This window comes from Anguilla rostrata, chromosome 1 (genome assembly GCF_018555375.3).
Source record: "Anguilla rostrata isolate EN2019 chromosome 1, ASM1855537v3, whole genome shotgun sequence".
Lineage (NCBI taxonomy): Eukaryota > Metazoa > Chordata > Actinopteri > Anguilliformes > Anguillidae > Anguilla > Anguilla rostrata.
The window spans coordinates 28,738,105-28,810,193 of NC_057933.1; the positions used below are offsets into that span (position 1 = coordinate 28,738,105).

General features: G+C 40.6%; 1 protein-coding gene and 1 pseudogene across 2 annotated transcripts; both read right to left on the reverse strand.

The window, feature by feature from the left end:
• Window positions 1–2,346: 2,346 nt before the first annotated feature.
• LOC135253783 (5-hydroxytryptamine receptor 1E-like) lies at window positions 2,347–29,333 on the reverse strand. 2 transcript variants are annotated; one of them, XM_064333528.1, is made up of 3 exons: window positions 28,890–29,333; window positions 11,376–13,786; window positions 2,347–5,072 (listed from the first exon to the last, which is right to left on the reverse strand). In XM_064333528.1, the coding sequence occupies exon 2, from the start codon at window positions 13,708–13,710 to the stop codon at window positions 12,589–12,591; it is 1,122 nt and encodes a 373-aa protein (XP_064189598.1). In that variant the 5' UTR covers window positions 13,711–13,786; window positions 28,890–29,333; the 3' UTR covers window positions 2,347–5,072; window positions 11,376–12,588. The 2 variants fall into 2 exon arrangements, with proteins under 2 accessions (XP_064189598.1, XP_064189588.1); XM_064333518.1 differs by lacking the exon at window positions 28,890–29,333 and having other exon boundaries at window positions 11,376–13,875.
• Window positions 29,334–33,538: 4,205 nt separating this feature from the next.
• Window positions 33,539–35,538, reverse strand: LOC135241689 (uncharacterized; annotated as a pseudogene).
• Window positions 35,539–72,089: the final 36,551 nt, after the last annotated feature.

Consider the following 72,089-nt stretch of genomic DNA (forward strand, 5'->3'; position numbering starts at 1 on the left):
CAATATGTTTGTTGTTGTGTTTTGTTTTGCTATGCGTGTGTTGGTCTGGAATAGCAAATTCCATGACCATGTTATTTTATGTTGTTAAAACTTGACTGACAAATTAACTAGCCATATAATATATATTAACATGCCACTATCCCAAAACACAAATTAACCTTCATTAAATGGTGATACTGTTAACTTCTATATTTATCTGATGCATAAATATAATTTCCTCTGATTAAGAATTGTGTAATATTACTTCTCATCTTATGCAAATTATTGTTTTCAATTTGCTTATTTATATATTCATTATCATGACCATTATCCAAACTATTGTCGTTGGGCTCTACAGACGTATAGAATTCTGATTGGTTGTTGATTTTAATTTGTTCTGAATAAACCTGACCACACCTCACTACAACAGACACGAAAATGTATGGGATCTTAATTAGTGGACAGAAAGTGCTGGTTATGCAGATGATACCTTGATGTATTTGTAAAATACTTTTTTTCTATGCATTCTCTTAAAGATTTTATCAAACTGTTTGCTCTTTTTTCTTCTGGTTATAAGGTAAATGCCAAACGACTATGGCAATGTACAAAGGAGAACAGATTCTTCAAAGGGTTAAGGTTAACAGTGTATGGACAAATGGCCAATGGGAGCCATGAAGTATCTTGCAATCTTTATGTCTTGGTCACTGGACTGTAAAATGCTCAGAGTTAAGTCCTCTTACAGAGCACATGGTCTATATTGAACTCACATGTAGTCTACTTTGTATAGAGTTTAACTGGACATTTTACTGTGTAGGTACATGTAGGCTGTATCAGGCCAACAATGATAAGATAATTAACTGTATAAAAATGACCTAGATCACAGGCACACGCTACCCGGTTCAATTCTGAGAAGAGCAGGGCCTGTACATATGAATGAATGTCATCCCTAGATTGTTATCTCCATAACAAATGTTCCCTGATCCTATCCTCAAATCTACATTGACTTGCAGGATCATCTTATCCCATGTATCATATGGCAATGAAGGTGGCCATGTATCATATGGCTAGGAAGATTTAACACCCTACAGCTCCCAAAAGCAAAAGGATGCTGGCACTCCACAGCCTACGATTGTATTTCTGGGTAGCTCAGCTAAAGCCAGTGGCTTAACGGTGGGTAATACGGTAGACATCTGATGGGTGAATAGCAGCATATCATGATTGCAGAACTGCCCTTTGTAGGACAACCTCTGAAAGACTGCAAACTGAACAGATGGTCAAACATTTTACTACAAACCTGGGAAGATGCTTGGAAAGCATATGGATTACCCATCCCCATCTGCCGTAACTTTAAGGTTTGTGAAGGACCTTATCCCTTTCCACCTTGACACAGGTTTCAGATATGGTGTAATATATTTACACCATCTTTTTGATTGTTCTGGGCCTTATCTGAATTAATTTGAGTAAATAAGAGAAATATTAAACCTCCTGAGAATAGATGTTTACATATATTTGCTAATAAGACACATTCATAATAAACCTAATGGATTTTACGATAGTAAAGCCGAAGGGCAACAGAAAGTTGGTAACCCATCAGGAAAAGCCATATGTAATATGCATCCAATAATTTCAAGAAAGTCCCATTAAATGAAAGAAGGTGGGAATCTGAATGAAAGCAAAAACTATATAGTGGAGAGCTGGAAAGAAATTGGCTCTGAGGCTCACTTAGAGTGCCTTGAGTGAACACCAGGCACTGTAAAAAAAAAAAGGTTTATCTCCCCAAGTTGTTGCTAGAGGGACTGCAGAGAATACTTTCTGGTCATGCCCAAAACTGAAGGTTTTCATGGTAGGTTTTCTGGGTGTGGCCGCTGAAGGAATTGAAGGGAGGTCTCATACTAACTTTCTTCTGATCTTATTTGCTGCAGCCATACAATTACTACTAATGGTTGAAAACTATCCCTTCTGCTCATGAGACATGTCTGCAGGCTTGGGGTCTGTATGGTATGGAACGGATAACACAATCCCTACGCCTTTGAAAACTCAAATGCGTTAAAATATGGAGCCCAGTGACGAGGATATTGATGCCCTGACCAATATGTGATTCATTTGTGTATCCTTATTTCCCCATTTAAAAAAAAATCCTTGTTGTGTCATGTGTTTCTTAGGTTTCATGTGCAAGTGACAGCGTGGTTGTGAGTGCTTGTGAGTACGTGCGCCGGTGTACATAGATGAGTGTATGTGTGTGCGTCCCCTTGTGGTCAGGGAGGTGGGTGTGGGAAGATGGGTGGATTATGTTGCAAAAATGAGGGGATTATGTGAGTGGAGGGAAGAGGGTGAGGGTTCTTGGGGAACACGTACGTAAATCTGGGTTCTTTATTACCATACTGATTACAACCATCTTGTTCACTTTCTTAGGCGTTTTATTTCTTTTTTTTTTACCATACCATGCTTGTAACAAGAAACTCTCATGATAAAAAAGTGCCTGCCTTTGTGTCCAACAGTGCAAGCTATATGTTAAAAGCAGGCTTCCATGCTCCTTTAAAAGGCTTATTGCCAAATTCATCAATCATTTTAACTTGCAATGCCCACATTGTGAAAATGGCTGAATTTGGCAAGTCATTTCCCTAAAGTTTACAATCTCATGTACAGTGTCAAGAACGTTATTTAACATTGCACAAGCTGGAAATTGTGCTACATGGAGCATACTAAGAGCAAGATTACAGAGCAAGGTTCTTTGTCAATAAAACTCCACTGAACCATGTAAAACCAGATGCGACAGCTGGTATTCTCATGCAGAGTGGCAGATCCCAAGGCATTGTTAAAGGATAAGTGTTTGGGTCCACAGTTCTTGATAGTCACTGAAAATTGCAAGTCTGGTTGACATAAACCAGTGCTTTGAAAGTCATGATGTAACAAACCCAAAAACCTGTAATAAAATTCAACCGGTTACAAATGAATATTGTGGCCTGGCTTAGCAACACAGTACAGACAAAATAACAAAACACCAATGCCTCAAAACATTGAAGGCTACAGAGAAACCCAAAACATATTACTACGGTGATTAACTCCAACACAAACCACATTTCTTCTGTCAACCAACATGAGCGTCTTAAGGTTGTTAGGATTTCTGATACCAAGCAAGGGTGTAGACTTAAGAAATGACAATCCCCTGTTTCAACAAAAAGTGTAGAACTGAGCTGGGTAATTAAAAACTATATGCACAAGAAAACTGCCGTGCAATATCACTGTTTGAATTATGGGATACAGCTGAATAAATATTTTCTAATTTTACTCAAATGACAAAATGATACTTGTCTGTTGGAACCAACTTTGCCAATGTGTTACTTCATCTGGACGTGTTTTCACCAAGAATTATCAATTAATGACAGAAAAGACATCTGAGAATTTTTCATTTGATCTGCACATGACATTCACCATGTTTATTTCATACATAATAACTTTTTGAATGTGTCTGAGCAGCAGATTAAATGTTACATAACTCCTCTAATTTTTAAATGTACAGCAAGCTCCATAATGTTTTGGACAAAGACATACTTTTTGTTTGATTTGATTTGCCTCTGTACTCTACTTTAGATTTGTAATCAAACAATTCACATGTGGTTAAAGTGCATATTTTCAAGTTTTATTAAAGGGTAATTTTATACATTTTAATTTAATACTGTAATGAAGAAATTACATCACTTTTTACACATAGCCCCTTCTCCCCCATTTCAGGGCACCATAATGTTTGAGACACTCATTCACAGGTTTGGAGTCAGGTGTGTTCAATTGCTTCCTTGGTGCAAGTATTAGAGAGCTTTCAGTATTGAGTCTTGATTCTAGGCTTTTTATTGCCTTTGCAGTCAGTTACTGCTGTCTGTCAACATGACGACCAAAGTTGTGCCAATGAACATCAAGGAAGCTATTATGAGACTGAGAAACAGGTCAGACCTTCGGCTTACTAAAATCACATGTGCTGTCTTCATCATTAAGAAGACAGCACTTGTGAGCTCAGCAATCTCAAAGGGCCTGGTAAGCCAAAGAAGACCTACAGTTGATGACCAAGGAATTCTCATCATAGAGAAGAAAAACTATCAAACACATGTCCAACATGATCAGCAATAATGTTTAAGAGGTAAGCGTGGATGTATCATTGACTACTGTCTGCCAAAGACTTCATGAAAAGAACAACAGAGGCTACACTGCAAGATTCAACCCACTAGTTAGTTCCAAAACAGGATGACCAGGTTACAATTCACCAAGCAGTACCTAAAAGAGACTGCCGTTCTGAAAAAAAAGGTCTTGTGGACAGATGAGAACAATATTCACTTGTATCAGAACAATGACAAGAGCAAAGTGTAGAGACCAAAAGGAACTTTCCGAGATCCAAAGCAGCCCACCTTATCTGTGAAACATGATAGTATGGGTGTTATGAATTGGGGATGTATGTCTGCCACAGGTACTGTCTAACTTGTCTTCACTGATGTCAACAGAATTCATTCTTTAGTGTACAGAAGCATCTTATCTTCAGTTCCACCAAATGGCTTCCAAACTCATTGGACAGTGCTTCATCCTACAGCTAGACAATAATCCCAAACATACTGTGAAAACAGCAAATTAGTTTTCCAAAGCCAAAAACAGGAAAATTCTTGACGGGTCAAGTCATTCACCCAAACTGAATCCAATTGAACATGTGTATCTTATGCTGAAGAGTACACTTAAGGCAACTAGCCCCCAAGACAAGCATGAGCTGAAGATGGCTGCAGCACAGGTCTGGAGTATCATCAGAGAAGATAGTCAGCATCTGGTGATGTCTATGGGTCACAGACTCCAAGCAGTCATTATATGCAAAAGATCTGTGACAAAGTACTGAACATGACAACTTTCATTTACATAAAATTAATATGTCTCAAACGTTATGGTGCCCTGAAATGGGGGGACTATGTACAAAAAGTGCTCTAATTTCTACATGGTGAAAACAAAATGTATAAGAATTAAGATGACCATTATTTGTTGCTTTTTAGCCAAATTAATCATTTATTTTTGTTTATTTTATTAATTTATGTTTTTTGATTTTAAACTCAGTCCAGGGGACCCTCGGAGTATGTGTTGTAGTCTGGATTCCCGGTCACTTGTCTCCCCAGTACTGTCTCTGTGTCTGTGTTCCCTGAGCTGCTTCACTCCCCTGTACTTGTGTGATTTCACTATTCGGGTGGTTCCGGGTTTTCGTGGTTTCCCCCCTTCTTTCCAGTCTCGCTTTACTTTCTTCCTGCTTATTTCTAGTTTTACTAATTTTTACTAATCCCTACTAACTTATAGATTGTAAAGTACTAACCTCACTAATATACTAACATGTGAATATTACTAATGGACTAACACACACTAGTTTTGGGTTTTTGATAGTTTAGATCACTATACTAATACATTAACCAGTCTCCCCTTTTCCATGCTGCGCTGTAGCTCCGCCCCTTTTCTTTCTAGCCTGCTCTAACGCTGAGTTCTGCAATTGCCTGCACCTGTCTCTTGCTCTGACTGCACCTCTCTCTCTCTGCACGTGTTTTACCTGCTTCACCCAGGCCGTCTATTATCATTGTTGTCTATGTGATTCCAGTCCGCGTTTTGTCAGTCCCCTGTCATTGAATTAGTTTTCCTAATGTTCTTCACCTGGATGTTGTTTGTTACTCCTCCCTCACTCACTTAACCCCTCCTTGATTGTTATCTTCCCCAGTGTATAAATGTCAGTCTTTTCCACCTGTTCAGTGTCAGAACGTTGATCGTATTCATTGTGCCGATTGTTAGTAAGCCTTTGTCTATCGAGATTCCTGCGACACCCCTTTGCCCGACTTCGAGTTTGCCTGCCCCTTTTGGTTTTGTTTGCTTCTGGTTTGATCTTCGCTTTGCCTTGACTTCTCTTTTGCCTGTCCCTTTGTACCTTCGCCATTCTGATCTCCTGGTTTTTGATTTTTTGCCTGTCTTTTCACTATTCTTTTGGAAACTCGATTCGGCGCCGTCCTCTCTCTGATTACCTGGCTTCGAACCTCGGACTGATTAAAGACAACGTTTTTTGGATTTCCCTGGTCTGCGTGTGGGTCCTTACACAGAACATCACAGTACGTTCTGACCCTGATGGACCCAGCGGACCCTGCCCAGGTACAATTTGTACTTGGGCAGCAGGGAGCCATGTTGGGACGCCACCAGTCCCACTTGGAGTCGGTCTCTCACCAGCTGCAGACCCTAACCTCCTGCGTGGCGGAGCTGATATCTGCACTCCGGGCTTCCTCGCCTGGCTTCGCTCCCCAGCAACCTGCAGCTCCCGCTACACCTGACATCCCACCTGTACGTGCTCGTGAACCCCACCTTCCTCCTCCGGAGAAGTACGACGGAGAACCTGGTGGCTGCCGCCCATTCCTTACCCAGTGCCGGCTGATCTTCCAGCTACAGCCAGCTACCTTCCCCACTGAGCAGGCCCGAGTTGCCTACATAATCACGCAGCTCACCGGGCGAGCTAGGAAGTGGGGAACGGCTGCCTGGGAGGAGGGGCTTCCCTGCGTGCAGACCTCTACGCTGCTCGCAGAAGAGATGAAACGGGTCTTCGACCGCTCCAAGCACGGCCATGATGCGGCGCAAGAACTCCTGCGCATGCGCCAAGGGGGAATGACGGTGTCGGACTTCGCCATCGACTTTCGTACGCTGGCTACCGCCAGTGGCTGGGAGAAGAAAGCTCAGTACGACACCTTCCTCAATGGCCTGTCTGAGAGCGTGAAGGACGAGCTGCTGACCCGGGACCTGCCCGAGGATCTAAACGGTCTCATTGCCCTGGCTATCCGCGTGGATTCACACATCCGAGAGCGCCAACGGGCTCGCAGTCAAGGGGTCTACAACCAAGCAGTAACTGAGAGGTCCAGGACCACTGCTGCACCTTCTACCAATCTCAAACCTCCTCCAGTCATGATGTCGGACCCGGAACCGATGCAAGTCAACCGTGCTCGCCTGACCAAGGAGGAGAGAGATAGAAGGATGCACACCAGGTCATGCCTCTACTGTGGGAAACCAGGCCACTATGTCGCAGCCTGCCCGTTAAAAAGACAACGCCCGCTAGTGTGTCGAGGAGCACTAGTGGGTATGATTCCAACCGAATCCTCCTCCAAACACCGGACTTGCCTACCTGTCACCATTGAGTGGGATGGACGAACCAAAGGGACCACCGCCCTCATCGACTCCGGGGCCGAGGAGAACTTCCTGGACGCTGGGGCCGCCGAGAGATGGGGGATCCCCTTGGAGAAGATGTCATGCCCCCTAGTGGCCAACTCGCTCAATGGTCAGAGGTTGGCGAATATCACTCACACCAGCGTTTCTCTCAAGGTTCGGCTCTCCGGCAACCATCAAGAAGAGCTTCAGCTCCACATCATTGAATCTCCCCACTCACCCATCATTCTCGGGCATCCCTGGCTTGAGAAGCACAACCCCACCTTGGAGTGGAACTCGCACAAGATTTTGGGCTGAAGCCCATTCTGTTTAGCATCTTGTCTGCGAGAGGCCCATTCTTCTGTTCCCGAGTCACCTCATCCCGAGAAGCCGACGGATCTGTCGGCGGTTCCTCCCGAGTACCTGGACCTAGAAGAGGTCTTCAGCAAATCCCGAGCCACCTCTCTGCCTCCTCACCGCCCCTACGACTGCACCATTGACCTGAAGCCCGGCACCACTCCCACCAGAGGTCGATTGTTCTCTCTGTCTCGGCCGGAGACGGAAGCAATGAACAAATACCTCCAGGAGTCCGTGACTGCCGGTATCATCCGTCCTTCATCCTCACCAGCGGGGGCCGGATTCTTCTTCGTGGGGAAGAAGGATGGCTCACTCCGGCCGTGCGTCGACTACCGAGCCCTCAATGACATTACGGTCAAGAACCGTTACCCACTTCCCCTCATGGCTTCCGCCTTTAAACTCCTGCAAGGAGCCACGATATTCACTAAGCTGGACCTGCGCAACGCCTATCACCTGGTGCGCATTCGAGAGGGCGACGAATGGAAGACAGCCTTCAACACTCCTACCGGACACTGGGAGTATTTGGTGATGCCCTTCGGGCTCACAAACACACCAGCTATTTTTCAGACACTGGTTAATGATGTTCTGAGGGACTGGATAAATAAATTTGTGTTCGTATACCTGGATGATATCCTGATCTTTTCCAAAACTAAGGAGGAGCATATCATCCAGGTCCGCAAGGTGCTCCAGAGACTGTTAGAGAACCGCTTATTCGTCAAGGCGGAGAAATGTGAGTTTAGTTGTAACACCACTTCTTTCCTGGGATACATCATCTCCGCTGGCAGCATTCAGATGGACCCCCAGAAGATCCGGGCGGTTGTGGAATGACCTCAGCCAGACTATCGTCGGGAACTGCAACGTTTCCTGGGCTTCGCCAATTTTTACCGCCGTTTCATCCGTAATTACAGTTCTCTGGCAGCCCCACTCACCGCCCTCACATCCATTAAGACCCGATTCCAGTGGAACGCCCAGGCTGAAACAGCCTTCCGAGCCCTCAAGAACCACTTCACCTCTGCACCCATCCTTGTTCATCTGCTGCTCAGTTCATCGTAGAGGTTGATGCCTCCAACATTGGGGTGGGAGCCGTTCTCTCTCAGCGTTCACCCAGGGACAATAAGATCCATCCCTGTGCCTACTTTTCTCACCGCCTGACACCCACGGAACAGAACTACGACATTGGGAACCGTGAGCTGTTGGCGGTGAGGATGGCTTTGGGAGAATGGCGCCATTAGCTGGAGGGCTCTCAAACACCTTTTCTGGTGTGGACTGATCACAAGAACCTGGAGTACCTTCACACAGCCAAACGCCTCAACTCTCGCCAGGCCCGATGGGCACTATTCTTCTCCAGATTTGACTTTACCCTTGCTTACCGCCCCGGGTCGAAGAATACCAAGCCTGACGCCCTCTCCCGCCGGTTTGAACCACCCACCAAGGATCCTTCACCTGACACCATCCTCCCGCGGAGCTGTTTCATCAATGCCATTCACTTGGACATCGAGGAGATGGTTCGTAAGGCCCAGGAGGATGAGGCTGGTCCAAGTAATTGCCCAGCGGATCGTCTCTACGTTCCTGCCCAAGTCCGCTCTCAAGTTCTCCTTTGGGGCCACGCTTCGCAACTCTCATGCCACCCGGGGGCCACCAGAACCAGGACATTTATTCAGAGACGTTTTTGGTGGCCCTCCATGAAACAAGAGATCTTGGACTTTGTGGCTGCCTGCTTGGTCTGTGCCCAGAACAAACCCTCAGGTCTGTTACAACCCCTCCCCATCCCACACTGCCCCTGGTCTCACATAGCGTTAGATTTCATCACAGGCTTACCCCCATCCAACACTTTCACCACTATCCTCACCATAGTTGATAGGTTCTCTAAAGCTGTTCACTTCGTTCCCCTCACCAAGCTTCCCTCTGCTAAAGAAATCGCCAACTTACTCATTCATCACGTTATTAGACTACACGGCATCCCCACTAACATAGTTTCCGATAGAGGCCCCCAGTTCACTGCACGTTTCTGGAAAGCTTTCTGCTCACTGTTGGGTTCCTCCATTAGTCTATCCTCAGGATTTCACCCCCAGACCAATGGCCAGACCGAGCGGGCCAATCAAGTTATCGAAACTGTCCTTAGATGCCTCTGCTCCAAGAATCCCTCCTCATGGTCTTATCAGCTACCCTGGGCAGAGTATGCCATAAACTCACATACCTCCTCTTCCAAACTTTCTCCATTCGAGTGCTGCCTAGGGTACCAGCCGCCTCTGTTCCCTAGTCAGGAGGAGGAGGTGGGGGTCCCCTCAGCTGAAGCCTTCATCCGGCGCTGCAGAAGGACATGGAAAACCGCTCGCCTCAACTTGCTTCGCGCCAGCGCCAGGATGAAGGTGACGGCCGATCGCCGCCGCTCTAAAGCCCCCTCCTACAGAGTTGGACAGCGTGTTTGGCACACCACCAGAGACATTCCCCTACGTGATGAGTCCCAGAAGTTAGCTCCTCGTTTTATTGGCCCCTTCCCTATTGTTAAAATCCTCAGTCCCACTGCTGCTATATTAAAGTTACCCTCCACCATGCGCAGAATTCACCCCACTTTTCATGTTTCCTGCTTAAAACCTGTTGTTACCCATCCCCTCTGCCCTGCCCCCTCCCCCCCCCCTCCCCCCCGACTCATTGATGGTGGTGAGGCCTACACCGTGAACAAACTGTTGGATGTTCGTCGTCGGGGTCGCGGCCTTCAGTACCTGGTGGACTGGGAAGGCTACGGCCCCGAGGAAAGAAGCTGGATCCCCTCTCGCTTCATTTTGGATAAGCAGATTATTAAGAACTTTCATGTCAAACACCCTGTGCCACCGGTGAAAACGCCAAGAGGCGTTTCCTAGGGGGGGGGGTACTGTTGTAGTCTGGATTCCCGGTCACTTGTCTCCCCAGTACTGTCTCTGTGTCTGTGTTCCCTGAGCTGCTTCACTCCCCTGTACTTGTGTGATTTCACTATTCGGGTGGTTCCGGGTTTTCGTGGTTTCCCCCCTTTCCAGTCTCGCTTTACTTTCTTCCTGCTTATTTCTAGTTTTACTAATTTTTACTAATTCCTACTAACTTATAGAATGTAAAGTACTAACCTCACTAATATACTAACATGTGAATATTACTAATGGACTAACACACACTAGTTTTGGGTTTTTGATAGTTTAGATCACTATACTAATACATTAACCAGTCTCCCCTTTTCCATGCTGCGCTGTAGCTCCGCCCCTTTTCTTTCTAGCCTGCTCTAACGCTGAGTTCTGCAATTGCCTGCACCTGTCTCTTGCTCTGACTGCACCTCTCTCTCTCTGCACGTGTTTTACCTGCTTCACCCAGGCCGTCTATTATCATTGTTGTCTATGTGATTCCAGTCCGCGTTTTGTCAGTCCCCTGTCATTGAATTAGTTTTCCTAATGTTCTTCACCTGGATGTTGTTTGTTACTCCTCCCTCACTCACTTAACCCCTCCTTGATTGTTATCTTCCCCAGTGTATAAATGTCAGTCTTTTCCACCTGTTCAGTGTCAGAACGTTGATCGTATTCATTGTGCCGATTGTTAGTAAGCCTTTGTCTATCGAGATTCCCTTTGCCCGACTTCGAGTTTGCCTGCCCCTTTTGGTTTTGTTTGCTTCTGGTTTGACCTTCGCTTTGCCTTGACTTCTCTTTTGCCTGTCCCTTTGTACCTTCGCCATTCTGATCTCCTGGTTTTTGATTTTTTGCCTGTCTTTTCACTATTCTTTTGGAAACTCGATTCGGCGCCGTCCTCTCTCTGATTACCTGGCTTCGAACCTCGGACTGATTAAAGACAACGTTTTTTGGATTTCCCTGGTCTGCGTGTGGGTCCTTACACAGAACATCACCGTATGCTGGTTTTTGTTCCAACCAAAATTGTAATCCCAGAATTTTAACAAGCTATTAATCTTAATTAGGTACTTTTCATGTTTAGGTGGATTACTTACCCTCGTAAGCCACATCATGTCAGACCCCCTGAGTGTGCTGGTTTTTGTTCCAACCGAAATTGTAGTCCCAGAATTTTAACAAGCTATTAATCTTAATTAGGTACTTTTCATGTTTAGAGGGATTACTTACCCTCATAAGCCACATCATGTCAGAAATAGCTATGCATGCCATGACGAATAAGAGTCCCATGTTCACATTGTGCTTATTGTGCTATATTGCAAACAATTTCATAAAAATTATTTGACTGATCAAGAGGTCACTCAATAGGGTCCTAATGGTTGAAAGTGTGGACACCTGGCAACTAAAACTAACCATGTGGTAGATAATGAAGAATTCAAAGACAGCAAATGATAACAAGCTAAACGAGCATTGTGTTAAGAAGTTAAGAAGAAGAAGGGGAAAAAAGTACTTAAACACATGTTCAACAACCTAATTAGGAGCCTGTTGTTTCCCTCAGTCCTGAATTTGATCCATTTAAAATTTTTGCTACCTCTTTTTGTGAAGTTCTTTGCAATATGGCACTGAACATGGGACTTTTATGTTAATAGCATGCTTAACTATTTCTGACATAATGTGGGTAAAGAGGGTTAAATATGAAAAGCACCTAATTAGGAAAAAATAACTGCTTGTTAAAATTTAGCGATTGCAACTGTGGTTGGAAAACCAGCATACACAGAGGGTCCCCAGGACCGAGTTTGAATATTCACTGATTTTGAGTAGAAAAATGGCTCTCTCGATGCATAGCTCTGCATTAAACAATTCAAAGCCTCCCTCTTGTGGCAGCACAATGAAATGGTAATAAGCCACTGGTTAGAAATGATGTTCAAAAAGACAAAAGCAATTGGTTTCTCTGGGGGGCATGTGTACGTGTGTCTGTATCATTGTGCGTCTGGTGTCATCCTGTGTGTGTGTGTGTGTGTGTGTGTGTGTGTCAGTGATTGCCTGAGCTTACTATACATGACAGGTGCTCAAAGCTACAAACGCACCCTCCACTGATGTCATGCTCTAATAATATCCAGTAATATCCTGTACATCCGACAAACATTTGATTTAAAAAATCAAACAAAAAACACTAAACAAAAGGAAATATAAAGCTCTATGGTTGACTCTATGGGTGTCCCTTGCACTTGAGCAGCATCTTGAATGCATGCTTGAAGTCCTCATTGAAGCTGGTGTAGATAAGCGGGTTGATAAGTGAATTGACGTAGCCGAGCCAGGTGAGGGCGTTGGACAGCAGCATGGATTCCGAGTCCCGCAGCAGCTTCAGCCCCACCAGCAGCTCCTTGATGAAGAAGGGTAGCCAGCAGAGCACGAACGCCCCCAGGATGAGCCCCAGGGTCCGCGCCGCCTTCCTCTCCCTGCTGAGGCGGATCCTGGCCCTCTCCCTGGCCCCGCCCATCCCGCCCTCCGCAGGCCCTGATACAATGACGTCGTCCAGCCTCTCCATTTCTGGGCCCGGGTCGGATGTCGACAGCTCGGGAACGCAGAAGGCGTGCACCGATCGGCAGTGGCCGAAGGAGTTCTGGCTGTCCAACCTCCCGGCCGCACCCTGCTGCAGGGTGGAGCCCCTCTTCTTGTACAGGGCTTTCGCTGCAGCGTAGATCCGGCAGTAAAGCACGAGGATGAGCACCAGCGGGCCGTAGAACGCCCCAACAGTGGAGTAGAGGGTGTAGCCCACGTGGTCATGCGTGATCATGCAGTCAGTGTGGTTACCAGGGTTGCCGTGGCCACGCCTCCAGAAGAGGGGCGGTACAGAGATGAGGGCAGAGATCGCCCACACGGCGGCCACCATGACGGCAGCCCGGCGAGCCGTCCGCTTGTAGGTGTACTCCACGGCGTTGGTGATGGCCCAGTAGCGGTCCAGCGCGATGGCGCACAGGTGGAGAATGGAACAGGTGCAGCAGGTCATGTCCAGGCTCAGCCAGGCCTCACAGATGGCCGGCCCCAGTGGCCAGGTCTCCGTGGCGACGTAGAGGATGCTGGGCGGCATCACCAAGATGGCCACCAGGAAGTCGGTGACGGCCAGCGAGCAAATGAGGTAGTTGGCGGGCAGGTGGAGCTTCTTGGTGGTGCAGATAGCAGCTATGACGCCGCCGTTCAGGATGGTGGTGAGGAGGGTCAGGGTCCCCAAGCAGACCACCACCGCCACCTTCTCTGCTGCCATCGCTGACCCTGTCTTGCTGCCTGTGACATTGGCAGCTCCAGGGCTGTCCGCCACAAGCCAGCCCATCTCCTGCTGCCTCAGCTGTCCCCACTGGCCACAGCCACTAGAGGTGTGTATCCCCAGCTGGCCATGGTACACGCTCCTGGGAAACAGGAGGAGAAGCATGTGAGTTTATCGTTGAGGCAGTCAGTCACACATAAATCCCAAAGGTAATATGATGTAATAAAACAATTATCACCATCACCATGTAAATTAGCATCTTACACTGATGATGAAGATGATTAATATTATGTTCCCTATATTTCATAACTACAATAATATTAATAATAATAATAATTTTTTTATTTTATTATTATTATTATTATTATTATTATTATTATTATTATTATTATTACTATTAGTAGTAGTAGTAGTAGTAATAGTAGACATTAGTGATCTTTAAATCTATATTTTTCATGTATAAACCACCTGTCTCTGATCAATAAATCAGTGAATAACTGTTTTATTCCTACTACACAGACCAGAGAGACTGTATTTCTTCTGTCTACACCATTTGTTTTTACTACAAAACACACATCATAATTTATTTTTATTTTCTGTAATAGATGTGTGATGCTTAACTTTGATTATGACTTCTGATTTCACAACTGTAGAGTTAAAAAGACTCGTACATCACATTTCATGCCAATGAATTTAATTTCAGGGGGTTTCCCTGCTGTTAAACTCAGGAAATGGTTATTTTTGACCCTGAGAACAACTGGAGGGTTAAACAAGGCCTGAACACATGTTGACATACAATGCTTCTCTGTTCCAAGAAAACCCCAAACAAAATGTGACTATGAGCTACATACAATAGAAACATTATGCATGTTTTCATAATGTTGTGAAAAGTATTTTTAAATACAAATACTTTTTAAGGCACTATACTGTATAACATTGAATTAAGAGTTGAAATTTACAAGCAGGGGGAACTCCAGTCAGGTATGTTTAATGTGCCCTGGTTCTAGAATAATCTCCAAAAATAATTTAGGTTACAAGAGCTCATACCTTAAAATACCTGATTTTAAAGGACAAAATATAATCTGGACAATGATTTGTACTATTAAGAAGTATGCATGAATTGCTGTATTTATTGCTGTGCCTGACCTCCTCTTTTATTTCCCAGACACTTAAAAACAATGATGATAATGGTATTATTATATATGGAAGTATTTACACATTGCAAGGGGTTCAATCTACCGGAATAGCAGTATATGGAATTGTCATATGTCTTGAAATGGGTTTCATTTTTGTCACTCAAAACATAGGGTACAATATTAATGAACCTTTTTACTTAATGCATCCACACAAATTCCAGCATGCTGTATTTAAAATATTTTTATGCATTCACAAAGAATGATTGCACCATCCTTTTTGTCACTGGTGTCTCTTGTACCCGACGCAACGACGAGTACAAGTACAGTTCAATCAGCACAGATCGGCAAAACAGTGTAAGTTAATGCAGAAGAACCCACTTAATTGCATAACTGATTTTCGCATAATATGGATATCTGCATATAATTGCCAAATCCCTAATGATTTCCCATTCATTCCATTGTAAAGAGATTGCATGCTTGAATAAAACAAATTTTAGATATTTTCGTGGAATTATGTCCAACTCCATCGCATAATAATCTTTAAACATGTCCTAAAAAGTTGGCAGATGTGGCATTCATAAACTGACAATTACCCTATAAAGACACAAAAAATTACTTAGGTAGACAGTTTCTGTTGAAAATCACGTCGACAGCTGACACCTAAGTGGCAGGCGTAGTCGTCAGCACTCTGCCTGTTTCATTCTTTTATGCAATTAAACGGATTCTACTGTTAGTGTGTTTACGGTTGCACGTAAACTTGAAAGCAGTCAAAACATTAAAAACTCGAAATGCGGTATTGTTCAGGACGAAATTGCACTAATGACAAAACATTTAGGCAGCCCGCCTAACATATTTCAGAGCAGAAAAACCAGATCAAAGATCGACCCACTTTCTTGAATATTTTTTTAATTTTTTATTTTTTTGTTAAGGAATGGCTTCAGTCTTGCCAGCCTACTCTAAAGCTCAGAATTTAGTACAGCACGCTCAACTGTTGCTATGTGTATACAGTGGCCAGTCTTTGTCATAGAATCCTGTAGCTTTTTAAGGTTTCTGTTGGGGTCTTCTGGCCTACCTGATGAGCTTCCTCATGCTAGCTCCTTGTTGTAGGAAGACCTACTGGAACAGGTCATTTTATTCTGATCTAATCAGAATCATGTCAGCTGGTCACCAGGGAAGGCAGCTTTGTGCATAATTTGGATGGAGGTTAACACTGCACAATTACAACTCCCACTATAAAGTGTGCGTGTACATTTATCCAGCCAAGCTGTTATGTCTTTCTATTTTTAATACATTTTCAGAAATGATTATCCTTTTTTTTTACTTTTATGATGGGGGTTACCATGTCTCAATGAAAGTGGGGAAACTCTGATTTTTCATTTCATTCTTCAAGGCAAACAACAAAAACAAGAGAGTCCACTGTATATCCAGCTGAATAATATTGGTTCTGTAAAAACAAAGAATAAATGAATGAATACAAAAGCATGTGTGGAAATATATTCATAAATAAACATTTAAACATATTAATATATAAACAACAAAGCAATACATTCACAGATGACTTATCATTTGGTGATAAATTCATCACTGAATGAATTCCTGCTTTGCCAGCTATTAGTTTATCTGAAGACCAATGGCATTTTTTTTTTTTTTTTTTTTGCCAAAGCCGGTGCAAAGAACAGTAAGATAAAGGATGGCAATATCATATAACATTAATGTAATGTTATATACATAAGTCACCCAGGATAACATTGTCTGCTGAGCATATAGATTGGATCATTTTCCTTTCCAGTTCCAGACAGCACTATTCATAATCTCTGCCTTAAGTATCGTGCTGAGGGCAGGTGGCTGCTTCCAGCTTAATAGGAGCCAAGCTGGGGAAATTAATGAAACTCCAAGGCCTGTCTCTATGTCTGTAGAACACCAGTGCTGGAAATTAACCTTGTGTCTTGTAATGGGTTCTATCACAGGGTAAAGGAAAGCAGACTGGTCGATATGCTGTGTGACTATGCTGGTGTGTGAGTGTGACTATGTGTGTGTGTGTGTGTGTGTGTGTGTGTGTGTGTGTGTGTTTGTGAGCAAGTGAATACATGCAAGGGACACTTGTTTCTGTTTCTGTTTCATTGCTGTTTTGTCAGTTGGTGACAGATCATGCTGTGCCACTTTACCTTATAAATGCTAGATTGTGTGAGCAGTTAGCTTTTTTATTTGTGGGTGGTGTGATTGAGCTCGATAAAGTGGATATTGTAAAGCATTTCACTCCAAAGGGCGACAAGGCCTCTTGTAGTGTTTTCTGTCAAAAGTTGATGGAGGGTCTGTCCAGTAGATGGCAGTAGGAATTCAGAGAAACTTTCCAGGGCTAAATTTGAATGCCATCTAATCGAACATTTAATGGATTTTTGGCCAGAAATTTCCTCATAAAAAGTGTACTTCTGTTTTTATGACCACTTCCCTCCTCCCAACATCCAGAATGACTTTGAAATACATGACACTCTCGTTCAGGAAGTGCTCCAGCATATATCAATGTAATGTTTTCACACTTCAAATAAAGAAATGCCAGTGCCACATTTCTGCTCAGAATGCATTTATGAAGTTACCTACTACATGACACATTAAACTACCAGGGATATACATACCATTTCATCCAGACTTTAGTATTTTAAGATAGTTTTACTATTATTTTAGTTTGAAACTGTGTTGTTGTTATAATAATAATAATAATAATAATAATTATTATTATTATTATTATTATTCGTAGTAGTAGTAGTAGTAGTATTAGTGGTATAAACAGGTACATCATCAACTGTAAATGGGTACATAAAGTTAAGAATCTATTTCAACCCAATCCTGCTCTAGAATGCCAAACTATCTTCAGTCACAGTGGCTCTGAAAGCTGGATCTATCTCCACGTATTCCAGATCAAAAGTCTGAAAAACCTTCACGCTTTGCCAGTGTGATCTGTGAATCTCTCTCCAACCATTCTGGCTCAAGATTCCACACACACTTGCTTCTGCCGATCTCTTTCTTTTTCTCCTCCAGACCCAATTAGCCAGCTGACAGACAAGCCTTTGGAGAGATGGATGGCAGGAGAATCTAATCCGCTGTCTTTCCTTCACGGAGGAGTGATAATAGAAGCTGAAGGCTGCTCTACCCCTGGGGCCTCTGTGGTAAGTAGAGGAAAAGGTATTTTCGTCTCCATTTATCCAGCGGGCAAACCTCAGGTGTGAAGACTACGTGGTTGATAGCCATAGCCCCACATTCAATCGATAGCCAGTTACCGGCACAGCAAAGAAAAAAGATATTTATTTTTTACCTCAGACACACACAGCACGCACACGTACACAATTAGATCATTGCTGAACCTGAATGACAGGGCTACTCATTTTAAACAGATCATAGATGAGTTAATAACAAAAAACCACATGTGGCCTCCCAACAATAGTTCTCACAGTATATAATCCAATTGGCTTCTTCATCTTTTAGCTATGTGGCTCCTCTTTACCCTTAGAAGATTGTTTTCCTATTCCCAAAAAACATGCACTGGTATGTCATTTGTTTATCACAAATGTTGGGCCACTGAGAATTAAGTTATGTCTATTTCCTGAATCCAGCTGTTTCAACAGTCAATGCCCTTTTTCAGCATTTTGAATATTGAACACAAGTGATAATACATGCCCCTCCTCACTGATCCTACACGTAAAATATATTTAATTTAATTGAATCATTATTATCTAGGATGACAATTATCAGTTAAATCAGTGAATTCATTGTTCATTGATAGGCACAGCATTCTGGTGGATGACACTGTGAAAATATATGACTCAATCAATCATATTGAAATAAACAGCGTGTTTATTTAAAGTTACAGTACCAAGATAAAGAGAAATCATCACTCTAAAGACGAAGGTTATATCTTAATGAACATTACATCTAAAGACAAATGTAACCAGCTAAAATCACCACAAGAGATACAAAAATGAATATCAAACCACAGCTTGTTTGTCCCAAAGCATCTCAGAATGCCCCAACACACACAGCTACACAACAATACAAACTGAGTGAGAGTTCGGACCCAGAGTCAAGCCAACGTTTAATCAACCCAACTGACCATCTTCTCAGCAGTCATAAATACTTCACCCTACAGGGACTGAGGATGTTGACCCTGATTAGATGATGCCAACTTGAAGCACTGAATGGGGTGGTGGGGAGGGGGGAGGGGGAGGGTTGGATTCATGACAAGGGCTGTCTTATCTGAAAGCTGGCAAAATTACTGTTAGTTGGATTGATTCTGTCATCAAAAGATCCATGGTTTTAACCTTTTTAAGGAGACCAACAGAAATACCATAGGACGTAATTTAGCTCAGCGATAGAACACCTTTACAAAATAGAAATTTACTCCTGTTTTTATCAACAGACTTGAGGACTGTAGGTAAATATTAAGCACAGCCAGCAGTGAAATCTCCACCTTTGGGCAAAATATTGCTGTTGTGTGAAAAGGCCAGCCCTAGATTCCAAACTGGCCAGCCTCAACAACCTTTATCTACATAAAAATTAAGACTTTAATTCAATTACCTCACTTGAATGTCAAACATTGGGCATTTATCCAAAAGACAACAATGACCCTGAGGTGTATGGTGTGGGCAAGCTGGGTAATAGCACTAAAAATAACTAGGTGTTCTAGTGTTTCTTCAGGGAGGTAATAAAGGCTTCCAGGAAAGAAGACATTGGGACACCCTTATTTTGTGCGAATAAATAAGGGCCCCGGTGTGTCTTTTAATTGACAAAGGAATTCTAGTGGATTTTGGAGAAAGGAGGAAGAGAAAAACAGGCTTTATGACCAGGTCAACCATAACAAGCTACTTTGTAAGAGAGTATAAGCTTCTTTTCCAAAAAACCTGTATCACAATGCTCTATCCCTCTTTACTACAAGTCATATTTTAAAAGCTAGGCATCCAAGATCACTGGGACTTTAATTTATATTGAGGAGCAGGCATTTTACTGACAGAGTAAATATCACATTTACTAAACCTGATATTTACCAATTTGGCAGAAGTTTATTATTCAAGGGTACAAAAAGCAGAATCCCACCCAGGATTTAAACCTTCTGGGTTCCATTTACCTTTCCACTATGCCACTATATCATCTGAATCCCTGTAATCACAAAATCAGTCTGCTAAGCAAACATAATGAGCTTTAGGTGAGTATATACAGCACACAACAAATAATACAATAACAATTAATTGGAGAACCAAACTGCAGCACTATGCCATGCATCTACACAGCAGAATTCAATTGTCGAGCCACATTGTAACAAGTAGCAGAGCCGCTCTGTTGCACAATGTGAGACGGCTGTGAGACACTGAAGCACGATGTTGTACAACCACGATACGGCGCTACGTTGCACAGCCACAATGAATTGCAGGCTGCATGTGTCACAGTGTGTGATAGTGCTCTGAGATGGTGACTGGCAGCTGCTCTCGGGTCATTAATCTTAGTGAAGAGGCCTTTTTGACAGCGGAGATGCACGGGGGGTGGGACTCATCCTGCCAGGAAATCAAAACATAAGCTGAGTATGTTTACAATTTCCTGCTTGCTTATTCTCAATTTCTGTCCTTTTATATTCATAATGCCTCATATGATACCACATCCACTGAAGGTTAAATATTTATTTAATTATCTTGAATTGATAGGTGTGAAAGGTGCTTTACTCAATATAACAGATTGATTGATTGATTGATTGATTGATTTATTGATTGTGAGGGCTAAATGTTAGCCAACTTTTAAGAGGTGTTGACAGGAGTCAAGAATTTAAAAATCCCACTGGAACCTCTAACAACCCCAGGCCTGGTCTTATCCCCCTAAGCCAGTTCATCTCATCTCTCATTCAGTGGAATCCACCCCCATCCAAATAAACTCAACCATCATCCAATTGAAGCATCCCTCTTCCTTGCAGATGAGCTCTCATTCACCGAATTCACTGGTCCAATATGATACTCTTAAATTCCAAAGGCTGGCAGATTCTGTGCACATCTGATGGAAGAATGTAAAACGAATTTGTTGTGCGTTTGTCACATGCGGGTGGGGGGCTTCATTCCCTGCCATGGCATTTTGTCAGCTGTGGTTCCTTCCGTTACCCTCTCCGCTTTCTACCTATCTGAATAAATTAAAATTTTGACAGGAGGGTGAACTATCCTGCGCTCTTCAAAAAAGAACACACTTCTGAAGTTTCCCCAGGATTTTTGTTCTTCATAATAAGCGGACTACAAAGGGGCGAGACGAGAGAGAGACAATCATGACAAGCAATTGTCATAATGCAGACTTCACTTCTGTTATTCTGACAGTATGGAAGTTTACCTCAGGGGAAAAGGGAAATTGCTTGCCATCCTTGGAAATATTATTGTGAATATACACATTAAAATGAAAATTTACCACATTCTCCATGCAATTTTACCAGGAATTATGTTTAAGACTGAATACCTATCTAAAATTAGATTTTGAAATTGATTTGCTCTAGGGCAGCATGCTGGGCTCATTATTTTGCAGACTCTCACACACTTAATCAAATTGTTGACAAAAGAGCTATTACAAATAACTCAGCCTTTGGAGGAGGTTATGCAATACGAAATAATATATTTTGAGGCACAAATGGTAGTGAGAAAGTTTGCAAATTAAAGTGGGGTGGTCTTTTTAGGTTTTACTCCTTCCATCTCTTCAGAATCTATGATAAATACAATAGCAGTAGTTTGACCATTGGATTTCACAAAAAGAAGACAGGGCAGGCAGGTGTTATGGACATAATACCAGGCCAGTATTCATCTTCATTCCTGGTCCTGTCAGGCTGCAGGGTCTGCTGGTTTTTGTTATTACTTGGCAATTAATTTATCAATTAAAGCAGTCGATTACGCAGTTAACTGACAACACCTGGTTTCTCGGAATTTGAATTGGTTGTTGATATTAAGGAGGAAACAAAAACCAGCAGACCCTGCGGCCCACCTGGACCAGAAATGAAGAGGCTATTTGTTTAAATAATGGTCTATGGAATGAGCAAAGACATTTTTATGAATTTAGAAATCCTGCCTGGATGAATATATTTTGTCCTAAAAAGAAAGAAATGACCAGGAAAAAGAGGACGTCTGGTGAGCATACAGTAGTTACATAACAGAATATGCAGCTTAAAACAGTAGAAATACCTTTAGTTATCATCAAAAATATACTGCAGAAAACTTTCAATGCGTATTCATTTGATGTTTTATTAAGTCTAGTTGTAGTGCACCCCTTGCAGTGATTAAAGAGGAAACGCATTTGAAGAAATTTCCTATTTACTTAAAATGGAAATAACATGTAATCTATAATAATGCTTTATATACCAACACACTTCCCTCCTAAAAAATAAATAATAAATGTGTATGTGTTTGTGTGCGTGTGTGTACTGCACTTCTACAACTGCAAAAAAAAAAAAAACAGGATTTAATTTTGTCCACTTGTGGTTTGGACATTTCCCAACAGCACAAAATTAAGTAGAATGCATTGGAACTGAATAATACTTTTGATTTTTTTTATTCCTGAAAGACCGTTAGTAAGGTACTGTAGCTGTTGTCGGGGCATGCTATAAATCATGGAATCACCAATGTGGTCCTAATACAGAACAACAAGATTCTCTGTGAGGTCCTGGAAGGTTCCAGATCTGTGCACTTGAAAAGCATTGTGTTGAGATGAATCTAATCTTCAGTCTCATAAGTCATAAGTGGTTAGAGGTTCCTAATTATTAAAATAATCTGCAGGCTGCCTTTACTTAAAGGGACAGTTGCTTTCTGTAGACCACAAACCCCAAAATGCAATAATTCCTGCCATTGCAAAGCCAGAAAATAATTTGGCATTTCTGTAAGTATAAAAAATAGCATTTGTCATAAATGATTAAAAAATACTGATAATAAAAAGGCCAATAAAAAAACATGCATTAAAATGGAAAGAATATGGGAAAACCTCCCGAAAGTCACTTTATGTTGGCTGTTTTCTAGTGATGCTCAGTCGGGTTGTAGGTTCAAAGGGCTAGAACTCCACCGTTTGGGGTTGTCCACGCAAGCCAAATCATATTAATGCTAATAACCATTTCTATTTGGGCCTGCCCCCCCTGCTCTCCCCTCTTCCGGAAACAGGAAACAGGAAAGGGCCTTCCCCGAACTGTTGCCTTCCCCAAACTGTTGCCACAAAGTTGGAAGCACAGAATCTTCTAGAATGTCACTGCATTAAGATTAGCCTTCACTGTCACTAAGGGGTCTAGCCCAAACCATGAAGAACACCCCAGACCATATAGGGGTGTCCATATACTTTTGGTCATATCACGTATATCAGTGAGAATGGATATTATTATGGTATATTACAGATGAGGCAAACATCTCAATGTCACCACATATTCCTCAGTAAGTGGAGGAGAGTGAAAATTAAAAAATAATTTGTTGAAGGTAGGTCTACACAGTACTCAGCACTCTCAGAAAAAAGGACCAAAAAAGTGATGAAAAAGTTGCTGAACAAAAGCTTATCACTGGGGTGGTACCCTATAGGTACATACAATTATGCCCCCTGCCAGCAATATATAATTCATTTGGACCTTTTTTGCTTGGAAAAGGTACTTATTAGTACCCAAACAGAAAATGGTTGTACTTTCAGGGTACATTTGGGAAATGTGTTCCTTAATGGACAAACACGTTCCTCCACTATACCTTTATTTCTGAGAATGTGGGCAGACCTGACATATTTGACTTTGGGAAACATTGCCTTCGTGCAATACATTTGGAATTTACTGTTGTAGCGTATTGGTAAAATGCAATATTCTTTTCTGAAATGTGCAGCCGACAATTGAACAGAAACTTCAAAGAATGTCAAATGAACCAAGAATTCTTAAATTAATCTAAATAAAAACCCACTTTATACAGAGAGCTGGCCGAAATGCTATGGGAAACCAGGTCTCTTTACATGTAAAAAGTCCCCAAAGTGTAATGATTGCGACCCATAATATAAATCAAAAGGTTGAAATTTCATGTTGATATATTGAAGCAGGGATAAGTATACTCTCCTTTATTTGTGGGCTTTTACTTTAAGAATTGAAGGTGAGCTTGCTGAGTGCACTTAATGTAATGAAATTCTCATGGAGAAGATAATATTCAGTCCTCTTGCTAGGGAGTGAAATTAAATATAAGTGGTCTTGTTAATAACTCAAACACTGGAGATGATATATTACATCATAATCATAATAACAAGATTAAGGAGAAATTAGGTTTATTGCCATTTATAGATAGTTTCAGATTATTGTGAAGTCTCAAATTGAAAGGACAATGGAAAGGACGGTGAAGAGAATTTTTTTTTTTCCTGTTAAATTCATAAATCTTCCAGTAAAGTATTCCCTAGATAAAGAGAATAAATTTGCTTTTCTGCTCGAGCAGTTTAATATAGTGGCAAGTTCAGGAAACACAGCAAACACAAATGGCTACACTTAGAGAACTGAGACAATGGTAAGGCTATAACAATTGTCTGGGGTCATCAGCATATGATTTTTAAAAAGCAAGTTAGACCAGTCCTTATTGCATATATTTCAGTTGATGGACCAAAGCACGGTGGAAGATGATGTTCTGACATGCTAGGTTGGTAGAGGCACTTATTGGCTAGATTATTTAGGCCCTGCAAACTGATGGGTCAGGGTCAAACTGTTACACTTAACAGTGTTAGGATATTTTGCCCTTATTCGTGGAGTCAAATGCAGGACGATGAAGAACACGCTGACAAAGTTTCCTCAGAGGATTTGTGGTTTAATTCAATGCGCAAGGGAGAGACAGACCCAGCACACTCGGGCGCTGCGCTGAGAGAATCTCTGCCCATCACGCTGTGTGGTGTCTGGATATACAGTTTGCAGTCATACATATCAAAAGGTTGAGTTAAGTGGCGGGCCGGAGACAAATGGTCTTGTCCCTTCCTGGGGACCCTCGCAGCCATTTAGCATAGGAATGTGACATCCTTGCCGCAGACACTAGAGGTGTTATACTGAGACACACTACAGAGGGGCTAGACACAGAGGCATGCAAACTACAGACACAGTAATGGCAGAAACGGAAACACAATACACTACATATAATATATATATATATATATGTATACTAAATAAAACTGGGAACCTATCAACAGTAATAGAATTTCCACAAAAATGCAACCGGTCATTTGTCAATTGAAATTCAGAATGTGCTAAGCTTTTGTTTGTTGAACAAAATGAATTTAAGAAAACAGCTATACTGTGTCAAGTATTGACGCACTTAAAATCTAATTTTTGTACAGACTAAATGTGATCAGTTGCGCACAAAATATGTACTGTGTTCCTGTTTACTTTGTTCTAGTGCTAATTATTTCCCTTTCATTTAGACTTGTAGCTGTTTGTTGTAGTGTCATGAAAGTCATGTTGGACAGAAGTGCCTGCCAAATGAACAGATCTATTGTTAAATTTAGTTCTACAAACAGCTCAGCCAAATTGTATTTGCATTTCAGGCCGTACTAAGGGAAATGAGGGGTGCTATGTAGATTAGGGCTATAACTATTGGCTATGGCCTGCCCCAACCCAAATAAATAACCAAAAATATAATATAATACAATTAGCAGCTATGATTACATCACTGAATGCAATTAGATTTTCATCCTTACTGCAGTGCAGTTGCAACTACCTTCAGATCTGTATTTAACTGAACACGATGAAGCTACATTTCCCTTACGAAAAAATAAATAAAATAAAAAATCACATGTGAATTCAACATTTTCACATGTGAATTAAAATGTCACATGTGAACTGGACATTTTCACATGGGACTCACTTTTTCTCATTTTAACTACAATTTTCACATGTGAAAACAAAACTTGTGACATTACATACCATTGATTACCTTTTATTTTTTTCATAAGGATTACATAAATTGTTTTCATTTAGCAGACACTTTAGTCCAACTTCCATGAACATTGTAGCAAACAATTCCTGAAGCTAGGTGTTCCAGTTGTCCTGTTCCTTGTGTTTGGTTGTTTCTCAAGAAAAAAAAAGCAGAATCCCAAATTGCCTTGTTGGGGAAAAAAAGCTGCTTAATGCCTACTGCAAATTGACCATCACTGGTGAAATGTAGTGGATCTTACATCATAACTCACTGAGGGGTACAGAACATGAAATGGTGGGTGGGTGGCAACATCATATCACATTAAAGGCAGTTTCGAGATGCCTGAAGTTTGTAGAAGTTACATGGCCTATGGAGCCTTTAAGAGACAAAAGAGCCAAAGATGTACTTGGAAGTACAAGAATGAAGAATCCAACAAAATTCAGTAATATTAGGCATACAGTGAGCTCCAATTTTTTTTTCATGATTGGACTCCGTACTCCACAATTTTAGATTTGTAATTGAACAATTCACATAGGGTTAAAGTGCACATTCTCAGGTTTTATTTAAGGGTAGTTTTATACACTTTACTTTTATCACAAATGAAAGCACTTTTTATATTCCCCCCATTGCAGAGTACCATAATGTTGGGGACAACATACTACATACTACTTTTACGTAAATGAAAGTAGTCATGCTTAGTCAGGGTTCGAGTTATAATCTGAGCTTTGTGGGGGTCTCTAAAATAATGTTAGGGGCGGAGATAAATAAATAAATAATAGCCTAATGGGTGCACTTTTTTATATACAAAAATACACACTTAATTTTTACCATTGGAACGCACACAATTCAGAGCCTGTTTCTCTAAGGCCTCTTCCACTACCGTTCTCTTCTGCTGATTCTCTTTTGCTGCTTTTCTTGCTCCGTAGCAGCAAAGCTAGTGCTTGCTGTCATGCTAGCAGGTGAATTCCATTTGTCTAAAGCTGTTTTATGTTTCTTTGTGAAAAAACTGAAACTAGCCATGCTTGTATACCCCGTCGGCAGCAGCAGCCTTTTTTCGGCGGCATGGTAGCTAGTCTATACTATTACTTTCTATTCAATATATTATAAAGATAATGTTGACTGATAAATGTAGTGGCTTCTTCTTCCAAATGGGTTTGAACGTTTCAGGCTCGCGCGCTCTCAACAGGAACAGGCATAGTTCGCGCAATATTCTACTGCGCACCATGGTAGCTTGTTGGTGAAGTGCAGCCATACTGTCATTCACGAGAGAATATGGTGCGTTTAGTTCTTTTGGACATCATGTTTCTTTTAGCCTATTTATCTCGTTAATGTAAATAATAGTCATTACATTGAAAAATGCATTATTTGTGATTAGAATAATGGTTGTTGGTAATGTACTAGCGGCCCCCACAGATGTATGATTTTACTGCCTTCATGGGAGATCAGACCCCTCCATATGGGAGCTCAGCTCCCACTGGCTCCCACATAACTCGGACTCTGTGCTTAGTGCATATCACATATCTTTTGCACGCAATGATTGCTTGAAGTCTCTGACCCATAGAGATCACCAGGTGTGGAGTATCTTCTCTGGTGATGCTCTGCTAGGCTTGCACTGTAGCCATCTTCAGCTCCTTCTTGTTTCGGTGGCTAGTTGCCTAAGTTTTCTGTTCAGCATATGAAAAACGTGTTCAACTGGATTTCGAATGGGAATCACTTAGTCAGTCAAGCGTTTTCTCGTTTTTGGCTTTGAAAAACTTTGTTGCTTTAGCAGTATCTTTTGGATCATTTTCTTGCTGTAGGATGAAGCAACTTGCAGTGTAGCCTCTGTAGTTCAGGTTGTGAAGTCTTCCGCGAACAGTAGTTACTGACACATCCACGCCTGCCTCCTGAAAAGTGTTTTTGATCTGTCGATCAGGTATTTGGACGTTTTTCTTCATAATGGTCACAATTCTTCAGTCCTCAACTGTAGAGAATAGCCTACCAGGCCCTTTGCAATTACTGAGCTCACCAGTGCTCTATTTCTTTTTAATGTTTTTCCAAACAATTGATTTTGGTGAGCCTAAGGTTTGGGCTATGTCTCTGACTATGTTTTCTTATTTCTCAGCTTAATAATGGCTTCTTTGACATTCACTACTCTGGTCCTCATGTTGACAAATGCCAATAATCAACTCTAAAAGCAATCAAAAGCCTGGAATCAAGACTAGATTTTGAAAGCTTTCTTAAACCTGAACTAAGAAAGCTTCTGAACATACCTGACTAATCAGAAACACCTATGAAGCCATTTGTTCTAAACGTTATGATGCCTTGAGATGGGGGGTACTATGCATAGAAAGTGCAGTACTTTCTAAAAAGGTGAAACCAAAATGTATAAAACAATACCCTTGAATAAAAGCTGAGAATCTGCACTTTAACCACATGCATATAGTTTGATTCAGGGAATCAAGAAAGAATGTGTTTTCGTCCCAAACAATATGGAGCTGACTGTATGTTATGTACGGAATAGAAAGTATATAATATATTTTCACCAGTGGGATGTATAATGAATCTATAAAATAAAACTTGTAAACAGTAATTGAATGATTGAATATTCTTATATTCTTATAAGAATGTCAGGAATATTTTATGTCAGAATATATATATCAGGACATGCAATTGGCGTTGTTTTGTGAAAACCCTTTCTCCTTGAGGTGAGGTGAGGTGAGATAGCCTACGCTATCGCTCAAATACATTCACTGAATACACGCCTGTCTTTCCACTGGGTCAACAATATGAGTTGCTGAAGACTTTTGGCTACCCGCTTTGAGAACACAAAATAAAATCAAAAACAAAATCAGCATCTTCCACTTTAGTAGCCTATGTCATTAATATGACCATAAGATAATGTGTTTTTATTAATGTTTATGAATAGCCTAACACCTGACGAAACTAATTCAGTTTTATCGCTGTATTTACCTGCCAAATCGGCATATCATATCAGTGTCAAACCGAATTAACTGTTCTATTAATCAATAAACTGATTAATAGAACAGGCACTAAAACTTTGAGATTTTCTATTGACTACAACTGACATTTACAGGATACTCTATTATACCAAGACGTACAAACAAATAGCATGTAGCCAACTCCACCTTTGCTGTTCGTCAAAACTCTTACTCGCAATATTTTATCAATAGTACACAATTATAATTGCAAGCGCAGTTAAATATCTTACCTTTGCGTTGACAGTTTTGCTGTAGCTATATAAGTCCGTCACGTTTGAATATTTTCAATAAAAAAGCATGTAAATAAATAAAATCTACCTCCGTTGTAAAAAAAAAAATAGAAAAAAAGACAAACAACGGGAAATAAATCGTGTCGGACAATATAGATTTACTGCTGATTTCTACGACTGCAAAGTATTTGCCTAAATTGTATGCGTCCTGTTCGTGTCCTTTGCGAATATTTTTTCAAGAGTAGGCTACGTTTCGTCATGTTTCGGCCAATTTCGGCGTCTTTGCTGTGGGGAGTAATTCAGTCCACGCACCTCAAAGGTAAAAGCAGTCTCCCAAAGTGTAGTATCCCGAATTAAGTCATCTGTCCACTTCAGGGGGTATGAGAGAGCTTAGCTCACTCACCTTGGGTATTACGCCTGGACACTAGCAGCGGCTCTCCTTCCGCAGTTTTTTCCCATGTAAAAATGGAACGTTACACCAGGGGGCACATTTTAGTCTGAATGAGTTAAGCTATTCTCAGGGACAAATTCTCAATGAGTCAGGTATTTGTCAATTGCATTGCATTTTACTAATTGCATTGTGGACAAATGATTACAAACTGCTTTTCAACGTGCATGTTTTTAAATGAAATTACATCTTTAGTTAGCTTCTGCAGCCTCAAAGCAAATGCGGATCCTGGAGGATAACTGCTTGACAACACAGATGGTCACATGCTCAAGATTAAAGGGGTACTTCAAGCTTTTGCAATACAAGAAAATACACTTCACTGTCTGGGCCAATCAAAAACATACACTAAAACTGAAATGATATATTTTTAAAAAAAAACTCCTGAAAATAAACTATACTTGGGCCTTGTAATAATATATGAGACTGGCAAAATGTGCTTTGATGGCGAGCTTGACCATTTCAAGCATCACAAACCAACAGAGGAGTGTTCACTGTTATAGAAACAAAGTAACAGTCACTGCATACAGCATAGGTGATGGGAAGGGATGTCATAGATATAACTGAGCCTGCAATGTTTTATTATTATATATATATATATTTTTTTTTTTTTTGTTTGTTTGTTTGTTTTTAGCTATAAAACCAAGGCTATTTCCCTGAATATCAACCAGCACTTTTTTGAATGTGTGTCCTGCAGAAATTAACATTGCAGCTGTCATAATCAATTACTGTAAGTCTTTTGCATTACAACTTTATAACACATACTCAGGCTGACATTTTGTCATGGTGGATATTTGTAATGAATCTGCAGAAAAAGAAACGTCTAGAAATTCCCAGCTATTAAGTTACATCTTTTGTAGGAAAGTGAAGTGACCCAGCAATTCCTGTCGAGTATACTGCGGTATATGTAAAGACAGTGCTGGTATGCCGCATCCAGAAACTATGGATTATATGTATAGCAGAGAAAGTAGGTTATTTTTGTGTATGCTGCAGTTTTGTTGAAAAGTCCATAAAAGAGTTTCAGAAACCTTTTCTGGAATGATCCACTTCCCCTGTAAGGGGCTGTTTTGTCACGGGGGGAATGCAGGACACACAGAAGGAGGAGACAAAGGGCGCCCCCCTGCAGTCCTGTCCAGATGGTGAAAACATAGCACGTCAGCAACGTGTTCCCAAAAAAGAGTGAAGAGCGCCCTTCCCATGGGGCCATATGGTGGATCATTTTGCTTATTCAATGAAAAAGTGCATTGAATTGGAAATATCGTGGTTAGGGTAGTCACCTTCCAAACAGGTAACCCATATTTCTTTTTGGCCAGTGCACAGAACTAGCTTTTTCATTCTGTTTTCAGCATTTGTGGGCACTTTGCAATATTATTGTTTTATGTCCCTGCTATTTCATCCTGTCTGCTACAAGAAGGACCATATTGGGAAAAAAATTTGAACCTTGTGTCAGCTTTGATATTGATATTGATATTGTTTGAGTGCAATCATTATTCTTTATGTCTAATGCTGATTCTGTTGTATTTTAATTTTAAAATAGTCGATAGTCAGTCATACTAACTCATTAAAAACCAAATACTTGAAAAATACTTCTCCTAATTCCTCCTGGGTTTCATTATCTTTTGAGTCTTTTAAATGCTCTCAAAGAGCAGAACAGCAGAACAGTGTCTTTATTTACTTCAAAATTACATATTACAGCAAACAGCCATGGACCATTAGCCGACAGTGAAAGGTGCATCTTTGTCAGGACTCAAGGTTGTTTTTTAAAATCTCATTTTTGCGGAATCGCACTACTGAGGAAAGGAGTGGGCCTCCGATTAATATAACCAACAGGCAAGGAATAGCTCAGGTTCGGATGAGGCCAGTAATCTAGCATCAGGTGACAGCATGCCCGTAATGGGCCCTGTGGGCCACAGTCTTGGAGAGCAATTAATCGTCTCTCCTCTGCTGTGGCCTTGAGATTGTAGGATTTACATTTTTATTTCATTAATGGGGCTGCAGGAAAAGTGACAGAATGTGACTAAGCCGCATTGTGTGAGGGCATGAGAGGTGGCCGCAATCCCTAATTTATGGGGGAGTAGCTGTGTTTATGCTATCTGACCAGTATTGAATAAAGAGATTTATCACAAATTGATGTAACGGTTGCTTTTTCAGAATTTAAAGGTAGAAACTGAGGTTCTTTTGATCCAAAATATCAGGAGCATCGTTATTCTACAAGGATGAAGTTTAAATGCAGATAAATAAATAAATAAATAAATACAATGTATATAGTTAAAGCGGCATACTAAAGATAATATTTTTTAATTAAAATGATTATTCATTATAGTACTAAATGTTTTAAAGTTCAAAAAGAAAACATCACAACATAAAACTCCAATTTTGCTATCTCTAATTTAGTTTTAAATTGCTTTTGGTTTGATAAGAATTTTTGGCTTCTTTTCATTTGGACATGACTGTTAAGTAGTAGCACTAACCCAAATCTAATTGCCTTTGTCTTTTTAACGTATCCTATAGAGGGAATTCATTTTGGCTTTATATCTCAGCCTGTGGGTATTTATTTATTTATTTATTGCATGCATATACCAATACCCTGGGGGCGATGTGGAGACCAAGACAAACTGCTGCTCAGGACAGACGGAGAGAGGACAGCATGATTCACCTACGACACACTGGGGGAAACAGAGACAAAATATGTGGCTCAGAGACAGCCAAAAATAGAACTTTTACAGATTTTTTTATATCTGAATACAAGAGTGGGATTGATGTTGCTTGTCACATAGAAACCCAAGAGAACAACTCTTAACCAGATAAGTAAGAAAACAACATGCCACCAAATGTACTGTCCTCTAAACAAGATTAGGGAGTGTCTCTTCTCTAAATTACAAATATTGTCCCATTGTTGAACTTAAATGTTACTTCAGCTTAACTCCTTGGTGCATGCGATACTCTTGGTTTCTGCCCTAAACGACTTTACTAAGTACTGTAGTAGCACATAAAGTGCATTTCTGAAGGAAATCATTAACATTATAACATGGCAATGGATGAACTGCAAGCTATTGCTATTCTCCAAGTATCTGGGTTCTTCTGTGATTCAGTTTCAATTTCTACTGACAATTACAGTCATTTTAACTGGAGGGAACGTCTGAAAGATCTGTGTAGATGATACTTTAAACACAGTTTTTAAAGCCACAACACTGTAATGCAACGCCAAAGTCAAATCTGACCATCAAAATACCAAAGTACATTCTTATGCAGCCTTATATATCAGCCAGAAAAGGCACACAGAAATGCACTGGAATCCTGAAGTAATTATTGTGATAAAATATGAATTGGCCTAGGAGCTTGTCGGATACCTAGTTTTTAGATATCCGCCTTTAGGAAGTCAGTGATATTAATCTGGAAAACTTACTCAGTGTGACTACAAAAACGTTATCCGTTCTTCGCTGTTTATTTGTCTCTCTTCTCCTTCACAAACACCAAAGGAATGCCTTTGGAGCAATAATGACTACACCAAAGGTCTCTCAATGTATACAATGTCTTGGAATTTTCTCCCTTAGAAGTTTCTTTACTTTCTTATCTATTGGGGGGTCCTTGCGTGGCTATATGCAGCACAAACATCCACATTACTTTTAAGTTAGAATATACTCTGTAATATTAAATTGAACTCACTGAGTGAAATCCTCAATGTCTGCATAGATAAGGGTTGTGAGGCTATTGGAATCTACATTTTCAGGGTATTCCAGTTAAAAGTGAAAAATAACGTGGTATGATTGTTTTTGTTACAAGGAAAATATTTTACCTGAAGATGAAAAGAACAGCTTGCTGTCTTCAACAATTATTTGTTGACAGATTTCATCCCTTTCATCTAGTTTGGCAGTAACATCCTGTTTTTTCCATGGTTTTGGTCCCTCTTAACTACATTGGCTATTCAACAGGAATCTCACAGGACTGTTTCTGCATCACCTGTCTGTGCAGCAGCTTTACAATTATCAGTCTAATTACTCTGTCATTTTAACATGTAGGGCCAGCCGCAGTACAACAATGCACTGATCCCCAGCTGTGTACATACATCTGCTGATGCATCTGGACACATCTTCAGTGATGTTCCTGGAATCATTGAGTGTTTCGGGTCTTTCAACATCATACACTCTCCTCCAGGTGACCCAGCCGGGGCTGACCAGACCCCAGCTTGTGTCCAGATGCCTAGTTACTTATGACCCCATGGCTCTCCTCTTTTGAGCCACAGCCATCTTGAAGCCCTCTCTGCTGCATCGGTGGTACTGCGGATGGCTCTCCTCTTCCTCTCTCCCTCGATGCCCAAATTGCTGAAGGCTCTGGCTAAAGAACGGGCTGCGAATCCCCTGCATCCAACCTCCACTGGGAGACACCTCGCTCTCCACTCAGCTTGCTGACATTTGCTGACCAGTCCCACGTACTTGGAGAGTTTCCTTTCAAAGGCCTCTTACAAGCGATCTTCCCATGGGACTGTCAGCTCCAACAGCACAGCTTGCTTGGTGGACTCAGACACAAGAACAATGTCTGGTCGCAGGGTGGTTGCTGCGATATGGTTGGGGAACTTCAGCTGCCGTTCAAGGTCCACCAACAGTTGCCAGTCCCGTGCAGAGGTCAGGATGCCTGCAGATGTTCTTCTGGGGGGGTTTTGGCTGCTCCCCAGCTCTGACAAAGGCGATGGTCTGCTTGGAGGGTCGGGACTGCTTTGCCCACTCAACTCCTGCGCTGATGGCTTCAGCGATGGTCTTCAGGACCTGATCATGCCTCCATCGGTACCGTTCCTCTCCAAGTGCCTTTGTGCAGCAGCTGAGGATGTGCTCCAGGGTTCCTCGCTTGGAGCACAGTGGGCATGCTGGTGACTCTGCTTTGCCCCATGTGTGCAGATTTGATGGGCTTGGAAGCACATCATACACTGCCTGGATGAGAAATTTGATGCGGTGTGGCTCGGCTTTCCAAAGCTCAGCCCAGGCCACTTTCCTCCTCTAGTCCAAGCCCCCTGTTGCTTCATTCCCACCGCCTTGCAGGTTCTTGTCTCCTCCACTGCTGCTCTCGACCTCCTCCTGAACTAGGCGGTGCCTTTCCTTCCCTCTGATGGTATTCATTTGGGGAGTTGGAAAGGATCCTAGCCCAGCTCGGCCTCGTGTGACCACTCTCACCAGCCTCTTGTGACACAGCCTTGCCTCTGCTTCCTGAATAGCTTCCTGTGCCCTCCACTTCCTGCTAGTCCTCACTTGGATCCCTGCTTTGGCCACTTTCGGATCACTTGAGTCCCTGTACTGTACCACTTCTCGGGCTCTTGTTACCTTGAATTCCTCCTCCAAGGATTTGAAGGGTAGTTGCAGTTTGTTGTGGTGGCTGTAGAGTGCGATGCTGCTCAGGCTCTTTGGCAGCCCCAGCCATCTCTTGAAGTGGTTGCTGACCCTCCTCTCTAAGGTCACAACTGTCCTGATCGGAACTGCATAGACAGGTGGGGTCACAGGATTCTGGGAAGAATGCCATGCTGATACACCCAGGCTTTGAATTTCCCAGGTAGGCCAGACTTGTCCACAGCCTTCAGCCAGCTATCCAATTCGGTGCAGGTCGACTGGATGGATGTTGTGTCCCTCAGAGAGCTGTCAAAACCTTCCCTAAGCTCTTGACTGACTTCTCTGTGATGGTTGGGATGGCTGTGCCTGCAATCTTGAACCGGAACTTGTCCTCCACCTTCCCTTTCCTCAGCACCACAGATCTAGATTTGGCTGGTTTGAAATGCATCCGGGCCCACTCCACCAGCTTTTCGAGCCCCTGCAGAATCCACCGGCAGCCTGGGACTGATTCTGTGGTGACTGTGAGGTCATCCATGAACGCCCTGATGGGTGGTTGCCGTTGAGCGGAATTCATTCTGGGCCATCTGCACTCCGGTTCAGCAGACTTAGTGAGCATGTTCATAGCTAGGGAGAACAGTGTCATAGAGATAGTGCACCCTGTGATGATGCCGATCTCCACCTTGTGCCAGCATGATGTAATTGCTCCTGAAGAGACCCTCATCCTGAAGTTGCTGTAGTAATCAGCGATGAGGTCTCTGATTCTGCTGGGGACGTGATGTTTGGTCAGTGTTAGCTGCACCAGCTTGTGTGGAATGGAGCCATATGCATTTGCCAGGTCCGCAGACAGCCTGTGATCTAAGGGAAGATGATTACGTTGGCAGCTCCTCATAGGCACCCCTGTATATGACAGCAATACATTGTACATAATAGCTCACAAAATCAGCATTCCTCAGTAATTTTCTGCTTGTTGTACATCAGTACAGGGGTTTGGGTTGGTTGGTGAAAAATAATCTGAATTCAGTGGCCTTATTCAAGTAATACCAGGCTTCTTCAATCCAGGTTAACCTTTAAGAGACTACTAGCCTAAGCATATAATTTTCATTAGAGGGCCATGCACCAAGGGTGTGTAGGACCCCTATTTTTTCTGGATTCTTCTTTTTCTTTTTCTTCTTCTTCTTCTTCCTCCTCCCTCTATTCATCATCATCATCTTCTTCTTCTTCTTCTTCTTCTCTGGCCAAATTTTCCCATGCTGGGAAACTTGCAAAATTTGGCAGGCAATGTCTGGTATGGCTGCCAATGTATTATGTATGACACCTATGCCCAACTGACACCCTAGGTGGCTTACATAATTGCAAATTTGAAAAAAAATATTATGAATGTCTGTCCCGTTTCACTTAAATGCGACAAATTTATTTCACATGTGTACCTCCTCTTCCTGACCAAATTTGCTCATAGAACCCATAAAGTCTGCCTCATTTTTCCTTTTTTGAGAAATAAACTTTTTTGTAATTCTCCTACAATGTTTGTCAGATTCTCACCAAATGTGGCATGGATGATCTACTGCACATCCCAGTGTTAAATTGTGAAGAAAATTTAGATGAGTCCAAAGATCGATGCAGGACAACAATTTAAATTCAACCAAAATGGCTGACCACTGCTAAATTATGTCTATAGCCACACATTTTTCTGATTGCAGTGATACCTCAGAGGATGATACAAACCCATGCACAGATGCGCAGTGTTATAATGCAGTATGGCCTATAGGAGGTGCTATTTGCAAAATACTCATGTGCATTGTCTTCATAAGCCCAAATTGTATTAAATTTAACTAGGACCCTCAGACAGCTTCCCGGCAACAGTCCTGAGAAGCATGCCCCCTTGGTCCAAGACTCATAAAGAAGAATAAATATGAATATTCATTAATTGTGCCAAAGATATTTTACCATACCTCCTTTGAATCCAGCCTCTATTCCAAATTTTTGAAATGTACAAATTGAAGAGGGACCCATGTAGATCATGCATATCAAATTTCATGCCACTTTCACCCAAGGTGGCGCTACAGCACAATTTCAAAATAGTAATTTTCAAATAATTATTACTGATGTACCCTTAAATCCGATACACACCAAAGATTTTACCCTTGGGGCTTGGCTCCTGACGTCACTGCAAGCAACTATTCTTTTTTCTCATAAGTTTTATAGAATTTCTTTGATGCAACAGCATCAATGCAGCAGTGACCTGCTCACTCAAGTAAGGGAGAACAGGATGAATTAAACTGTCAATCAATTATGAGTTTACCAACGAGCATATTGTACCCATTTCTTGTGTGTGAAAAGTAGCTACAGGTAGTGAATATACAAAAAAATAAAAAGGAATTTGTTGAACTAGGTGGCTACTGTGTGAATCTGCCTGTTACAGCACTGGTGCAGTGAAGTCATCAGCCAATGGTATGATATAGCTAAGCCAAGCTGGTTACCACTGTATAGTTGCATTAAAATTGTCCAGGGCTGGAAGGGTTTCATGGATTTGGACTGCACTTATCAACTATAAAATAGTTTTTGATGATAGCTTAGAGAAAAAGAAAAAAATTCTGAGAAAAAAATTTAATATACCTGACGTCTATGCTGTTTGTTTTGCGTCTTGTCTGCGGATGGTGCCTCTCCATACCCTGTGATTAGCCTTATGTCTTTCAGACAGTGAAGTTCAAGAGGTTTGTCACTGTTTTCACTTGTCAACTCTTAATTCTCTTCTTGTGACAATGCAATTTCATTCTGCTGGCAGGACTCTTTCAATGTTTCTTTCCGCTCTCTGTGGGTTTGAAAGTGGGCTTTGATGTTATTAATGATGCTGGCTGCCTTGGCTATAGAGGTGTCAACACTTTGAAGCCCTTTGTTACGTTGTTAGCCACCTGCCTTGCTTACAAGGTGCTCTCAAATACAATCAAACAGGCAACAAATTCCATCCCTGAAATCTTTGTTAGAAAGCCAGTAGCCCCTACTGACCCCTTTTCAGCTTGTTGGTCCAGGTAATAGAGATGCTGTGTTGTTACAGCATAACAGGTTCTGTCTGCACACACAGCCTTCCACTCGCATGTTCACTTTATATCATTCAGTAGTGTGATCAGACCTAGGGAAATCTAAATGTATAAATGCCTGTCTATAAATACCTGCTGATTTTCTGGATCATCATATCTCCCTGAATGTGCAATGGACCTGAGTGAGTGCATGTTTGATTAAAAAATTGAGTTTTGCCCCCAGTCATGTAGCCTTAAAATACTGGCCACAGGCAGTTTCAGGCTGGAAATGGCAGCAGAAGAAGCAGGATCATGAACTGCAGAAAATTCCCTCTGGCAGGATGTAACACTTCACTCAGAGTTAAGGACAGAACATGTTGTGGCTAGATTGAACAAAAGCTTTGATTCAGAATGTGGTAAATGTGGCAAAAGAGCTATTTGCAGTCTGAAAGCCCAAATAATGAGCTCAGCAAAAGGCCAGAATCCCAAACAGTGAAACCACAAGTGTATCAACTTCATTAACAACAATAAAATGTAAAAAATGTAAAAATAAAATGTCCAGAGATCACAAGGATGTGATTCTGAAATGCGGAGCTAGGATGACACCATAGATACCACCCCAGCTTTGTCATTTACTTTGCTTCAAGTGGCATAATAACTCCTGAATTTTACTCTCATCTTTCAGACCCCATGGGTTTGCTAAGTGGGAAATTTGATATATGGGTTGAAGGAACTAATACAAACCATCCAGATCTCCCCTTTCACCTTTGATCCTTGGCTTTATCATCACCTTAAAATGATAAAATAATTGTTTCCATTCATGCTTTATAGTTACTGTTCCTAGGAGAAAAAAAGTGCAAATTGTATGTTCATTTTTTTAGGGTAAATTACAGCCATTTTCAAGGTGTCATTTTTAACTTCTGTGTGGTGGAAGGAATTCACTTGAAGCTGCACTCTTTCACAGTAGACAATGCTTTAAAAATATGCATATTGACATTACACCTAGCTGCAAGCATTGTACAGATTTAACACTGGGTAATGAGTCTGTATTTAGAGCCAATAAACAATGACTATCTGATTACTTGATGCAAACTGTTAAATCCATGGGAACCTAGCTTTTCAAGTGCAACCAAAACATGTGACCTTGTGGAAAGACAATAAATCAAGTCTGAGCTTTTCACTTCCAAGCTGTCACCTGCATAAATGGAATTACTTACAAAAGAAGGAGGAGGCTTTGCTTCCATAGTGCTTAGACCGGCCCATATTTCGCAGAAGGAATAGAAAACCATTAAATGACAGATATCACTGAGCAATCGATAGGTGGACAACAGGTCATCGGATGGAAAAATATGGTTCTGAACACGAACATCAGCAAGTCACATTCAGTTACAGCAAGCCAGGAACAAACAGAACTTAACTTGCCAAACTTGTAAAGATCGCAATGATGAAAGTGAATTTATTTGTATGTCAAAGTTAAGAATAAATGTTGATTGAATGCTTGGAGTCCTGCTTGATGTATGCAGGTGTGAGATTTGTTTACAACCATCCACAGGGTCACAGCAGAGGATAGGATTTACAGAGGCGACTGACTTTCACTTGATTTTCCACTCACGTACTGTAACAGGAGGGCCCCCAGATGACCCTACGCTCTGTATGGCTCAGCACAGCTTTGTTACAGCAAAGCCTACACCTGCACTCTCACAAAATGGTGGAGTTAAATAAGCAAGAATGGTGCAATCTAGCAAATCTGATAGGAAGTCGCTTGATAGTCGAGCAATGGCATGTGCGTTAGAAGAAGATGAAGAGGGATTCTGCTTTGACCTATTTCTGGAAAAGAACAAAACAACAGGGCCGCACTGATCAATGCTTTATTATTTCATTTAAGACTGTGCAGCACATAAAAATTGTTTCCAGAAGTGGAAATGGCCCTTTCCAGCATCAAATGAGGCCATAATTGAAAACACACAAATCACCCCAGCCTCTGATTGATTTTTATTCTCCTTTTTCACCTCAATTCAATTTCATTCTTAGATTCTTTTTTCATATTTAATCACATATTCCATTTTTGAAGAGCCATCCTACATAATGTATGTTTGTATTGAAACGTTCGGAGGGAAATTTCTGAACAACCCATTATGAACTGATGTGACGGGGGGTGGGGGGGGAGCCACAACACGCTGTCCATTTTCCTCTGCATTACTCTCAAATCAGAAATCAGCAGTTCCTGCTATTCACTTTTATGAGTTGCAGACTTCTTTACTGACAGGGTACTACATTTTCACATCTTGACCAACCCCCCCCCCCGCCCCCCCGCCCCTTCCCCTGAAAAAAAATCAATAAAATGAAATATAATACATATGTGTCAGAATCACATCAAGGAGAAATTTTCCCAATATAAATATATTCATGAAAAGACTTGCGGATGGAAGGTAGATTCCCTGAGCTTAATTTCAACCCAATTCCTTTGGCATTTGAACAGATTAAGCTATTTAGAATTTCTTTGTAGGCAGACCAAAGTTGTAACCACTTATTGCAAGGTCAAGATATATTTAAATGGGAAATCTTAATCAGTTAAATATTTTATACTGATGGTTCAGGCAAAGTAATAGAAATGCTAAAACAGGGTTTGGGTAGTCCCATCTTAATCCTGCCATTGCAACCAAGATCCTCAATCACATAATCCATTTCCTTAACAAATGCCTTAATTCAAGGCAATGCACAGTAGACATTTTATAAATTACACTGAGGCAATTACATTACACCACCTTACTCAAGCTTTCAAATGCAGTCACCGTTCTGGAATTCAAAAAGGCTACTGTCTGTCCCACGTCACAAACCACAGTCTGACACCTGTTACAGTACATGTCAATGGACAGTCATCGTTGAATGATAAAGGTTGACCTCCTGCCTTGTTTCCTCGCTATTTTTCCATGGGCTTCATTTTCAGTCTGATCAGCCAGTTCATTATTATTCTAATTGTTCCATCAGAAATGCATTGCTATGGAAATAACTGCCAGCTCATCCAGCATTAGGCAATTGATTCCTCCCCAGTGTAAATTGGCATTTGATTGAATATCACACCTCTTCCTGCACAGCAGAAATCAGGGGCCCCATGTAACTGGTGCGGACTTCAGAAGGATAAGGTCAGAGAGTCGCCTATCAACTTTGGGATGATTTGCCATTTCAACACAAACCAGAATGCTAATATTTTTTATTCTTACAGTCAAGCACTTTAAAAAAACCAGGCAGAGTGATTGACGGAAGACAGACTAAAACATTTTGCCACAGCTATTTTGCCAATACTGGAGTCGTCTTTATGTGGCTGGTAGGGTATCCACCTTTAGGATGTAGTCAGGAATAAAGTACCAACTCTCAAACATTCATCTCAATCTCACTACCTTTTCTAAAACCCATTTACCCCAAATACCCTCATTCTTCCATTTGTATATAACTTATCAAACTTTTAGCTCACTGTCAAGTTGAAGTCTTCCACACAGCAAGCTGACAGCCCAAGGATTCATAAGTCCTTTAGGACCTATAAACATATAGCTGGAATCAGTTTCGTATTGCTTCAAGTTTTTATTTTCTTCAGATGAGTTCTGACAAATGACTTAGTATCCAAAAAAGCATAAGCATTTCAGTTCAATAAAGATCTCTGAACTCTGTCATAGGCTAAAAGTGTAATATTTTGTAATATACTCTATTACATATCCTTGTCAAAGAAGTAGCAGAAGCAATCCTAGTGGAGTCACACATCATTCTCATCCAGTGGATTTACAGTTGTAGCCCTGTTGAGTTAGTGGAGTTGCAAGAAATAAATTACAGAAGCTGTCCCTCTGTGCTCTGTCCATCATTCCTGATCGTACAGCAAAGGAACAGTCAGTGCCTCAAAATCCAATCCCCCCAATAAATAAATAAATAAATAAATATTGTTAACCAAAATGTTGTTTTGACCGTGAGTATCTGCTACCTGTCATGCGACTATAAAATCCCAGTCTGATTAGCACTATGTCCCTGCCAAACAAAGTAATCACACATTCACAGTCCCTACATCTTAGAGTGATGCAGAGCCCCGTCTCAGAAAATGGCCGCATGCCTGTGCGCCGATGGGGAGAGGTCGTAAAAGTTTCATGACGAGGAGGGAGTTTGATAAAGTGCAGAGCTGATGCCCAGAGGTTGCAAATGGTCCCGTGGTGGAAGCGGGAACAACTGACAGCAGTGATTTGTGGCCTTGCTGCTGCCTGGGGCTGCAATGCTTCAGGAAAGCCAGTTGGTTGTCGTGTAGGGGGAACTGAGATAATGGGGTGGCATTGAGAATACACGGGGCTCTCTCTTATGCTCTGCGCAAAATGGTGGTGATCCAAACTTAAGTGTCTTTGCTTGTTTCAGACCAACAGAGTTGGCATTTTCCCATGCAGCTCCCATGTGGTTCAAAAGGCAAATGAAACTTGTGGGCAGGTTGGTCTTGGGATGAGGTGTGGCTGACCTAGTTGTTGGCTTATTGCTCTTTTGATGCTGCTGAAAGCGTTTGCGCTCTGACCAACAAAAACTTAAGTCATTTTGCAGTTTCATTGTTATTTTAAGGGTGCAAAATTGAGATAGTAATGTGCCTCCTGTCTACTACACACACAAGGAGTAAGCACAGACATGCACAAATATCAAGACTACAATGCCAATGATTATTGTTGATTATATCAGAAAATACACTAAAATAACATTCCATAATATGTTGTCATAATATTGATCCAAGTTAGATAACTGTATTAATGACAAATAAAACTGGCTAATTATTTGAACAAACATGGCAACACACATCAATATTTAAGCAGATGTGTGAGGTTGAGGGTGACTGCCAAGACCCAGCAAAGACTCTGTAAAGATCATGTAGATCACACACCTGAACTCTTGTTAAATTACTTTTGCACCACATCATTACAAGAACATGAAAGTTTAACAAAACATCACAACTTTTCAGTCATTGAATATAGATTCACACAGCCGCATGTAAATACATGATTGGACAAGGGATTGGGAGACGATGGAGGCGAGTGTCCCTCAGCGAAGGGGAATGCAACAGTAAGTTGCGCATATCTCAACAGGCTGAAGCAAACATCAGTCATTTCCTGGCGCGCTAGGAACGAATGGCTGCTGTGCACTCTGTGATGAGAAATTAAGTCACGGCTGAACTGTGAGTGGGTCGTTCCAGCCTCAAATAAGTTCAATTGGCAAATCCTAATCTGCCTGCGCCTGCAGCTGCACTCCCCAGCTGAGAATACTCTTAACCCTCCTATTATCTTTGGGGTCAATTTGACCCCATTCAATGTTTAACGTCTCTAAATAAATGATTGACATCATTTTTTTTGCTTCATATTTTATGACTTTTCCTAATTTAATGGGGACAACTGGGTAAATATAAAATAAACATGATGATATGTTTTCAATGTCCTGTACACATTTTGTACGCATCTGTGTTATTTGGGGTCAATTTGACCCCAGGCTGTTTTAGCTGTATAAAACATATAAGAAATATCAACATTTTACACACATTTGTTTTGGTTGTTTTGGATGATATTGAGGTCACTATAACATGCAATTTTATAATCTTCAAAAAACTTCCCTCTGCTTTAGGGCCCTAACCTAACATAACCATACCTGTAGTAGTGCTAGAACCACTGAGAGTTCACACAACACAGGGGAGGAGCAAACATATAAAAGCTTGCACAGCAGCCTTCTAAACCATTTCTCTTGGTGCTGTGTGCTCTCTCTTTATGCTCTCTCTCAATTGAAAATTTCTGTATGATTTTATTTACTCTGACTCCCCAATTGTTTTTGTTCATTTTTATTGATCTTATGGGTTTGATTGCTCCTTTTTATCAGGTACTTTTGTTTTATGTTGTATTGTTAGTAACTCCTGTGTTTACTGCTGCCTATTTTGGCCAGGTCACTCTTGAAAAACTCTTGAGTTTTTTTACCTGGTTAAATAAAGCTTAATAATAATAATGACCTCTAAGAAAAGGTTTTCTGCCAATGAGGTTTTGTCACAGCTCTTTGACAGTGAAAGCGACATAGAGGAGAATGTGTCTGAGACAGAGGATAATGTTGAGGAGGACCCTGATTATGAGGCATCCTCCTCTGATGAGAATGAGACCCAGCAGACACGTTACCTTCCAAAAATGGAAAGTTATTATGGTCCCTCTCCCCACTTGAACGACAGGGTAGACTGCTAATGTCATCAAAATGGTTCCAGGCCCCACCAGATATGCTGTCAGCCATGTCCAAGACATAAAATCAGCATTTGAGCTCTTCGTAACACCATCAATTGAAAAATGATATACTTGAGATAACACACTTAGAGGGGAGGCGCGTGTATGGGGCAGTTGGTAAGACTTGGAAATGACCCACTTGCTCATTTTGGCAGGAGTCTACAAGTCAAAAGGCAAAGCAACAGCAAGCCTTTGGAATGCTGACACTGGAAGGGCAAAGTTTCCAGCCACCATGTCTCTAAAGACATTCCATGTTTTCTCCCGTGTCATATGCTTTGATGACAGAGAAACAAGGCAGGGCCGATGACAGCGTGACAAACTTGCAGCAATACGGGATGTATGGGACAAGTGGGTTCAGCAATTACCCTTTCTTTACAATCCAGGCCCCCACGTGACTGTGGATGAATGTCTGGTTGCGTTTCGTGGGCGCTGTCCCTTCAGACAATACATACCAAGCAAACTGGCCAAATACAGTATCAAAATATAAGCAGCATGTGATGCACAGTCCAGCTAGGCCTGGAATATGCAGATGTACACTGGTAAATCCCCTGGGGAAGCACCTGAAAAAAATCAGGGCATGAGGGTGGTACTAGACATGGCTGAAGGACTGAATGGTCATAACATTACATGTGATAATTATTTCACATCGTACGCCCTAGGTGAGGAACTGCTGAAAAGGAAAGTTACCATATTGGGGACAGTGAGAAAAAACATTAAAACACCAAAAAGATCTTTCTTTCCAATTTTAAGTCAATCAGTGAGATTTTATGGTGATTTGCATATTTTTTCATAGTCGGGTAATAGGTGTTCTGGATGTATAAGGGGGTGGGGGGGGGGGTTATTTTTAATTTAAAGGGCTATTTAGGTAGTCAACAAAGAAACATAAAGTACCTAAAACAAACTTGTGGCAACAATTTCATAACATTACGTGATAATTATGTTTAAATTGCTGGGGTCAAATTGACCCCAAGGATAAAAGATGTTAGTAAATTTGAAGATAACAGGAGGGTTAAATGAACCGTAAGAGAGCCCACTCCATCAACATCAAGATGATTTGTGATGCTACACGTAAAGTTACACACACATTTGTGCGTACAACACGGCAACAGTGCGTGAATTGTCATTCACGAAAAAACACGCTTTAATACAGAGTACTGAAGTTTGGAGTACTGAAAATGCACTTCAAATGTTTGGATCAGTCAGGTGGAGCATTTCAATACAACCCCCAAAGTCAGAGATTAATAGACATATCACCATTTTCTGTACAATTCTTTGTCACATTTTTTTTTAATTACAATGACCAGGTTTTCATACTGTCAGCAATTAAAACCCCACTGGATTGTTACTCCATAACGGAACAAAATTATTTTAACGAGCTTCGGTAGAACCCCATTTTTTCCATATATTCTCTGCTCCCATGCTTTAACCTCGCACACGAGCATGTCCGTTTCCTCTGCAGTAAATATTTATTTTTGCTGTCTTGCTAGATCTGCCATTATACTAGTGATAGGTGCAAATGCATGGCTTGGAAGGGAATGAAAGATGATGCTCTGATGGGTTTATTGGATGGTATGCCCAAAATGCTCCTATTAATTAATTAAGCCACTATGTTCAGCCCTTTTGAACTTTGCGCCTCACTTTTCGCTCAAACTTTCTGCTGTTAAACTAGCAAAAATGGGTTTGGCCATATGCAAAATGAACTTATGCCATGCGCTTTAGACCATTAGACCATCATTCAAATACAGCCCATGCTGTGTCAATCCATTCAAGCCAATAAAAGCCCAAAACATGATTGAGGCAAATCACCAAATGACTCCAAATAAACTTGCACCTCACAAATCAACTGAAAAAAAAATGTCTTAGACTGCATCAAATGCCTTCTAAAGAGTCCTCCAAGAGCTTAATTTGTTTGGCTCCTTCAAGCACATGGTCCCCAAGTGAGGCTCATTTGTTTATAATGCATTTGTAATGCAATTAATAGGAATACTTGGGATTTATTTGCACCCATGGTACTAAAAGATATCTTCAATGAAGACTATTGAAATTCTGTGGTGTACTCGCCACACACAAATCCTGGATACAGAAACAGAATTTCAAAGTGAGATTTTGATGATATAATTGCTGCAGATATATACAGCTGATGTGTCCAATCAACAGTACTTGCCACATGGATATGTCCCACTCTCTGATTCGGATGCTGACCGAACCACTGCCAATTGTGGTCATGTGGGGCACTGCACAACTGACCACAGCAGAGAAAGAGAAGTTTTCCACCATCTCATTAACAGCCACCAGCAGATGCGGGTTAAGTATAATGGTATAGATGGAAGATGGAAGTCCTGACTTGAACTAAGCGGTTAGAGAGAATGGATGGTATAGATGGAAGTCTAAGGATTTAGGCAAGGGGAAGCTTCTTTCAATGAGCATGTATAGTCCTCTGATGAAATGAATGCACATTCAGCATTCAGAGGAGCTATCGTTGTGACAATGTCATTTTGAAGGGATTTTGGCACTTAAATATTGCTGTGTTTAAAGTAATGGAACAGGAGCCAAATTCAAGTTGACCTCCAATTCATGACCTGGAAACAAATTAATGTGGATAGCTTCCAGATATTGCTTTAAATTACCAAACAAAACACTTCAGGTAGTGTAAGCGAAATTGCAGGTTATGATAAATGACATGTGGATAAGCATCAATCTACCTTATTTATGGCTTCCAAATAGCATGAAATAATGCATTTTCACAGGCCCTGTACACAATTCAACTCAATGTAAATGTGTAATAAAAAGAGACGCTTAAAGCTGCTCAGTTGCATACTAAAGCAAGTGAAATGTATTATGCACTGTTCAATGGCCTCTAAGGATGGTTCTAGGACAAAACCCAGTAAGGGGCAAAACGATATACCTGTGCACTATGTAGCTGTGCACTCAGTGGCTATATTTACAAGCACACTAGTGGATATATGCTACCAACGTACTATAGCAACATAGTCAACAGGCTAACTTTAGCAGCATAGTCATTTTCAAATACTTGAATGTCAACAAATAGATTGTTGATAGTTCTATGACATGCATGATCACAATGGAATGGATTTCTACTAAATATCTTCCTTATTATTCAAATGAAATGGCTACAAAATTCATGAAATGTCCACACCTGATTTTGGCCTGATTGATTGGCTAGGCTAATGTATTGGTTGACCTCAAGTGGTTATGTACATAATTGTCAAACTTAACCATAGCCTTCAGTGCCTGCTTTGATTTTCATATGACAACACCTACCTGGAATACTGGTGGACATTCACTTATAACCCGTTTTATTCAAACATAAGGATAAATTCCATCTCCAGTTTGACACACCTTTAAATGTAAACTGTTAGGTGCATACACCCAAAAGGGGCCCACCAGGTATTTGTAACCTCACTGGGTTTGTGTGAGCCACAGTTTTTGTGGTACTTGATGCCTTTGGATTCATGCATCTGTGGATACTGACCCACAAGCATGAGGACAGTCCTGAAGGCCCTCAGCAAACGGAATTGGCAGTACCCCAGATGTCCAAAGAGGTCATCCCTCCAGTGCCCTGGCTGTGCTTTCGAGCCATGCAGATAGATGTGCTTAAATATTTATGACCCATTTAAATTCCGCCATGACGTGCAATGCCTATGAGGTAATGAAGCATTGCTAAAAGATATTCATATCATGACGGCTTTTCACTGATTGCACTTTTGTGTGTTGGCCCTTTTGATTCATATTTCAAGTGAATGTCATTACATCATCCTCTGGTGATTACGTTGCTGACCTGTTATACCTGAAGGTTTTTTTTTCCTTCTTATGGTGGGTAACAAACAACCGAGCATGCTCATTAATGTCAATGAAAGATAATATGTGAAATGCAATGCAGTTGTCAGACCTTTTGCATTTTAAGCATTGGCACACTGGCCACTGCCGTTCTCTGTATTAGTGGTTGAAGCACCATTGGGTCTGGGTGCCCTGAGCCACCACTGGCCATGAAGCTTGCTCTTTTCTTTTCCCTCCGTGAACCTCCATAGGTGTTGCTCATGATCCTCCATTAGAAGGCACAAAATGAGTCAGCTGGGATATCTTTCAGCTTGGAGTTTGTGGTTATCACAACCACGGGCCCTTCATTTCATTGCCTCCAAAATTATTGTCTGCAAAGACTGCATTCCTATTGGCTGATAGTTGTGAATCTGCATGCATTGTTGGACCACCCAGCATGCATGTGGTTACTGCAGGTGACCTTACATACATTCATAGCCAACTAGGTGATTATGACAACTTTTGCTAATCAGGTCATTGAGCTAAGTGTTTTCCATCTTCCCCAGTTTATAACGGATGAAGACCGGAGCTTGAACTGCGTGTCCCATCTGGGCCTTAAAGTATTATGTGCCTTAAACCCGACTGATCAGATCTGTAAATATCTGTTTGCTTTACTGAACTGTTGCTACAAGACTTCTAGGGACAAGTCCTCATACAGACAGACAGTGGTTTGTAGATGCAATTTGAAAGCACTGGCTGCCCATCCAGAGATGTGGAATTTATACTCTACCCAAGCCATAGCTGCCCTTAGCTTAGGTTCTTCTGCAGGTGGTAACAGAAATACAGATAACGAGAGAAGAAAACTCACTTGCAAAGAGAGGAGTCAATAACCATCCTATTCAAAATAGTTAAACATTTCCAATCAGTTTACTAAATATTAATGGCAGGAGCACATCCTTGCAATGCCTACTGGCTGGGTGCTCTGCCACAAAAAAAAAGAAAGAAAATCAGTGAGAAACAAAACCATGGTATAAAGCCATGGAAATGGTAGCATAGAAAAATTTAAAATAAAAAAGAAAATGGCTAATGCATTTTGGCATGGAGCCTTCATCAGACCAACCCACCATTTCCATAGCTTTATACTGTAGTCTTTTTTTCTAATTAGTTTGTTATAGTTTACGAATGCTCTATTTTGTTGGGTTCCTAATTGTTCAGTGTCCTTTAAACTAGTGGTTTATTAATTATACAATAACTATATTTAGCTACAACTATATATGTCTAGCTACTACTGTCTAAAACCTAACTAAACGTTATTGTTGTTTTGTCATAAACAAATGTGATATGATATAGGAATCAGTTTCAAACTTTGTTGTATACCCCTACAGCCTTTAGATTGCAGTGCTGGAGCACCAGGTTGTTCACACTGTCAGTGCAGAGCCTTGTTGCTGAACACAGTCCCTGAGGGAATGTCTTGTTGTCGGTATACACAGGCATTTCCTTGCTACAGATGAAAGCAGCAGCATCATTCTGGTGTGCTCCTCCCACTAGGTAAGAGGATCAGAGTCCGTGCTTGGCAAGGCCAGAGCACAACAACCACACACCAGTTAAAGCAGCCTAGTCATAGAAGGCCCTCTTCAGAACCCTGCTGTTGTCCCTAGTTGCTGAACACTGTGATTACTCACTTTCATACCTCTAGCATCCTCTTAATGCACTCCACAATATGGCAGGATCCTGTGGAAAGTGCAGGGTCTCCAAGCAGTGGATTCCCCTATGGTCAGTAAGCAGCAAGTTAATGAACGGTGAAGCTTAAACAGGGTTCACCAGCTCTGCTGCAGCTGGCTGAAAATTACTGACCTGCAGCCCTGCTCTCGTCAATGCCTCATAAACTCTGCATACATCAGAGACTTTATTCTTGGAGACACAGTTCTTTGAAATCTGTTTTAACTGCCCTTTGGTTTATAGCAAAATTCTTGAATCATGGTTTAACCGCTAACTAGAATTAAATATAGCTGGTGATGAAAGGTGCCACTTCTTCATTTGGCAGCCTTTCTTCTTCGGAAATGGCTGAAAAAAGAACGTGCTGTTTGAAAAGCTGCTACAGTGGTGGGCCCCTGTGTGGTGGTTATAACTTGAGACTATACTTTTCCAGCAGCTTGTCTTTTTATGCTATAAATGGCTCCCTGTGTTTGTATGATGTAATTGCACATGTGCAGGCGTAAGTGTGCACATTAATGCTTTGAGTTACAACAAGTTACAGCATGTCCCATTGAATTAACACAGGTAACAGAGGATGGTTAGCAATTTTAATGAAAGTAATAGAAACAACTTTGAATGTTGCAGGTACATGCATGGTACACCTATACCATACCTATACCATCATTGAATGATATAGGATTGGTGTAGAACTCAAGCAAAGCAGGCTTTTGCACTCAACAGAAACTGTTCCTAGATAAACACTACTCAGAAATTTTATGAATGAAGAATCCTGGCAATCTGTTCAGTGATCCACTCACTTGGTTGCAGTGTGCATTTGCAGGTACATCATTGGATATGTATAAAATGTTGCGCTGTACTCAAATCACAGCTTAAGTAAACAAATTGATTGGCATCCTTAGTAAATGTCTTATATGCTTCCACCAGAATGTCATATGAAATTGATTATTGGATAATTACCAGTGGTCCTTATTAATAACGGGTTAAAGTGTGCCAGGTGTAAACGAGGCCTGCGTCAGTGATTTCAAACTCAGTCCCGAGGGACCTCTGTGTATGCTGGTTTTCTGTCCAATCACAGTCGCAGCCAATGAATTGCAACAACTGTTTTAATTTGACACTAAACACCAGGAATATGTGGAATGTTTTAATTAGACACTAAACTGTCAGAAATATGTGTGGAGTGTATCTGAATTTATAATTTTATTCTGTGTGCATCTTTTCAATTCATTTGGAGTTGAATTATACAGTTGGATCTACACATCCAATGGCATGGGAAGTGGATTACTCACCTCATTAGACTAGTTTGTTGTCTCAAAACACCTGGCCGACTTTACTGTAAGTGCTCGATGAACGTCCCTGTAAGGTACACTAAATATAATGTAATGAGACTCCTGATGAAGAGAGTACGTATAAACCAATTATTGTCTTCCACAACTCCTGATGACGAGTGTAGAAATACACCAAATATTGTGTCTCAGTTCTCCCAATGAGTTCTGTTTGTATTTGTGTTAAGATATAGTTCATTTAGTGTCGTAAGACCCTTAATGAGAAGTGTTTCTAAATTACTAATATAGAGTGTGCGAGTGTGTTTGGAGCCTGTCATTTAATGTAGGTTTGGGAAATGTCAAGAAGTAGAGTGTATAAACACATGTTGTGTTTCAAGACTTGCGTCAATTCAAATTTTGATTCACTTCAGAGAGTTCCAATGCACACAACATTTTGTGTAACAAAACACCAGCTGGTTCACTGTAACTGACTTGATGCTCCATTAACAGAATTTGAAGCATGTGAGGGCCTATGTTTGGATATCTTTTTTTGTGGCAGCACAGTTACAACCTAGTTTGGTGTTTCAGGATACTTTCTGTTAACAGTGTATATATCTTAAATATTACAAGGACCACGCTTATGAATCAACCTGGTCATTTTCATATGCATAATGCTACTCTGATATCAGATTAAAGTTACCTGTTAATAATGTTACAGTCAAACCAATGACACTTTGTGACGCAGGGTTTTTGAACCAAATAATATGCCTGTTTGGAATTAAAGCCTAAACAATTAGCATTAACTGTGTGGTGGTCTGACATTTGCGAGGGACATTTCAAAGAATTAAACTAATAGCAGAATTGACTGAGCCCTGTGTTTTAATAGTGGCATGCAAACATCTCTAATTTCTGTTACAACAACCAAATGCACAATGCCATGTCAAAACTGAACCGCTGAGGTCAATATTAAAACTATAAAATATACCCACATTGGAATGGTTCAAATTTATACTCTCTGGGAAGCTCACACTTTAAGTGCACATTTTTCATATCATAAATGTTTAATTGAAGGCAAAGCGCTAAAGCAGAGCTATTTCTCTATGTACGCAGCAGTGTATACAGAACAGAACAGAACATACCCAAACTGTGCACTAGGTAATTCACCTTGGAATGGGGTCACTTTTTGGAATATGTTATTTAATACAAATGAGTTTTTAATCTCTTTTATAAGGTGCCATACAGCCACACCTATGAAATATGTGTATGGATATGCATTTATAGGCAGTAATTGATGTTTATTGCACAGTTGTGCTAAATTACACTGTCACTCTGGTGACACTGGAGACATAATGGATGATTATAATAAACAGTGAAGAGCATCCAAAATGATGCTATACATTGCTGTCAACCAGAAATGTCCTCGTTCTCAAACACAGAAGTGCACTACATAGCCAAAAGTATGTGGACACCTGACATACAACATCTCATCCAAAATTATGAGAATTAATATGGAGTTGGTCCACTCTTTGCTGTTATAACAACCTCTACTTTTCTGGGAAAGCTTTATACTAGATGTTGGAGCATTGCTGCAGGGATTTGCTTACATTTAGGCAGAAGAGCATTAGTGAAGTCGGGCACTGATTGGACAATTAGGCCTGGTTCGCAGTTGGCTTTCCAATTGATCCCAAATGTTTTGAATGGGGTTGAGGTCTGGGCTCTGTGCAGGCCGGTCAAGTTCTTCCATATCAATCTTGACAAAAAACATTTCTATATGGACCTCATCGTGTGCCTGGGGGCATTGTCATGCTGAGACAGGAAGAGCCTTCCCCAAACTGTTTGGGAAGCACAGAATTGTCTAGAATGTCATTGTATACTGTAGTATTAAGATTTGTCTTCACTGGAACTAAGGGACCTACCCCTAGCCATGAAAAACAGCCTCAGACCAAGGGGTGTCTAGATACCTTTGGTCATATAGAATATATAGTGGTGTCAATGATATTGTACCTGGTAACAGCCCATTTGGTGTCACTCCCTGTGGAATTGTGAAACATTAATAGGTATTAGGGTGTTTGCAGGTAAGCTGAGGCAAAGCCCACATTGTGTCACCTGCCTCTCCCTGCAACCGTCACTCAGTGGTGTGGGTGGGTGGAGAGTTGAAGGGTGGTGGAAGGTGGGAGTGTTGGTGTGATGGAATAGGTGTGCAGTTGTTTCTGCGACTCAGGTGCTGAATAACGTTGAGGCAGTTGTAAATGATAAAGAAATTATACATGATTTTCCTTAAACTATAAAATCTTTGAGCTCAACTTCTGCCAGCATGCAGTCCTTTGGCTTGTGTGGCAGATTCTCAGCCAGAGCACCTCTCTTTAATTCCTCGCATAGGTTTTGCAGCCAGGTCACATATTGTAATAGAGCATTCGCTGTGGTAATTTGAAAAATGGTGCCCAGGAATGAGGGACGGAGCTATAAAATGCAGTTGCCGCTGCCAGCTTGAATCAATGTGACCTTCTCCTTCTGAACCTCCCTTGTATGGTAATGTGCCAAATGAAACTCCATTTGAAGACATCCCGGGATTCATTACGGACTTGGGGATTCATTGGAAACATAATGTGGAATCAGACCATAAACAGACAAGAATAATGAGTCGCTTTTCTTCAGTGAGCTCGATTAGACACCATCTCTCGCTTATTAGACATTTGTGTTTTTTTGGGGGGCTTGGAAGGGGGAAGTATAATTTTTCTCCCAGAAAATATAAGATCTGCTGGAGTTGTATATTATCCCCTCATCCCCACCCCCACCAAACTCCCCTCCACCCACCCAGTCGCACTGTGGACACAATGTTCCAGCCACACACACACAAGACACACAGGAGCTAATGTCCACTGGCTATATGGCTACATTCCACATTACATTACACACCCTGTACCACAGTGCTTATCAGTGATTAGTGCTTTTGGTGCAGCAGGCAAGATCTTGTCTCGCCCTCCAAAGAGACACTGGATGCATTTTCACAAAATAACTTTTTATTGCTTAGAGATAGGTTAAATCATTTGCAAGCAATATTTATACATAACAAAGTTACACAGGTAAGGCAGATAACCAGATCCAAGGCCTAAAAAGGCTAAATAAATGTTCAATCATTAAAAAAATTACACCCATAAATGAAGTTGAACAAAGTCTGATCTCCTGTGTGATGACATCGAATGCCTAAGAATTTTTGCCATAGGAACACAGCCAGCTAACTGACAAACATTTGCATATCTATCAAAATTGGACAAAGGGGTTCTTATCAGCACTACTCATTAAGAATGTAATCTGGAAAAACAGTGTTTGATATACAGAATGTCTCAAAGGGAGCACTGTAGTGAAACATGAGATGCACCAAAAAATCTATATACAAAGGAATAATATGTGATCACTCTTACTGCAAATACAGAGCCAAGTTTTTATAATGTCCCCCAAGCAGTTACACAGTAGACACAAAAGTAAAAAGGCGAATGAAAAATAACAAGAGTAAAAGGAAACTCCCCCCCCCCAAAAAAAAAAGTGCTCGTCTGACATAAAACAATGGGGGGAAGAAACTATATATAAACACTTTAAAAGAAATGAATGACACGTGGGGCCCCATAGATGGACGAGTCCTGATGTAATTGCCTGTGCTGCTTACGCCTATGGCCAGCTATGACCTGCTGAGCAGCTGAGAGCATGTGCTCTCAATGGCAACCAAGGGCAAGCTGGCAAGATTGAGCCCACTTTTTCCCTAGAGGGATGAAGCCAAATATGTCTGGCTGCATTCTCCTTGAGGTATGTTTGAAATAGGAGTCACCTTCGTTTACCTGTGTGAATGATGCTGTCATCACGGCTGACACAAAGCAAGCAAGCTAAAGAACATGACCAACCTTAGATTATGGGTATGGGACTGACCCACTATGTAGATCAGCGAGTAAAACATTCACACTAAGGGCATTGGCATGGGTGTGGTTGATTTGTTCAGCGTTTATTTCCAAATTATAATGTTATTTTCCATGTGGCTTAAAACTGCTTAATATAATATGAAATTAGGTAGGAGGGAGATGTCACTATTTGTATTTTTTTCAAACAACAAAATTATTTGTATTTGTATTTGGATAAAAAACAGGAAGTGGGCATGGCATAAACCAGAAGTGGAGTTTACTACAGAAGATGTATTAAATGCAAAGAAAAGATTGTTTTACTATTATAACCACTGGAAATAGTATTGCTGAGAAATTGAATGGTCTCCCCAATAATCCAGTTTAACAACAGGTCATTTGCATTTTAAAGCTGTATTTAACAAACAATAACCAATATGTTACATAGCCATAACAGGCTTTTATAACGCTGAGGTAAACAAATAGTCAAATCAAGTTTCAAACATAGGCAGAATGTTTTTAGAAATCAAAACCTAGTTACTCTGTGGGTCACTGAAGTCAATTATGAACTGAAAAAAATACTTTCATAATAAAAAATAATCCACATCCCCATCTTCATTATGAACTTCTGTATGCAACAAACTACAGAATTTAAAGTTACAATCTCGAAGATTTCAGTTTCGTTCTCTTTGGCGGTACCAATGGCGAGAAGTGGTAATTGCAGGTGTGTTTTTGGACCTCACTTCCCATAGATCCAACCGGATCCATCAAGTGTCGCCTGTGTGACGTCAGTCAGTTGGCACCTGGGCCACGCCAACTATTACACTTATTATTTACTGAATAAAAAATGGTTGTTATACAAGTAACGTTATGTACATACTCATTCATTGTCTAACATTAGGCTAACTTAAGCTGTCTTTACACTGCCGAGCCGGGTTAAAATGCTGTAGCAGACCTGGGGTAAAATTAGTGATGATCAATTTCCACAAACGTTCTTTATCCACCTTTTGCTCGGTATGAACATCTTTACAGTGCAGAGAAGAATTCGCGGGATTCGCTGTGGCTCGTGCAATTATGTATCTCGTGCATCATCATCGTAAATGATTGTTGTGAGATATTTTTGAAACAATTGCCTTGTTTCTGGTTTTGCTAGCAATCAGAAATTAGCAATCCGAAGAAGAAGAATAAAACAAAAACAAAAGAGATTTCATCAAAAAAGGGCATCGAGGCTGAAGGAACATATGAGGAAGCGTAATAAAATAATAACAACGCTAATCCATACTGCCGTATTACATTATTTAGTTTTCTCCAGCTTGACATCTTTACACAGAAATCAGACCCGACTCTGCTCCACCTATATCCCTGCTTATATATTGATGAACTTGATGGCAATGTAAATAACAGTAACGTTAAGGCCAGTTAAGATCAATGATTCGCAACGAGACGAAACGGTTTTAGAATGTTGCAGAGAAAATTGCAGCGGTGTGAACTGGTTAGTTGCAGAGCCTCTGAAACCGTTGCCTAGGGTCTCAAAAGACCCACCTTGTCAAATCGCCAAGTGCAGTTTTAGAATGTTTACAATCAGACGTCTTGGAATTTTGCAAGTTGCACCCAGTCTCGTTGCGAATCATTGATCTGAACTGGCCTTTAGTTAGCTACATTGCAATGCTGCAACAAGGTAGCATTGCATTCGAGAGACGGTTTGCGAGGTCGGTACCTGTCGGTGGCGTTAGCTAGCGTTTTTTCGAATTGTTAGCTGACATTAGATTGTGTTAATTACATTAGCTAGCTAGCTAACGCAACGTTACCTGATATGAGAGATGGATACTGTGCGCAACGTTGTCTAAACTAATGTTGCCTTTATTGACATGGTCCGGTAGCTAGCGTTAGCTGTGCAAATAGCTATGTAATTGTCATCAAATGTAATACGAAATCTACATCAACAAATAATATGACCTCTCATGTTACATTAAAACTTATTAGGTTGCATAACCCCCCCACCTTTAACGCTAGCAGACACCGGAAAACACAGTACACCACTCACACACAAGTGAGTTGAAGAGCAAGCCTGTTGCGTTAGCTCCGCCTACCCTCTCTGGCGGACCAACCACTGATGGGTGATTGAAAACGCGTCACTATCTATGCACCGCTTGTGATTTATTCCCGGGAATGTCGCCACAGACACCCAGTTCTTTAATCATAAATTATTATTATAATAATAATATAAATTAATATAATAATAGGCTCAATCACCATTGTGTTACCTAATTCAGCGATAGATAGTGACTTAACAGATATTTATTTTAATGAAAATCTTCGAGATTATGACTTTAAGGCTAAAATGTTTTGTTGTTTTTGTTTGTTAATACTTTTTCTTCCCTCTTTGTTGAAGCCCCACTTTATTGTTTGTATGTTTGTATGTTTGATTTGCATAAGCTTAGGTTAATTAAAGAAAAAGTCGAACAGCTTCCCTGGATGGAATACAACTTCAGCTATGATGTTTTACTCAAACTTCCCCCAGTTGTATTTTGTAAAAACAAGCTCCTGCACACGAGCTGGGAGCAGTGTAGAGTGATGGGGAGGCATAACATCCCTTGCTATATTGAAAAGTTGCTTGAAACACTTGTTGGGGGGCAGGTCAGATATTTTTGAGCCAGTGCTGGGTGTGTCATTCGCCAACAGCCTGTGCCTGTAATGTTTTAATACTAGAAAGGCCTGAGGGAATGGCATCAAAGAGATGGGAAGAAAAGATCAGAATCCAAATAATATTGGCCGGATTCGGAAGAAGAAAACATTCAGAGAGAATGCATTATTTGTATTATAGTGTTGCTGAATATGGTATTTGTATTCGGCACCATCCCTAGTAAATGTACGTATTGAAATGATAACTGCGATAATTAGTAGATAACATCATAGAACAATCTGTGGTGCCATTTAAGAGTTCCAAAGTTTAGTATTTCCAAGATACCAGCAAGAAACCAGGAAAACATTAGAACCTGAAGTCTGAAATTAATTTGCAAGCTTGACACACAAAACCCTATACTCAAATCCAAAATAGATTCAAAGTTCAAAGCAGAGAAAAAAAGACACAGAAAGAAAGAGAGAGAAAATTGAATGAATAATGCATTTTATAGTTCAGAATTAAACCAATAATTTGACTTTAACTCTTACTTATCAATATGCAATTTCAAGTTCCATGTTTTTATGTACCATATATTTTGTCAGTATTAAATAAATGTATTCTGTGCTAATAAAGGATATTAAAGTTAATTTAACTGCTTGAAATATTGGCACATATGCTAACACACACATTATAAAAGTATTGATTTTTACAAAAAAAAAATATATATATATAAATATGTATATACTGTATATTATATATATATATATATATATATATATATATATATGTTGAATAAAACATAATTGGGTGGGTGATGCAGAGTGGGCCTATGTCATAAAATCGGCTTGAGGTTGGAGGGTTATTCTCCCCTCAGTCAGTGCCTCTCCTGGCACTGCCTCCACCCACACCCCAAGTTTGATGGAAGATATAAATATCTTCATGCAAATGCAATTCAGAGGGACCCAGGTGGCCATTGAAAGCTGTAAAAAATGTCCCTGTGAAATTGCTAACATTTTTTTTTATCCTCATGCAAATGACTTTGGATTAAATGCTATCCTCAAATTATGAAACTTGGTATAGTCTAGTGTTCTAAATTTTTATAGTTGGACAATGATTTTTAGAAATATTTTTTTGGGTTTATGACAGCAATTCTGTCAGCTAATATCCTTAGCGGCATTAAATTAAAAATATTTTTGCCAAGCCAAATGGTATATTTTATTACATTTGGCAATACGGTTGTTTTAAACATTTTGATGGTTAGGTTGTCTCTGATTGCATGGTTTATTTGAGTTTTCCTCCAGTGGAATTCTCATAATGGCTATAATGAATGAATAAGCAAGTAAATAGAAATGTGAACAAGGCATTTTAATTAAAAACCAAAAACTGTCTACTACGATCCCATTCATCACAGTGAAGATAATATCATCATTGTATATACTGCAACGGTTTGATTTCAACAATTCACACTGGAAAGACCAGCGGGGCATTGATGTGATCAGAATTTGGTCAATGTTTTTCATCCACCTAGCAAACATTAGTTTACAGTGGCTGGAGTTTGTTATTATTTGTGACTTCAACCCTGTTGGACAGCACAGATGTTCAATAGATTTTTCTATACTATGCAAATATTCAAAATGTAGAAATGTTTTATAAACTACTTGTGATTTTCTACATTATATTACTGGCATTAGGCAGACTCTCTTACCCAGAACGACTTAGAACAAGAAGAGAAGTGCATAAATCTGGGTCAAGAGCTACAGTAACCCCAGAGGTGGGATGTAAATACTCCAAAACTACAGTTGTGAAAACCTAGGATCGGCTGTAAACTAGTTGAGATTGTTAGGGAAAATATATGAGGATTACACACCAACAAAACGCAATAAGTAGAATATAGTAAAATGACAAGATTGCAATGATAAAATATCTATAATAAACAATCTAACTATAAAATCGAAGTACAATCAATAGTGATGAATCACAGCTGCAGTAGTTCAGCTATTGGTAGAGGTGCTATAGAGGGCCGGGTACACTTTGAAGAGGTGAGTCTTCAGTCAGCGGCGGAAGGTGGGTAGAGTGTCTGCGGTTCTGACTGATGTGGGGAGGTCATTCCACCATCGGGTGGCCAGGACAGACAGCAGGCATGACCTTCAAGTGCAGAAACACAGAGGAGGAGGAGCACTGCAAAAAGTCTGTCTTAACAAGGGTTTTAGTATCATAATGAGACTTAAAATCTTATTTTTTTCTCTCTCCCTCTAGTAGAAAATATTAGCTTGTTTAAAGCTACTTTTTGCTTGTCAAGCGAAATTGTCTTACTCCATTGGCAAATCTTGAAATTAGTAAAACTGTTTCACCTCGAAAGTAATGTAAATAAGATGTTAATAATGTTAATTATGATGCAGCTTCCCTGTAGATAACATTTGCTCCTCATACAGGAAGGGCACAGCCGTATGCCAGAGCATGCCTGGTGCAGCAGTACTTCCTGATATACAGGAAAAACTTTACAATCTTATCTCTTTATCTGCACTGTGTGTATCTAAATCATACATACAAATGCTAACATTGAGCTTGCTCTGATTCAGTTTGGTAGTATGAGGAGGTGCGTGCTGGAGAGAGCTCCTCTGTGCCTGGTGATAGTATAATCTGATGTTGAATAATCTGATCTAGCAGAGCACCTCAGCGCTTTCTCTTTGGACACAGTGAGAGCTTTCAGCACAGGTCTGCTGTTGCTGGCTCGGACTGAAAGGGTAATCTGGGCTCTTCAGCTGGGCCCTTCTGAGTGTGTACTGAACACTGCACCTGGAAATCTTAAGCTTCTTTGCAGTTTCTCACTGGTAATAATATTGTCACAATATGTTTAATTGGGTCCGAACATCTAAGCCAAACTCCTACTTCTTTGTCATATTTCTTGCAGCTTTGGTGTCTGTTTTACTTAAACTATAGGCTAATGGTATTAGGCAACCAGTGGTTTTAAAAAGATTGATAAGATTTCTGTCAATTTAACTACCCCTCCAGCTCCCTCCCACCTCTCCACCTCCAACTTTGCAAAATGATTAGATACACTTTGTTTAATTGCATTTAAAGGCAAAGGAGGCTATTATTTTTAAGTAAAAGTCATTTTTTGTGTTATTGTTGGTAGACCTTAAGCATAACCTGAAAGATACACCAAACATTGTGTATCTTTTGGTTTACTCTTCACACTCCTGGTGAAGAGTAAACCAAATATTGTCTTCCACAACTCCTGATGAGGAGTGTACAAATACACCAAATATTGTGCACCGAAACTCCCAGTGAGTGGTGTATTTGTATTTGTGTCAAGATATGGTTCATTTAGTGTCGTAAGAAAAGACACCTAATGAGAAGTTTTAAGAAATCCCTAACTAAGAGTGAGTCTAGGCTCTACAAGTGTGTTTCAAGCCTCTCATTAAATAAAGGTTTTTGAAAATGTATGTAGACACATGTGGTGTTTCAAGATATGTATTGATTTGATTTGTTATTCACTTCAGAAAGTTTAAATCCACATAGCATTGTGTATAGCAAAACACTACCTGGTGTTTCACATGTTCTCACTGTAAGTGACTTGATGCTCCATTAACTGAATTTTAAACATGTGAGGACCCATGTGTGGATACTCCTCTATGTTTTTCAACACACCAAAAAAACTGTGTTTGGAAATACTTTGAAATACATTTTATTTTATTTTATTGGTGTCAGCACAGTTACCACATAGTTTAGTGTTACAGGACACTTTCTGTTAACAGTGTATCAATCTGAAATCCTAAATCTTCTAACCTCCATAAACTGTTCTATACCTTCCCTCCTCCTGCCCACCGCCTCCTCTACCTCCATCTTTTCTCTCTAAAGATGACTTTGAAACCTAATTTGCTGAGAATATTATAGACATCCGCAGCTCCTTCAAGACAACAGAAGCTCTTAGGTCTGCTATCTCTTCTCCCATCCCTCTTCCCTCGTTGCGCCCACTGCTCTTTCCCTTCCTCTCCGCCTTCTCTCCCCTCATGCTGATGTATCTGAACTCCTGCTCTATCATTGTCCAACCACCTGTGCCCTGGACCCAATACCCTCATCTCTCCTCCAGTCCATCACTCCTGACATCCTCCAATTTATCACCTGCCTGGTGAACGTCTTATTTACTGGGTGTTTTTCCTCCTCCTCCATGTTGGCTCACATCACCCCTTAATAAAACCTACTCTCAACTCCTCTGCCATCATTTACTACTTCTCAAGATGCTGGTTATGTGAAAATTCCATGTTTGTCTAAAATTACAATGGGTGGTGGACCCTTCTCTAAGCTTCAGTCTTATGGAACAATCTCCCTATGTATGTCTGGGCTTCAGACACACTCTCTGTCTTTAAGTGGAGGCTTAAAATTGACCTTGTTAGCCTAGCCAGTCCTATAGTTAGTTATTCCTATAATCCCATATCCTGTTAAATGGTCAAGTTTAATCATGGATTTTATGAAGTTGGCCTGTGATTGTCTGGACTGCTGAGTGGGCCAGGGCACATTTGCAGTACTGCCATTCAAGCCAGCAGGACCAGATGCTCGCTTATCAAATCCAAAGGAACACTTGTTAATGGGCTGTTTACTGACATCTGAGGTTTCAAGCAGGCCGTTACAGAGCTGACACACTTGGTAGTTTAGTGTCAATTGTCAAGCTGGCTTTTGAGGGGTTTTCTCCAAATGGGAGAATTTTACCTCATGTGCTTGCTGTTTGGGGGTTCAGGCCTGGTTTCTGCTCATTTGCTCTGTTTCAACCCAGCTACTCTGTAAAGCATCTTTGTGACTGTTCTCTGTAAAAAGCGCAAAACAAAGAAAATAGATTTGATTCTGATTTGATACTGACCTGTCTCTCTGTCACCTGGGGTGGTGCTGTTTCAACACCCTGCAGTATCTCCACAGGTGTACCCCAGGGCTCTGTTCTTGCCCCCCTCCTCTTCTCCCTCTACACCAGATCTCTTGGACCTGTCATTTCTGCCTATGGTTTGTCATATCATTTCTATATTGATGACAATCAACTCTTTGGAAGGACAGATGGAAAAACAACATCTAAAGCTCAACCAAGCAAAGACTGAGATCTGTCACTGTGCCCTTGCCAATTCCTTTCAATCTCACTTCTGTATCATCCTGGGTGATACCACAATATCCTCTTCCTCCACTGCCAAGAACCTCAGAGTAGTGCTGAACAGCACACTGATCCATGCTGAAAACATTGCAGCAGTGAGCCAGGCATGCAGATTCTTCCTTCATAACATCTGGATTATCTGCCAATTCTCACCACCTACACAACCCATGTTTTGGTCCAAGCCCTGGTTCTCTCCCGACTTAATTACTCCAACTCTCTTCTTGCTGACCTCCGTGCTTCTGCCATCAGGCCCCTCTAGCTCATCCAGAATGCTGCAGCTGGTCTAATCTACACTCCCCTTCTCACTTCCCTCAACTGGCTACCTATTGTAGCTTGCATCAAATTCAAAACCTTGGTGCTAGCCTATTGGGTTGCTAAGGGGACTACACTGGTTTATCTTCAGGAGATCATCAAAACTTACAGACCACCTAGACCCCTTCGCTCTGCAACCTCAGCATGCCTGGCCCAATGCAAAAACCAAAAATTAAGTTAATCGTAACACGTATTTTAATCTTATATTTAGACTTAACATCTTATAATGGCTCCAGTAACACATAAGGAACCCATATGCTACCAGCCGCCAATGAGAGATGCATATCCTCCAATTTGTGCTAGCTTCTTCCTGTCATAATGTGTGGTCTGTAGGATGTTGAACAGGCATGCTGTGCCTCAGAGCAGTGTACATAATGTTAACTGCAGTGTTCCCAGTATGCAGGTATGGGTGACAGTGGCAATATACAGTAGTTAAATATAAAATATTTTAAAATATGTATTTTCAACTGCTCAGAAATGAGTTTGTGCACCTATAAAAAAAAATCAGCAAACCTATGCTTGTTCTCATCTTCATTCCTATTTTATCATCTTCAGAGGTGGGTAGTAACGCGTTATATTTACTTTGTTACATTTACTTAAGTAACTTTTTGAATAAATTGTACTTGTAAGAGTAGTTTTAATGCAACATACTTTTCACTTTTACTCGAGTATATTTGCGAAGAAAAAATGTTACTTTTACTCCGTTATATTCGACATTCCGCTGGTTACTTTTATTTTTTACCCATTTTTTATTCAATGCACGTTCTGTTTGTTTCATTCTCTCAGAGAGACTTCAGCCAAAGAGGCTGACTGGTCTTTGCTTTGGCTCTGTCACAGCCCCAAATGACTCCGTTTCACCAATCAAACGTAGCCAGTCACAGCACACAGAAGGATGAGTGGGCGACAACAATGGCTGAAACAGCGGCGGGTGATTCGTAGGAGGGAGAACACCTCTGGCCTCGCGTTCAAACTATGTTATACCACACGCCTTGTTTACGGTGTTGTCACCCTTTTTAGTACAGTCTGGCTTGATTGACAATTCATTTATTCAGTAGGTGAGAGTATAAGCTTTCTAACGATGTATAACATGTCTAATTTTGCTTTTGGAATAGCATTTTGTAGGACATTTTTCTTATCATCGCACTTATGTATTCACTCACGAAACGTGGTCAACTATTATTCGTAATTTCTTGGGAAGTACTATTATTATTGAGGACTTCTGGGCATAGCTAAGCCGCATGTTTGCTGATAGACCTAGCTGACATCGTTTTCTGGAGCAAAACAGAAGCGGATTGAACTGTATTGTTGATTTACTGTCTCTGTCTCCATCTACTGAACACAGATAAGATTTCATCATTTCTATGTAAGTAGGCTATTATTGTTCAAAATACTTCGGTTATATACGTTATTTTTGAAATTGAGTGTGTTTAAATAGGTTACTGGTATTAATGTGGATATTTCACACTGTAATGTAAGCGTTAGTTAGTAGTGTAATAGTTTTTGTGAAGCATGCAACAGTCATGACGTGAGCGCTGGAACATTGCATAGCATTGCATAGCATACATAAATTTGTTTATGCTAAACCGGAAGTTCTGCACATATTCCGCGCAAGGCATCATGGGACTTTGGAATATTGTGGATAAGTGCATCATAAGGTACAATAATGGTGCGACAAAGCATTATGTTTTCCACATATAAAGTTTCTGTTTGAATTTGAGCAGGTTCCTCTTTGTTGTGATGATGAGTCTATTTTAATGGATAAATCCCCTGTAGCCTCATTGATATTTTTTTCTGTCAACGGAGGGTTCACCCCAACAAACTGATGAGGTATACAGACTTAATAGAGTACAACAGAAAGCGAAAATCCTCCTTTTCTGACGAACCTCCTGTGTATTGTTTTATTTAAAGGGATATGATTTAGGCCATATTTGAATTTGCACATGGCTATTTTATGTTTTGTTTATTTCTATTGGACAAGCATTTACAATTTTATTTTTTGGACATTTGGATTTTTACGTTCATCTTGCTCTGCTTATTTCAACATTAAATCAGATTATATGAAGTAACTCAGTACTTGAGTAGTCTTTTCACAAGATACTTTCTTACTCTTACTCGTAATTATTTGGATGACTACTTTTACTTCTACTTGAGTCATTATTATTTTAAAGTAACAATACTTTTACTTGAGTACAGTTTTTGGCTACTCTGCCCACCTCTGATCATCTTTGATTTCTCCCTCTGTTTTGATTTTCAGGTGTTCACAGGGGTATACTACGAAGGAAGCTTAACATACCCAGGGTTTCTTTGTATTAGCTGGCTTCACTAAACCTTACAACCACAATCAGGCTTAACCGGTATCACAGAGGTGGTTATCAACTTGCTAAGTGAACACAGGCTTTGTTAAACAATCTCTGCATGTTCCCATGGCAGTGTCTCCAAAAATGAACCTATGGCAGTACAGCATAAACCGTACTCAAGCAGTGAATTTCTCACTGATCAAAAGATTGATATGGATGAATATAATCAACAGATACAAAGAACTTAAAACAAGAAAACACCCTCAGCTATGATCCTACAACAATGGAGATGCCTTTTACCAAGGAGTTGATTGGTCAAAGGGCAGTGCTTTTTATGTCTTATTCTGATTGCCTGGACATAGCCTGCCCTGGACCAGGTTAGCTGTGCAGCATAAGTTACCATGTTGATGTACTCCGATTTAAAGTGAGACAAACCAAGGTTAAAGCTTAAATTAGCTTGCTAACCTTGTAATTTTGCGTTGTAGTACACCCCTCTGGGACCTGCCATGTTTGTTGACATCTGACAGCTGATCTCATTCACCCTGCCTACAATATTCTTACTTATGTAATTTGAATAAACTGAGATCCGACCACAATTACAAGCGTGAATGTGAGGCTTGTCATTGGATGTCATTATCCGGATAATGTATCTCGATTCAGGCTGCATTTTTTATGCCAGTATATGCCAGGGCCTGCACCAGTGGTTTTCAAATTCAATTAATCCCGAGGGACCCCTTTGTATGCTGGTTTACTTTCCAACCATAGTTGCAGTCAATGAATTGTAATAATTTTTTTAATTAGCTACTAAACACTCATAATTTCACTAATCTCATATTTCATATTGCAGTGCTTTTAGTCTGATGAACTAATGCTCTCATTCTCCTATTGTGCTATGAACTAAATTATTCTGTTAATTTATAATATTATAGATTGATAGGTGAATCAATGGGGTCCTAATTTGTGAAAGTGTAGACACCAGGTGTCCACAGGCAACCAGACCTTGCCAGGGGACATGAGGCCTGTCCTCCTGTCTTCTTCCTGCTTGTGAGTGTGAAAGATAGTCCCCGGTTTACGGTCCAGTGTGCTGGAGGGTGTACAGGCTTCAGACATAGTGAACCCTGAGAGGGATGGCACAGCTGACCAAACAGAGGAAAGAAATGGGGGATGGACCATTGGAAAGAACTATTCATTTAGTCCACCCCCATAGGGGAACACCCTCGACACATTCGCTGCTCATTAAGAGATCCCAGCGCATCTATAGACCTTTTTTAATCTTTTATCTTCACAACTTGGTTTGTTTCTGAAGATATCTGGTTATTTTCTGATGTGGTTTTCCTTTTCTTTGAACTTCACATGATAACCCTTTGTATGGAACTGATTTGTCCATGTATATTTGTTTAATCATTTTTGTGCAGTATTTAGTTTTTATTGTGTTTTAGTGTTTAGTATTTGATGCTCTTTTGGCATTTTTTTGTATTTCAAGACCATTTACATGTGTTTTTGGATGTATTGTATATCTCCTTATTTAATTTTTAAAAAATGAAATTACTTTTTAATTTGGAAGAGTGTATAATCCAATAAATGATGCATACAGCAAAAAAAGCACACAAAAATGGCTATATAATTCATCTCAAATTGCTGTAGTATGTGATAACCTATAAAAGACCTTTATCTCATTTAATGCTGTGTGTTTTTGCATGAATAATGTTAAATCATTCTTTCAAATCAAATTGAAATAATAACTGATCATTAGTTAGATACAGGTTTGAAACATTCTCTGCATAAGTACGCAAATGCAAACAACAATGCTGGGTCGACACACTGCAAATGCACTGAACATGCGTTCTTATGTCCCTGTGGAGGTAATAAACTCGGGTCATCAAGGGCGATCCAGGACAGTCGTGAAAAGACTGAGGGGAAGAAAGCACACATCGGAGATTGCTTGTTGTTGCCTGCTATAGTACCGCTCTTTGCAATGCTTGACACTGCAGTTTGCTCTTGTGTTGCAAAGAATTTCAGGTGACATATTGTAGGATGCAACGATGCATGAAATCGACTCACGCTCAAAGCATCTGTGTTTGTGTACTTACGTAGGGTATGCTCCCAGCCTTACTTGAACAACTAAAAGTACAACATTGGAACAATAAAAACTTCTTAAGCACATTAACATTTTCAACTTGATTTTACAGTGAGGGAATGGACGCATCTAGGCACTGGTGTATTAAGCCTAACAACTCAATGATTGGCTGGTTTGTATTGTAAATTCAATGTTTGGCACATGATGTTATTAATAGTGTTTCGATAAATTATCAGAAATAATGTCTACATTCTTCTCTAGCTAGCCAATTGGCTATAATAACTTACTTATCCAACATCTATGAAAAGCTATTGGTAAGTGGTAAGGTGAGAAACTGTGATCTGTGAGACTAGGGTTCAATGCTTTCGTAGATAATAATTTTTTCTCATCAACTTGCTTATGTTATGTTTTAAAGTTACTACCATATTTCAATATGGGAATTAATGACCCTGATTGTTAGATTCCTTGTTTAAAACAGATTAGCAAGCATAGGCTCGGTCAGTAATCACCTTGTGAATGTATGCCCAAATGACATTTTCACAGGAATTTCAAGGGGGTACCCAGAGTTTATTTTAGCTGAACTTCTGCCATTTTCTCAGTGATGTGGAAAATATTTAATTGTTTAACTTCTCAAATGTTGCATAAAATACAGTTTCAAGCCCATTTTAAATGACTTACAGTAAACACCTGAATTGTGTTAGCATGCAATATCTGTTGAAACACAAGATTTTGAATTGGTACACAACAAAATGTTTTTCGAAAAAATTTATTTTAACAGTGTAGACGTTGACTTTAACAGAGGTAACAGTAAATGAAAATGCAGAGAGAAGGAACCAGTAGCCATACAGATCAGTGGCAGCCCGGGATTTGTGCCATTTTCTTTCCGCTACCCGTAGTTCAGCACTGTTGGTGCGGGGGTTGGACAGCTATGGACTGGGGGAGGAGGATGTGTGTGCAGATCTGGAAACAGAAGTGAAGCAGAGGTTGAGGAGAGAGAGGAAACAAGAGAAACCCTAGCAGAGTTAGTTGAGAAATGAGTGAAAGACTTAAGAGGAGAGGAAGGAGAGAGGCTGTTGAGGTATGAAGGACAGTGAAGGAGGTGGTGGGGGGGGGTGCAGGGGTAGGGGTGGGTACTGCAGGAGAGAGTGGGAGGGAGAAAGAGACAGAGTGGTCAATTAATTGGTTCAGGTGGGTCACTGCAAGGTTGGAAGAGGGGCAGTTTCTCACGATAACCAGCTTGTGGAGGTTGCCAACTTTGTGAGGGGACTGAAGCAGAGTGAGGTCAATTGAGTTGAATGGAAGGAAGGCACTGGACTGAGAGGCTTGCAAGTGGATGCTGAAATCTCACAGTAAAATTAGCAGGGTGCCATCCCTGGAAAAGAGCTTAGAAGGGAGTCTAGCTCATCAGGAAAGCTTCCCAGAAGGCGTGGAGTACAATAAATAACAACAATGCAAAGTTTAGTACATAAAGCAAGGCTATTATTTTAATAAATGTAACTGACCAAATTAAAGATTTAGATGAATCAATAGGCCCCTTACTGGTGAAAGTGTGGACACATGGCCAGTAAAAGTGGCCATTTTGTAGATAATGAAGAATTCAAAGACAAAACAGATGATGATGAACCAAAACTGCAGGAAAAAATGAGAGAATTTAAACGTGTCCCACAACCTTAACTGAGAAAGAAATTGGCTTTGACGAAAACCGGCAAACACAGTGGTCCCCAGGACTGAGTTTGAGAACCAGTAGCCTAATACATTAGGGCAATGCAACAAGTCTAATTAAGAAGAATTTGTGTTTAATTAAGAACAATTAGCAGTTATGTATTGTAAAGAGCTGCTAATTGTTCTTAACTGGACACTAATTGTTCTTAATTAGATTTTTAAAAATGTACTGAAAGATGAATTACCCTATTAAAGCCACATTATGCCAGAGAAGGCCATGTATGCCCTTACAAATATATGTCCCATATTCACATCCCAGGAATTGCGCTTTGATTTACCATAACGTATGTTCTATATAGCAAATAATTACAATTGAAAAAGGTTCTATTTTTAATTGATTCATTTAAAAACCTGACAAAAAACAGTTGAGTCCCAGTTGCTCAGTGTGAAAACCTGAAAGCATTTGTGTAAAATGAATGGCTTTTAATGAATGGCTGACAGCTAGTGGCGACTAGCCATCATCAATTGGGTTAAAGTAAGTTTAAACACACAATTATGGTAGAACACATTTTCAACAACTTTAAATGATCAAGAGATTGGCTTTACACAAAAACCAGCATGCACAGTGGGTCCCTAGGACCAGGGTTGAGAAACATTGTATCAGGGATGCACAACAGCAGCCAAGCCTTCGGGATTTTGCGTCAACTTCTGCTCTTAATTATTTAATTAGCTCACTCATGTCTTGATCAGACATTTGTATATAAGCACCAGCCACAGCCGCAAACTGCAAGTGTATCCTAAATATTTTACTGTGCTCAAGTATAGGAGTGAATCAGCGTGGTTTATAGACCTGTCTGAACACTGAAACTGAAGTAATTAGTTGGAATATAAACCAGCATGCAGACCGGCCCTCCAAGACTGGAGTTGTGTGCACCCCTGTAATAGATCCATAATAATAGAAATGCTTACATATTCTTATGCAGGGATCTCAAACTCCAATCAGCAATTTCAATCAGCAGCCAATTTAGGCCTTCAAAAGGAGGTGTGCAGCCAATCAATGACTTAGGGGAGACAGAGGGTTGCTTGGCACACTTTTCACTCTTTGCCATATTTCTCTGGCATAATATATGTTAGAATATTCCAACTAGTAGCAAATGAAAGGCTTAGGTCTTAGCTATACATAAATATATTTTAATGTCCACAAATGTAGCTGGAAGTAATACATTTCCCATATTTCTATCTAACACAGTTTTATGATACATTTGTGAGCCATTTTTACTTGAACCAAAATGTTCAAAAGGAAGACTTTAATACTATAAGCAGTCACAAACATTTGCACTTGTCGCAACTCAGACGAATCGGTGCACAACCCTGCAAACACCTGTGGACATTACTAGGAGGTAAGACGATGTCTGGAGTCGAGGTTGCCGTCAAAACCGATGGAGACTTAAGTGTCCTTAACAGCAGCACTAAACCCAATTGCTCTGGCGAATGATGGCATGCAATTAAAGCGCTTTGGATAAAAGCGCTATATAAATGCAGTCCATTTACCATTTACCTTGGTCTCCCCTAAATTAATCACTTAAGTGCAGAAACATATCAAAGTCCCACAGACTTCCAGGATTTGAGTTTGACATCCCAAGCCTTGCATGTTAATGAGTCACTGTATTCCATTCTGTTGGGCTTGTTGGATAAAATACTTTATTGAGGCGGGGGTCCTCAGCCAGTGGGTGATCATTTTCATTACCCATTCAGATGTTTAGAACCCCTCTACTGATGTTAAATCAGTAATACTCACTGTTCTGTGTACATAGGTCTAACACAGGCATGCACTGCCCTGCGATGGACTGGCAAACTGTCCAGGGTGTATTCTTCCCTCTCGCCTAGAGCACGCTAGGACAGGCTCCAGCACCTCCTGCGACCCTGACCAGGAATAAGTGGGTATAGATAATGGATGGAGGTATGCACTCCATGTGATGGGTTACTCAATGGAAAGGGCCATGTATGGCGTTTGCAGTAAAAATATCAAATATAAATATATATATAAATATAAATATCAATATTTGATGGGTTCAGAGGTGTGTTCTGAATACGTACTCAAGCGTGTGTGTATTGATTAATAATTTAATATAACAGGCAAGGCCTGGCTTATTCCTCGGGGCCTAGGTTGCAAATTGTGTGGGTGGTGGTCAAGGGTCAAGGTGGGATAGGTCTCTGCCTCACTGAGTGGACACCAAGACGCCACAAGGTATCGGACAAGATTGAAAGCATGTGATGTTGACGAACACAAGTCTGGAGCAAACAGATGAGATGGACGTGTGCATAGAGTCAAGGCCTCCAAGGGCGTTTAAGCCAGGCCATACGACCAGTGTGTTGAAGGTTGCTGTAGGTTGCTGTACTGCAAGCTTGTGTTGTTTATGGAAATTCCTTGATCAGAATTTGTTCTCAATGTTTACATGCCAAATTATTTCTGAATAAAAAACAATCATGCATTTATCTGAGGATACATTTTGATTGAATACAGACCTCAGAGGACAATGAAAAACGTCTGCGTTTTTGTACCTACTGTACTCTGTTATGCATTGCACTTATTTAGTCAATGAGAACACTATGCACTTTTGTACGTCGCTTTGGATAAACGTGTCTGCCAAATATATGTATTGTAGAACACTAATTTGTGAAAAAGTAAGTCATGATTAATGAGGAGACAGGATATAGAAGGGCAGGACAAATAACATGGAATTGAACAAGGCAGGTCTTCATACTTTGCATGATCGTCCATGATGGTCCTCCCACAGTAACTTCAATTTAAATGTGGTTGGATGAAGACAGAAAATTATGATTGCAATGAGGAGACTGTATTTAGAAGAGCAGGCTGGATGCCAAGGAAATGAGCGATGTATGCGTCTTCATAACACGTACAAAGTAATCTAATCACATTCCAATTAAAGCGACCCTGAACACTGTGATGCTAATGCATGAACTAGATGGATATCTGTAACATGAGTGTCTTGGAAATATATACGGTAATGTGCCCTCCTGAAATACTAGGCCACACTGTCTGCAGACCACTCAAATTAAAAAATAACATTTAAGGAGGACTCAGCAGTTTGCATGGCCATTATCCCTTCTACAACATTATTGTTTGTGGATTCTAATGATAAAATTAATCAATTGTTCTTGGGCCGTGGATCAGAGTCCGAAGAAAATAAGTCCTTAAAGGGAATCTGAGGACATCTAAATGGCTCCAGCAATAAATGAAGTTGCTTTTTTTTTAAAAACCTATAGATAATTCCATGAAAATTCAAAATGTACACCAGGCAAAGTGCTTAGTCGGAAGTGCCAAGTGCAAAATAAAGTCAATGGCGCATATGTGAGGTGATTAATGGGTCTGTGGTATAATAAAGGCATTC

What these genes read in the sequence shown, in the direction of transcription:
- LOC135253783 (XM_064333518.1), bottom strand. Translation starts at nt 13,809, where the DNA reads ATGCTTCTCCTCCTGTTTCCCAGGAGCGTGTACCATGGCCAGCTGGGG.